The sequence below is a fragment of the Hordeum vulgare genome, chromosome 4H (assembly GCF_904849725.1).
Source record: "Hordeum vulgare subsp. vulgare chromosome 4H, MorexV3_pseudomolecules_assembly, whole genome shotgun sequence".
Taxonomy (NCBI): domain Eukaryota; kingdom Viridiplantae; phylum Streptophyta; class Magnoliopsida; order Poales; family Poaceae; genus Hordeum; species Hordeum vulgare.
The window spans coordinates 564,890,930-564,963,018 of record NC_058521.1 but is presented as its reverse complement, the minus strand read 5'-3'; the positions used below and the strand labels follow the sequence as shown (position 1 = coordinate 564,963,018).

Here is a 72,089-nt window from a genome sequence, read left to right as displayed (position 1 = left end):
AAACGAATACCAAATTGACAGGACTACTATTGTCATGACTTATCCCATGTCCTCAGGAACAAAAGTAACTACTCACAAAGCATAATCATATCCATGACCAGAGAGGTAATGAGTAGCATCAAGGATCTGAACATAAACTCTTCCACCAAATAATCCAACTAGCATCAACTACAAAGAGTAATCAACACTTCTAGCAACCTTACAAGTACCAATCGGAGTCACGAGACGGAGATTGATTACAAGCATTGTTCAAGAAATCTGTAACTCGTAGCTGCTCGGTCGGCTTGGGAGTAGCGATTAATCGGTGAATTGGCCTATTAACTGGATTAATCGGTAGATTAAACAGAAACTTGCCAACTTATATCTAAATTTTTTATGTATCATACCATAATTCCATGCACCTAGCTATGTAATATACCAAAATATTCTATTGTAGACATAAAAAAATAGATAAGAGGTAAAATTAATAATCGTTATACATCTGAATATATAAAATCTCAAAATTCAAATTGAGCAATTAAACATTTAAACTTATCCATATACTTGCTAACATACATCACATAATATACTAGAGATAACAACCAAAACCAACAGTTCCATCCATCCATCTACAAAATTGTAATTCATAATCTACTAATATATGAATGCTGGATTCTCTAGTAAGGTATGGGGGAAGATGGTAGTACCTTGCGTGCAGGTGACGCCGTTGAGTAAGAGATCGGGGAGGATCCCATGGGAGAGGATGGGGATTGTCCAAGGGGGGTGGGGTCGAGGCAAGCGACCCGAATGGCGGAGCAACTAGATCTTCCAGGTGTAGTGTGGAGACTGGCACTGGTGAGAACACGACTAGCCACCAGCCAGGTTAGGAGGGGATGAAAGGAGCATGAGGAAGAGCTAGGAGGGCCAAACCCTAGGTATTTACTAGGAAGAGGGTGTGGGAGGCATTATGTGCCAAAATTTTGGGATTCGTTTGCCCACCAGTTAATAGGCCAGTAGTGATTAATCGATCTGGCAACTAATTAATCAGTATGACAACTCATTAATCGGTCTAACTGGCCAATTAATCGGCATGGCAAGTTAACACGATGAATAGGTGTTATTCGATTCGGTCACCCTAAGAGTAGCGATTAACTGGCAAGTTAACTGGTTAATCGGACGAATTCTTGAACAGTACTTACAAGTGATGAACTAGGGTTTGGAGATGAGATGGTGCTGATGAAGATGTTGATGGTGACGAGTCCCCTCCGATGAGAGGAGTGTTGGTGATGACGATGGTGACGATTTCCCCCTCCGGGAGGGAAGTTTCCCCAGCAGGATCGTCCTGCCGGAGCTCTAGATTGGTTCTGCTCAAGTTCCGCCTCGTGGCGGCTGCGAATCCACGAAAAAGCTCCTCCTTGATTTTTTTTTCCAGACGAAACCCTTCATATAGGAGAAGAGGGGGGCCAGTGGGCCAGCAGGCCTCTGGCCACCTGCTGGCGCCCCTCTCGCGCTTCTTCGGCCCAGTATTTTTTATAAATCCAGAAAAAAATCATCATTGATTTTTACGGCGTTTGGAGTTGCGCAGAATAGGTATCTCAAACTTGCTCCAATTTCAGGCCAGAATTCCAACTGCCGGCATGCTACCTCTTCATGTAAACCTTGCAAAATAAGAGTGAAAAGGCATAAGTATTGTACTGTGAAGTGAAATAACAGCCCAAGAAGCGATAAATATCAACATGAAAGCATGATGCAAAATGGACGTATCAGTGGCGAGCTGCAACGGGAGGAGGAGGGAGCCGGCTGGGGCGGCATGATCCGGGCCTGGGCGGGCCCCAGATGGGCTCCGATGGGCCCGGTAGCTAAGGAGGAGAGAGAGGTGGGAGGCTAGGTTAGGGGGCACGGATTTCGTGGCAAGGGAGAGAGTGGCTGTCTAAAATGGCATGGGGTCTATTTATAACAATGGGGGGGCTAGGTTTAGCAGAATTTTAGCCCGGTTTCAACCGCGCGATCTAAATCGGACGGTTTCGAACGCGGGACGGGCTAAGTGGCCGTGTAGATTAGGTTAGCCAGAGATGAGAGGGAAAACGGCACCCGACAACGTAATTTAAAACACCGATTAACGTCCGACGATAGATCGAATACGGTGCCGCTATGGTCGACCGTTCGGGTACCAGACGGACTTCGATTGCGACAAAAATTGGGAGGCGGCCTACCTATATCTAAATAAGGCCGCACGTCAAGTCTCATCTAAATCAGAGAAAGTTTTATACACACTTTTCAAAACAGGGTTTTGACGATGCCGCGGGCGCGTGCGTGTATGGTTGGTCTCAGAACGGGCAACGACGAGAACCGGCAACTAATAACGGATGCAACTTTGAAAACTGGCGGCAATAGGATGCCGATGCAATGCGGAAGATGCGCATGATGCGATGATGATGCGACAAATAAAAATAATCACACGAAGAAAACGTAATAAAAGGGGAATCATCTGGAACGTCGGTCTCGGGCTGTCACATATATATAGGAGGGAGGGCGGGGAGGATGCATCCCAAAACACCTAATAGGGTTCGGCCAAAGAGGAGAGGAGGTGGAGGACTCTACCTCCAATCCTACTCCTAGTAGGATTCCGCCTTTTCTTTTCCTTCCCCTTATTTCCCTTTTTCCCTTATTTGTTACTTGGCCGAAGTAGGCCCTATTGGGGTGGCAGCACCAGCCCACTAAGGGTTGGTGCGCCACCTTTAGGCCTATTAGATTCTCTCCTGGGTGGGTGGCCCCTCGCGGTGAACCCCAGAACCCATTCATCACTCCCGGTACATTACCGGTAATGCACGAAAACTTTCCAGAAGCCAAATGCAACTTTCCTATATATCAACATTTACCTCCGGACCATTCCGGAGCTCCTCGTGACATTTGGGATCTCATCCGAGACTCCGAACAACCTTCGGTCACCCACATACATAACTCAACTATAATGAAACATCACCGAACCTTATGTGTACAGACCCAGCGGGTTCGAGAACTATGTAGACATGACCTGAGACGCTCTCCGATCAATAACCAATAGCGGGACCTGGATGCCATATGGGATCCTACATATTCTATGAAGATCTTTACCGGTTGAACATCTATGTCAAGGATACAGTTAATCCCGTAAGATGTTCCCTTTGTCCTTCGGTGTGTTACTTGCCCGAGATTCGATCGGCGGTATCTCGATACCTAGTTCAATCTCATTACCGGGAAGTCTAGTTACTCGTTCCGTAATACAATATACTGTGACTAACTCCTTAGTCACATTGTTTGCAAGGCTTGTTGTGATATTGTATTACCGAGTGGGCCCCGAGATACCTCTCCGTCATACGGTGTGACAAATCACAGTCTTGCTTCATGCCAACCCAACATACACCTTTGGAGATACCTGTAGAGCACCTTTATAGTGCCCCAGTTACATTGCGACATTTGATAAACACAAGGTATTCTCCGATGCCCAGGATTTGCATGATCTCATGGTCATAGGAACAGATACATTGACATGGAGAAAACAGTAGCAATAAACTCACACGATCACATGCTACGTTCATAGTTTGGGTCTCTTCCATCACATCATTCTCCTAGTGATGTGATCCTGTTATCAAATGATATCTCATGTCTATGGGAAAGAAACCTTGACCATCTTTGATCAACGAGCTAGTCAACTAGAGGCTCACTAGGGACAGTGTGTTGTCTATGTATCCACACATGTATTTGTGTTTCCAATCAATACAATTCTAGCATGGATAATAAAAGATTATCATGAACAAGGAAATATAATAATAACTAATTTATTATTGCCTCTAGGGCATATTTCCAACAGTCCCCCACTTGCACTAGAGTCAATAATCTAGTTCCCATCACTATGTGATTATAATGGATCTAACATCGATATAGTTCTGGGGTTGGATCATGTCTTCTTGTGAGAGGGCTTTTTAGTCAACGGGTCTGAATCTTTTAGATTCATGTGTGATTTACAAATCTCTGTGTCATTGTAGGATCAAAATAATGTCTAGAGGGGGTGATTAGACTACTTGACAAGATAATTTTTTTTGCCTTTTACCAATTTTACTTGAGAGGGAGCTACGACCGTTATAACAAGTCAAGTACACCCTATACATGCAGTTCTAATAGTATAGAAGCGGAAAGTAAGCATGCAAGTGTAAATAGAGGAGTAAGGTAGGGAGATCAAACGCATGAGGTTGACACGACGATTTTTGGCATGGTTCCGATAGGTGGCGCTATCGTACGTCCATGTTAGTGGAGACTTCAACACACGGAGGGTAACGGCTGCGAGAGTCCACGGAGGGCTCCAACCACGAAGGGTCCACAAAGAAGCGGCCTTGTCAACCCACCACGGCTTCCGTCAACGAAGGACTAGCCTTAGTCATGGTAGATATTCACGAAGTAGGCGATCTCCTTGCCCTTAGAAACATCTTGGTTCAACTCCACAACACGAAGAGGGAGGCTCCCAAGCGACACCTAACCAATCTAGGAGGCACCATCCTCCAAAAGGTAATAGATTGGATTGAACAATGAACTCCTTGCTCTTGTGCTTCTAAACATGGTCTCCTCAACAATAATCAAACTCTCACTGAATATGCATGGGTAGGAGATGCTGATTTCGCGGAAAGCAGTTTGGGGAGGCTAGAGATCAAGTTTCAAATGATTGGATTGGAATATCTTGGTCTCAACACATGAGTAGGTGGTTCTCTCTCAGAAAATGGATCTGGAAATGAAGTGTGTGTTCTGAGTACTTCTCCCACGAATGAGGGGTGGGTGAAGGGGTATACATAGGCAGCAGCCAAAATCCAACCGTTACACACAAAAGAGCAAACTCAGTGACACCGAAGTTGGAAACTCGGTGGTACCGATACTAAAGGTGTGCACTTTTGAATCTCGGTGAGACTGATATATACAACTCGGTGGCACCAAAAAAGGTGACTAGCGGTCAGATGTCCAAACTCGGTGGCACCGATACTCAAACTTGGAAATTCCGATTTTGTGTATCTTGGCAACAGAATGTAGGTCGCCCAAACTCGGTAGCACCGATGCAGTTCCGGTTGCACCAATTTGGTGGGAATGGCTAGGGTTCTGTCTAAGGTTCAAACTCGGTGGGTCCGATGTGGCGATGTTGGTGACACCGAATTTGTGAATGTAGAACTTGATAGAGTGGATATGAGGGGAAAATGACTAAGTGTTTTGGTGGCTAACTTTGAGCATTTGAGCAATCAATTCATTTTACTACCTCACCCCCTTTAATAGTATTGGCTTTCATATGGACTCAAAAGTGATTTCTCACAAATATAAAATGAAGAGTCTTCTAGCTTGAAACTTGAGCCAGTATTATTCCTTTCTTGCATCAAGGGGCATCTCCACAAAAACCTTAAGCCATAGCACCATTTGAACTTTTCTAAAATATACTTGGAAAACACATTAGTCCAATGATGCATATGTTGTGATCAATTATCAAAACCACCCTAGGGGGCAATTGTGCTTTCAGTCATCCTGTAGATGCCGCTACCACACACCATTTGGAACTATTCCAAATGACTGCTCCACTATACGAATCCGGTTTACTACTCAAAGTCATCCGGATTGGTGTCAAAGCTTGCATCGACATAACCCTTTACGACGAACTCTTGTATCACCTCCATAATCGAGAAAAATTCCTTAGTCCACTAGTTACTAAGGATAACTTTTGACCGTTGTCCAGTGATCACTTTGTGGACCACTCTTGTACCCCTTGACAAACTCGTGGCAAGTCACTCATCACGTGCGGTACATAGCATGGCATACTATAGAGCCTATGACTAAGGCATAGGGGACGACCTTCGTCCTTTCTCTTTATTCTTCCGTGGTCAGGCTTTGAGTCTTACTCAAATTTCACACCTTTACAACACAGCCAAGAACTTCTTCTTTCACTGATCTATTTTGAACTCCTTCAAAATCTTGTCATGGTATGCATTCATTTGAAAGTTCTATTAAGCGTTTTGATCTACCTCTATAGATCTTGATGCAAAATGTTCAAGTAGCTCAATCCAAGTTTTCCTTTGAAAAACATTTTTCAAACAACCCTATATGCTTTCCAGAAATTGTACGTAATTTCCGATCAACAATATGTCAACCACATATACTCATTAGAAATTCTATAGTACTCCCACTCACTTTCTTGGAAATACAAGTTTCTTATAAACTTTGTATAAACCCAAAAGCCTTGATCATCTCGTCAAAGCGTTTATCCCAACTCCGAGATGCTTGCTTGAGTCCTTAGAAGGATAGCTGGAGCTTGCATACTTGTTAGCATCCTTTAGGATCGACAAAACCTTCTAGTTGTATCACATACAACCTTTCTCAAGGAAACCGTCAAGGAAACAATGTTTTCACATCCTATCTGCAAGATTTCATAAACAATGCATCAACTGCTAACACAATTCCAACAGACTTCTAGCATCGCTACAAGTGAGAAAGTCTCATCATAGTCAACTCTTTGAACTTGTCGGAAACATCTTTGCAACAAGTTGAGCTTTCCTAATGGTGACGTTTACCATCATCGCCCGTATTCCTTTTAAAGATCCATCTATACCTAATAGCCTTACGACCATCAAGTAGTTCTTCAATGTCTACACTTTGTTTTCATACATGGATCCTACCTCGGAATTCATGGCATCCATCCATTTGTTGGAATCCATGCCCACCATCGCTTCTCCATAGCTCGTAGGTTCGCTCTTGTCCAGCAACATGACCTCCAAGACAGGATTACGGTACCACTCTGGAGTCGTACGTTTCCTTGTCGACCTACGAGGTTTGTAGTAACTTGATCCGAAGCTTCATGGTCACTATCATGAGCTTCCACTTCAATTGGTGTAGGTGCCACACAAACAACTTCCTGCGCCCTGCTACACACTGGTTGAAGTGATGGTTCAATAACCTCATCAAGTTCCACCATCCTGCCACTCAATTCTTTCGAGAGAAACCTTTTCTCGAGAAAGGACCCGTTTTAGAAACAAACTCTTTGCTTCCAGATCTGAGATAGGAGGTATACCCAATTGTTGTGGGTGTCCTATGAAGATGTATTTATCCGCTTTAGGTTCGAGCTTATCAGGCTGAATCTTTTTCACATAGGTGTCGCAGCCCCAATCTTTCAAGAAACGACAGCTTAGATTCTCTAAACCATAGTTCATACGGTGTCATCTCAATGGAATTACGTGGTGCCCTATTTAAGGTGAATGCGGTTGTCTCTAATGCCAAACCCAAAAGCGATAGTGGTAATTTGATAAGAGACATCATAGTATGCACCATATCCAATAGGGCGCGGCTACGACGTTCGGACACACCATCACACTATGGTGTTCCAGGTGGCATGAGTTGTGAAACAATTTTCACATTGTCTTAAATGTTTAGCAAACTCGCAACTCAGATATATTTACCCCCACGATCACATTGTAGACATATTATCCTCTTGTCACGACGATCTTCAACTTCACTCTGAAATAGCTTGAACTTTTCAATATTTCAGACTTGTGATTCATCAAGAAAATACTCCGGTGTGTACTCAAATTATCAGTGAAGTAAGAACATAACGATATCCATTGCGTGCCTGAGCACTCATTGGACTGCATACATCAAAATGTATTATTTCAATCAAGTCACTTGCTCGTTCCAACTCACTGGAAAACGAAGCTTTCAGTCATCTTGCCCATGATTTGCATGTCTCAAGTGATTCAAAATCAAGTGAGTCCAAATGATCCATCTGCATGGAGTTTCTTCATGCGTTTACACCAATAGGCATGGTTCGCATGTCTCAAACGATTCAAAAACGAGTGAGTCCAAAGATCCATCAGTATGGAGCTTCTTCATGCGTTTTACACCAATATGACTCAAGCGGCAATGCCACAAGTAAGTGGTACTATCATTACTACTTTGTATCTTTTGGCATCAATATTATGAACATGTGTATCACTACGATCGAGATTCAATAAACCATTCATATTAGGTGCATGACCATTGAAGGTATTATTCAAGTAAACGGAGTAATCATTATTCTCTTTAAATGAATAATTGTATTGCAATAATTATGATCCAATCATGTTCATGCTAAACGCAACACTAATCAATATTTATGTTTAACACTAATCCCGAAGGTAGAGGGAGTATGCAATGTTGATCACATCAACCTTGGAATTACTTCCAACACACATCGTCACCTCACCCTTGCTAGCATCCGTTTAATCCATAGCTATAGTTACTAACACTTAGCAACTGAACCGGTATCTAATACGCCGGTGCTACTAGGAGTACCAGTAAGGTACACATCAATATCATGTATATCCAATATACTTTTGTCGACTTTGCCAGCCTTCGCATCTACCGGGTATCTAGGGTAGTTCCGCTTGAGTGATCTTTCCCCTCATAACAGAAGCACTTAGTCTCGGGTTTGGGTTCAACCTTGGGTTTCTTCACTAGAGAAGCAATTGGTTTGTTGTTTCATGAAGTATCCCTTCTTGCCCGTGCCCTTCTTGAAACTAGTGGTTTTACTAACCATCAACAATTGATGCTCCTACTTGATTTCTACTTTCGCATTGTCAAACATCGCGAATAACTCAGGGATCATCATCTCTATCCCTGACATGTTATAGTTCATCACGAAGCTTAGTAGCTTGGTGGCAGTAACTTTGGAGAACTATGTCAATCACTATCTTATCTGGAAGATCAACTCCCATTCGATTCAAGCGATTGTAGTACTCAGACAATCTAAGCACAAGCTCAACGATTGAGCTTTTTTGCCTTTCTTCGCAGGCCAAGAATCTTGTCGGAGGTCCCATACCCCTCAACGCGGGCACGAGCCTGAAATCCCAATTTCAGCTTTTGGGACATCTCATATGTTCCATGATGTTCAAAACGTATTCGGTGCCTCAATTCTAAGCCGTTAAGCATTACAAACTGAACTATCATGTAGTCATAAAAAACATGTATGTCAGATGTTCGCAACATCCATAGACGACGCTCGGGGTTCAGCACACTGAGCGGTGCATTAAGGACATAAGCCTTTTGTGCAGCAATGAGGACAATCCTTGATTTACGAGCCCCGTCCATAATTGCTACTATCATCTTTCAGCTAAGTTTTCTCTAGGAACAGATCAAAAACAGTAGAGCTACAACGCAAGCTACAACATAATTTGCAAAGAAATTTTGACTACTTCATGATAATAAGTTCAATTAATCATATTACTTATGAACTCCCACTCAAATTGACATCCCTCTAGTCATTCGAGTGATACATGATCCAAATTCACTAACTCAAGTTCGATCATCACGTGAGTTGAGTTTAGCTTTAATGGTGAACATCTCCATGTTGATCATATCCAGTATATGATTCATGCTCGACCTTTCGGTCTCTTGCGTTCAGAGGCCATGTCTATACATGCTAGGCTCGTCAAGTTTAACCCGAGTGTTCTGCGTGTGCAACTGTTTTGCACCCGTTGTATGTCAACGTTGATTCTATCACACCCGTTCATCACGTGGTGTCTCGAAACGACGAACTGTCGCAATGGTGCACAGTCGGGGAGAACACAATTTTATCTTTTAGTTTTAGTAAGGGGTCACCTTATAATGCTACCGTCGTCCTAAGAAAAATAAGGGGCATAAAAGGATTAACATCACATGCAAATCATAAGTGACATGATATGGCCATGAACTTGTGCTTCTTGATCTCCATCACCAAAGCACCGACATGATCTCCATCATCATCGGTGCCACACCATGATCTCCATCATTGTGTTGCCATCGAGGTTGTCGCGCTAACTACGTTGTTGCTACTAAAGCTACTACTAGTGATAAAGCAAAGCATCACAAAGCGCAAAATAATTAAAAACAACCCTATGGCTCCTGTCGGTTGCCATAGCATGGACGCGCATGTCGATATTTAACTATTACAACATGATCATCTCATACATCCAATATATCATATCATGTCTTTGTCCATATCATATCACATGCATACCCTGCAAAAACAAGTTAGACGTCCTCTAATTTGTTGTTGCATGTTTTACTTGGCTGCTATGGGTATCTAGCAAGAACGATTCTTACCTACGCAAAACCAGAACAGTGATACACAAGTTGCTATTTAACCTTCTCCAAGGACCGCCTTTGTCAAATCTGATTCAACTAAAGTATGAGAAACAAGCACCCGCCAGCCACCTTTATGCAACAAGTTGCATGTTAGTCAATGAAACCGGTCTCTCGTAAGCGTACGAGTAAGGTTGGTCTGGGCCGCTTCATCCAACAATAACGCTGAGTCAAGAAAAGACTAAGGAGGGAAGCAATCTAAATATCAATGCCCACAAACTCCTCTGTGTTCTACTCGAGATATCATCTACGCATAGACCTAGCTCTGATACCACTCTTGGGGAACGTCGCATGGAAAACAAAAAATTTCCTACGCACACGAAATACCTATCCAAGGTGATGATCATCTATGAGAGGGGAGAGTGAATCTACATACCCTTGTAGATCGCTAAGCGGAAGCATATATAATGCAGTTGATGTAGTGGAACATCTTCGTGATCCAAATCGCAGCCCGCCCCATGATCTCATCACGATCCGTCCCGCGATCCCATCATGATCCATCCCGATCTAGTGTCAAACGGATGGCACCTCCGCGTTCAGCACACGTACGGCTCGATGACGATCAATGCCTTCTTGATCGAGCAAGAGTGGCGGAGAGATAGATGAGTTCTCCAACATGGCGGCGTGGTGGTGGTGGTGGTGAGCTAATCCAAGAGGGCTTCACCAAGCTATGTGGAACTAATCTAGAGGAGTAAACGATCTAGAGGGAGAGAGGGATGCGCCTTTGCTTGAGGTGCAAAAAGCCTCTCTACCCTCTAGTATATAGGAGGGAGGGAGGGGAGGAGGCAGCCCAAAAAACTTAATAGGGTTCGGCCAAAGTGGAGAGGAGGTGGAGGAGTCCACCTCCAATCCTACTCCTAGTAGGATTCCACCTGTTCTTTTCCTTCCCTTTTTCCCTTTTTCCCTTATTTGTTCCTTGGCCGAAATAGGCCCTACTTGGCTGACTGCATGATACGTCTCAAATGTATCTATAATTTTTTATGGTTTCATGCTATTATCTTGTCAATCTTTGGATGTTTTGTATGCTTTTTATATATTTTTTGGGACTAACTTATTAACTCAGTGCCAAGTGCCAGTTCCTGTTTTTTCCATGTTTTTGACCCCTTTCAGAGGAGGATTTTGAACGGAGTCCAAACGGAATGAAACTGCTAAAAAGATTTTTTCCGAAACAGAAAAAGATCGGGAAGCCGGAGAATCACGGTAGGGGACCTGCAGGGACCCACAAGCCCTCATGGCGCGGCCAGGGGGCCCGCGCCACACTGGCTTGTGGGCTCCCTGGGCCACCTCTGCCCTAGGTTTCGCGCCTATATATTCCCTAAAATCCCAGAAAAAATCAGGAGATCATCAAAAATACTTTTCCGCCGCCGCAAACTTCTGTCTCCGCAAGATCCCATCTGGGGCACGTTCTAGTGTCCTGCCGGAGGGGGGGTTCGGACACGGAGGGCTTCTTCATCAACACCATGACCTCTCCGATGATGCGTGAGTAGTTCACCATAGACCTACGGGTCCATAGCTAGTAGCGAAATGGCTTCTTCTCTCTCTTAGATCTTCAATACAAAGTTCTCCATGATCTTCATGGAGATCTATCCGATGTAATCTTCTTTTGCGATGTGTTTGTCGAGATACGATGAATTGTGGAGTTATGATCAGATTATCTATGAATCTTATTTGCGTTTCTTCTGATCTCTCTTATGCATGATTTCATATCCTTGTAATTCTCTTCGAGTTGTGGGTTTTGTCTGGCCAACTAGATCTATGATTCTTGCAATGGGAGAAGTGCTTGGTTTTGGGTTCATACTGTGCGGTGACCTCACCCAGTGACAGAATGGGTAGCGAGGCACGTATCGTGTTGTTGCCATCAAGGGCAAAAAGATGGGGTTTTCATCATTGGTTTGAGATTATCCCTCTACATCATGGCATCTTTCTTAAGGCGTTACTCTGTTCGTCATGAACTCAATACACTAGATGCATGTTGGATAGCGGTCGATGTGTGGAGTAATAGTAGTAGATGCAGAAAGTATAGGTCTACTTGTCTCGGACGTGATGCCTATATGTATGATCATTGCCTTAGATATCGTCATCACTTTGCGCCGTTCTATCAATTGCTCGACAGTAATTTGTTCACCCACCATAATACTTGCTATTTTGAGAGAAGCCTTTAATGAACACTATGGCCCCCGGGTCTACTCCACACCATATTTTCAGCCTTACACTTTTTACTTCATTGCACTTTCCGCCTTCAAATCTCACTTTGCAATCAATCTTGAAGGGATTGACAACCCCTTTAAAGCGTTGGGTGCAAGCCCTTTTGTGTTTGCGCAGGTACTCTGAACTTGACGAGATTCTCCTACTAGATTGATACCTTGGTTCTCAAACTGAGGGAAATACTTACTGCTCCTGTGCTGCATCTGTTGGGGAACGTCGCATGGGAAACAAAAATTTTCCTACGCGCACGAAGACCTATCATGGTGGTGTCCATCTACGAGAGGGGATGAGTGATCTGCGTACCCTCGTAGACCGTACAGCAGAAGCGTTTAGAGAACGCGGTTGATGTAGTGGAACGTCCTCACGTCCCTCGATCCGCCCCGCGAACAATCCCGCGATCAGTCCCACGATCTAGTACCAAACGGACGGCACCTCCGCGTTCAGCACACGTACAGCTCAACGATGATCTCGGCCTTCTTGATCCAGCAAGAGAGACGAAGAGGTAGAAGAGTTCTCCGGCAGCGTGACGGCGCTCCGGAGGTTGGTGATGACCTTGTCTCAGCAGGGCTCCGCCCGAGCTCCGCAGAAACGCGATCTAGAGGAAAAACCGTGGAGGTATGTGGTCGGGCTGCCGTGGAAAAGTCGTCTCAAATCAGCCCTAAAACCTCCGTATATATAGGTGGGAAGGAGGGGGCCTTGCCTTGGGGCTCAAGGAGCCCCAAGGGGGTCGGCCGAGTCCAAGGGGGAGGACTCTCCCCCCTCCCAAACCGAGTTGGACTAGGTTTGGTGGGAGGGAGTCCCCCTTCCTTCCCACCTCCTCCTTTTTTTTCTTTCTCTCTTGATTTTCTTCTCCTTGGCGCATAGGGCACTTGTGGGCTGTCCCACCAGCCCACTAAGGGCTCGTGTGTCTCCCCAAAGCCTATGGGCTTCCCCGGGGTGGGTTGCCCCCCGGTGAACTCCCGGAACCCATTCGTCATTCCCGGCACATTCCCGGTAACTCCGAAAACCTTCCGGTAATCAAATGAGGTCATCCTATATATCAATCTTCGTTTCCGGACCATTCCGGAAACCCTCGTGACATCCGTGATCTCATCCGGGACTCCGAACAACATTCGGTAACCAACCATATAACTCAAATACGCATAAAACAACGTCGAACCTTAAGTGTGCAGACCCTGCGGGTTCGAGAACTATGTAGACATGACCCGAGAGACTCCTCGGTCAATATCCAATAGCGGGACCTGGATGCCCATATTGGATCCTACATATTCTACGAAGATCTTATCATTTGAACCTCAGTGCCAAGGATTCGTATAATCCCGTATGTCATTCCCTTTGTCCTTCGGTATGTTACTTGCCCGAGATTCGATCGTCAGTATCCGCATACCTATTTCAATCTCGTTTACCGGCAAGTCTCTTTACTCGTTCCGTAATACAAGATCCCGCAACTTACAATAAGTTACATTGCTTGCAAGGCTTGTGTGTGATGTTGTATTACCAAGTGGGCCCCGAGATACCTCTCCGTCACACGGAGTGACAAATCCCAGTCTTGATCCATACTAACTCAACTAACACCTTCGGAGATACCTGTAGAGCATCTTTATAGTCACCCAGTTACGTTGCGACGTTTGATACACACAAAGCATTCCTCCGGTGTCAATGAGTTATATGATCTCATGGTCATAGGAATAAATACTTGACACGCAAAAAACAGTAGCAACAAAATGACACGATCAACATGCTACGTCTATTAGTTTGGGTCTAGTCCATCACGTGATTGTCCTAATGACGTGATCCAGTTATCAAGCAACAACACCTTGTTCATAATCAGAAGACACTGACTATCTTTGATCAACTGGCTAGCCAACTAGAGGCTTGCTAGGGATGGTGTTTTGTCTATGTATCCACACATGTAAATGAGTCTTCATTCAATACAATTATAGCATGGATAATAAACTATTATCTTGATACAGGAATTATAATAATAACTATATTTATTATTGCCTCTAGGGCATAATTCCAACAGTCTCCCACTTGCACTAGAGTCAATAATCTAGCCCTCACATCACCATGTGAATTACATTGTAACAAATCTAACACCCATACAGTTCTAGTGTCGATCATGTTTTGGCCGTGGAAGAGGTTTAGTCAGCGGGTCTGCTACATTCAGATCCGTGTGCACTTTGCATATATTTACGTCCTCTTCCTCGACGTAGTCGCGGATGAGGTTGAAGCGTAGTTTGATGTGTCTGGTCTTCTTATGAAACCGTGGTTCCTTTGCTAAGGCAATGGCACCCGTGTTGTCACAGAACAAGGTTATTGGATCCAGTGCACTTGGCACCACTCCAAGATCCGTCATGAACTGCTTCATCCAGACACCCTCCTTAGCCGCCTCCGAGGCAGCCATGTACTCCGCTTCACATGTAGAATCTGCTACGATGCTTTGCTTGGAACTGCACCAGCTTACTGCACCCCCATTAAGAATAAATACGTATCCGGTTTACGACTTAGAGTCGTCCGGATCTGTGTCAAAGCTTGCATCGACGTAACCTTTTACGGCGAGCTCTTCGTCACCTCCATATACGAGAAACATCTCCTTAGTCCTTTTCAGGTACTTCAGGATATTCTTGACCGCTGTCCACTGATCTACTCCTGGATTACTCTGGAACCTACCTGCCATACTTATGGCCAGGCTAACATCCGGTCTAGTGCACAGCATCGCATACATGATAGAACCTATGGCTGAAGCATAGGGGACGGAGCGCATATGCTCTCTATCTTCATCAGTTGCTGGGCACTGAGTCTTACTCAAACTCGTACCTTGTAAAACTGGCAAGAACCCTTTCTTGGACTGTTCCATTTTGAACCTCTTCAAAACTTTATCAAGGTATGTGCTTTGTGAAAGTCCTATCAGGCGTTTTGATCTATCCCTATAGATCTTAATGCCTAGAATGTAAGCAGCTTCTCCTAGGTCCTTCATAGAGAAACTTTTATTCAAGTAACCTTTTATGCTCTCCAAAAGCTCTACGTTGTTTCCAATCAGTAATATGTCATCCACATATAATATTAGAAACGCCACAGAGCTCCCACTCACTTTCTTGTAAATACAAGATTCTCCAACCACTTGTATAAACCCAAATGCCTTGATCACCTCATCAAAGCGTTTGTTCCAACTCCGAGATGCTTGCACCAGTCCATAAATGGATCGCTGGAGCTTGCACACCTTGTTAGCATTCTTAGGATCGACAAAACCTTCGGGCTGCATCATATACAACTCTTCCTTAAGGAAACCGTTAAGGAACCCCGTTTTGACATCCATCTGCCAGATTTCATAATCGAAAAATGCAGCTATTGCTAACATGATTCTGACGGACTTAAGCATCGCTACGGGTGAGAAAGTCTCATCGTAGTCAACTCCTGGAACTTGTGAAAAACCCTTTGCCACAAGTCGAGCTTTATAAACGGTCACATTACCGTCAGCGTCCGTCTTCTTCTTAAAGATCCATTTATTCTGAATAGCCTTGCGGCCCTCAGGTAGTATCTCCAAAGTCCACACTTTGTTCCCATACATGGATCCTATCTCGGATTTCATGGCTTCTACCCATTTGTTGGAATCTGGGCCCACCATTGCTTCTTCATAATTTGCAGGTTCATTCTTGTCCAACAACATGATTGATAAGACGGGATTACCGTACTACTCTGGAGCAGCGCGTGATCTCGTCGACCTGCGTGGTTCAACAGAAACTTGAACTGGAGTTTCATGATCATCATCATTAACTTCCTCCTCAATCGGCGTCGCAACGACAGAGGTTTCCCCTTGCCCTGCGCCACCATCCAGAGGGATGAGAGGTTCGACAACCTCGTCAAGTTCTATCTTCCTCCCACTCAATTCTCTCGAGAGAAACTCCTTCTCGAAAAAAGCTCCGTTCTTAGCAACAAACACTTTGCCCTCGGATTTGAGATAGAAGGTGTACCCAACTGTCTCTTTTGGGTAACCTATGAAGACGCACCTTTCCGCTTTGGGTTCCAGCTTTTCAGGCTGAAGCTTTTTGACATAAGCATCACATCCCCAAACTTTAAGAAACGACAACTTTGGCCTTTTGCCATACCACAGTTCGTATGGTGTCGTCTCAACGGATTTTTATGGTGCCCTATTTCAAGTGAATGCAGCTGTTTCTAATGCATAACCCCAAAATGATAACGGCAAATCAGTAAGAGACATCATAGATCGCACCATCCCTAACAAAGTACGATTACGACGTTCGGACACACCATTACGCTGTGGTGTTCCAGGCGGTGTCAACTGTGAAACAATTCCACATTTTCTTAAGTGATCACCAAACTCGAAACTCAGATATTCACCCCCACGATCAGACCGTAGGAACTTGATCTTCTTGTTACGATGATTTTCCACTTCACTCTGAAATTGCTTGAACTTTTCAAATGTTTCAGACTTGTGCTTCATCAAGTAAACATAGCCATACCTACTCAAATCGTCAGTGAAGGTGAGAAAATAACGATATCCACCGCGTGCCTCCACGCTCATTGGACCACACACAACGGTATGTATGATTTCCAATAAGTCACTTGCACGCTCCATTGTTCCGGAGAACGGAGTCTTAGTCATCTTGCCCATGAGGCATGGTTCGCACATGTCAAGTGAATCAAAGTCAAGTGACTCCAAAAGTCCATCAGCATGGAGTTTCTTCATGCGCTTTACACCAATATGACCCAAGCGGCAGTGCCACAAAAATATGGCGCTACCATTGTTTACTCTAACTCTTTTGGTCTCAATGTTATGTATATGCGTATCGCTATCAAGATTCAAAATGAACAATCCTCTCACATTCGGTGCATGACCATAAAAGATGTTACTCATAGAAATAGAACAACCATTATTCTCTGACTTAAAAGAGTAACCGTCTCGCAATAAACAAGATCCAGATATAATGTTCATGCTCAACGCAGGCACTAAATAACAATGATTTAAGTTCATCACTAATCCTGACGGTAGCTGAAGTGACACTGTGCCGACGGCGATTGCATCAACCTTGGAACCATTTCCTACGCGCATCGTCACTTCATCTTTCGCCAGCCTTCGTCTATTCCGTACTTCCTGTTTCGAGTTGCAAATATGAGCAACAGAACCGGTATCAAATACCCAGGCACTACTACGAGAGCCGGTTAAGTACACATCAATAACATGTATATCAAATATACCTGATTTTTCTTTGCCCGCCTTCTTATCTGCCAGATACTTGGGGCAATTGCGCTTCCAGTGACCCATACCCTTGCAATAGAAACACTCCGTTTCAGGCTTAGGTCCAGCTTTGGGTTTCTTCGGCGGATTGGCAACATGCTTGCCGCTCTTCTTCGAATTGCCCTTCTTGCCTTTGTCGTTTCTCTTGAAACTAGTGGTCTTATTCACCATCAACACTTGATGCTCTTTACGGAGTTCAGACTGTGCGACTTTCAACATCGCAAACAACTCGCCGGGAGACTTGTTCATCCCTTGCATGTTGTAGTTCAACACAAAGCCTTTGTAGCTTGGCGGCAGTGATTGAAGGATTCTGTCAGTGATAGCTTCTTGCGGGAGTTCAATCCCCAGCTCAGCTAGACGGTTTGAGTACCCAGACATTTTGAGCACATGTTCTCTGACAGACGAGTTTTCCTCCATCTTGCAAGCATAGAATTTATCGGAGGTCTCATACCTCTCGATCCGGGCGTTCTTCTGAAAGATAAACTCCAACTCCTGGAACATCTCAAATGCTCCATGACGCTCAAAGCGACGTTGAAGTCCCGGTTCTAAGCCATACAAGACTGCACATTGAACTATTGAGTAGTCCTCCTTACGTGCTAACCTAGCGTTCTTAACATCCTGATCAGCCGTAGCGGGTGGTTCATCTCCTAGCGCAGCATTAAGGACATAATCCTTCTTCCCAGCTTGTAAGATTAGCTTAAGATTACGAGCCCAGTCTACAAAGTTGCTTCCATCATCTTTCAACTTAGCTTTCTCTAGGAACGTATTAAAATTCAGGATGACTGTCGCGTGAGCCTTGATCTACAACACAAATATATTCAAAGTGGACTTAGACTATGTTCAAGATAATTAGAGTTCAACTTAATCAAATTATATGCTAAACTCCCACTCAAAAAGTACATCTCTCTAGTCATTTGAGTGGTTCATGATCCACTTACACTATCCCAAGTCCGATCATCACGTGAGTTGAGTATAGTTTCAGTGGTAACCATCCCTATGCTAATCATCTCAACTATATGATTCATGATCGACCTTTCGGTCTCATGTGTTCCGAGGCCATGTCTGCACATGCTAGGCTCGTCAAGCTTAACCCGAGTGTTCCGCGTGCGCAACTGTTTTGCACCCGTTGTATGTGAACGTTGAGTCTATCACACCCGATCATCACGTGGTGTCTCGAAACGACGAACTGTAGCAACGGTGCACAGTCGGGGAGAACACAATTTCGTCTTGAAATTTTAGTGAGAGATCACCTCATAATGCTACCGTCGTTCTAAGCAAAATAAGGTGCATAAAAGGATTAACATCACATGCAATTCATAAGTGACATGATATGGCCATCATCACGTGCTTCTTGATCTCCATCACCAAAGCACCAGCACGATCTTCTTGTCACCGGCGACACACCATGATCATCCATCAAGGTGTTGCCATCGGGGTTGTCGTGCTACTTATGCTATTACTACTAAAGCTACATCCTAGCAAAAAAGTAAAAGCATCTGCAAGCACAAACGTTAGTATAAAGACAACCCTATGGCTCCTGCCGGTTGCCGCACCATCGACGTGCAAGTCGATATTTCTATTACAACATGATCATCTCATACATCCAATATATCACATCACATCGTTGGCCATATCACATCACAATCATACCCTGCAAAAACAAGTTAGACGTCCTCTAATTTTGCTGTTGCATGTTTTACGTGGTGACCAAGGGTATCTAGTAGGATCGCATCTTACTTACGCAAACACCACAACGGAGATATATGAGTTGCTATTTAACCTCATCCAAGGACCTCCTCGGTCAAATCCGATTCAACTAAAATTGGAGAAACCGACACTTGCCAGTCATCTTTGAGCAAAGGGGGTTACTCGTAACGATGAAACCAGTCTCTCGTAAGCGTACGAGTAATGTCGGTCCAAGCCGCTTCAATCCAACAATACCGCGGAATCAAGAAAAGACTAAGGAGGGCAGCAAAACGCACATCACCGCCCACAAAAACTTTTGTGTTCTACTCAAGAAGACATCTACGCATGAACCTAGCTCATGATGCCACTGTTGGGGAACGTCGCATGGGAAACAAAAAATTTCCTACGCGCACGAAGACCTATCATGGTGATGTCCATCTACGAGAGGGGATGAGTGATCTACGTACCCTCGTAGACCGTACAGCAGAAGCGTTTAGAGAACGCGGTTGATGTAGTGGAACGTCCTCACGTCCCTCGATCCGCCCCGCGAACCGTCCCGCGATCAGTCCCACGATCTAGTGCCGAACGGACGGCACCTCCGCGTTCAGCACACGTACAGCTCGACAATGATCTCGGCCTTCTTGATCCAGCAAGAGAGACGGAGAGGTAGAAGAGTTCTCCGGCAGCATGACGGCGCTCCGGAGGTTGGTGATGACCTTGTCTCAGCAGGGCTCCGCCCGAGCTCCGCAGAAACGCGATCTAGAGGAAAAAACGTGGAGGTATGTGGTCGGGCTGCCGTGGAAAAGTCGTCTCAAATCAGCCCTAAAACCTCCGTATATATAGGTGGGAGGGAGGGGGCCTTGCCTTGGGGCTCAAGGAGCCCCAAGGGGGTCGGCCGAGTCCAAGGGGGAGGACTCTCCCCCCCAAACCGAGTTGGACTAGGTTTGGTGGGAGGGAGTCCCCCTTCCTTCCCACCTCCTCCTTTTTTTTCTTTCTCTCTTGATTTTCTTCTCCTTGGCGCATAGGGCACTTGTGGGCTGTCCCACCAACCCACTAAGGGCTGGTGTGTCTCCCCAAAGCCTATGGGCTTCCCCGGGGTGGGTTGCGGACCATTCCGGACCATTCCGGAAACCCTCGTGACGTCCGTGATCTCATCCGGGACTCCGAACAACATTCGGTAACCAACCATATAACTCAAATACGCATAAAACAACGTCGAACCTTAAGTGTGCAGACCCTGCGGGTTCGAGAACTATGTAGACATGACCCGAGAGACTCCTCGGTCAATATCCAATAGCGGGACCTGGATGCCCATATTGGATCCTACATATTCTACGAAGATCTTATCGTTTGAACCTCAGTGCCAAGGATTCGTATAATCCCGTATGTCATTCCCTTTGTCCTTCGGTATGTTACTTGCCCGAGATTCGATCGTCAGTATCCGCATACCTATTTCAATCTCCTTTACCGACAAGTCTCTTTACTCGTTCCGTAATACAAGATCCCGCAACTTACACTAAGTTACATTGCTTGCAAGGCTTGTGTGTGATGTTGTATTACCGAGTGGGCCCCGAGATACCTCTCCGTCACACGGAGTGACAAATCCCAGTCTTGATCCATACTAACTCAACTAACACCATCGGAGATACCTGTAGAGCATCTTTATAGTCACCCAGTTACGTTGCGACGTTTGATACACACAAAAGCATTCCTCCGGTGTCAGTGAGTTATATGATCTCATGGTCATAGGAACAAATACTTGACACGCAGAAAACAGTAGCAACAAAATGACACGATCAACATGCTACGTCTATTAGTTTGGGTCTAGTCCATCACGTGATTCTCCTAATGACGTGATCCAGTTATCAAGCAACAACACCTTGTTCATAATCAGAAGACACTGACTATCTTTGATCAACTGGCTAGCCAACTAGAGGCTTGCTAGGGATGGTGTTTTGTCTATGTATCCACACATGTAAATGAGTCTTCATTCAATACAATTATAGCATGGATAATAAACTATTATCTTGATAAAGGAATTATAATAATAACTATATTTATTATTGCCTCTAGGGCATAATTCCAACAGCATCACCCTTTCCTCTTCAAGGGAAAAACCAACGCAAGCCCAGTCTCCGTCAACGTGTCGATTTATGGCGCTGTTGTCTGTTGCCGTAGCACCGCACCAGCCCACTAAAGGCTGGTGCACCACCATTAGACCTATTACGTTCTCTTCCGGGTGGGTAGCCCCTCCCAGTAAAACCCCGGAACCCATTCGTCACTCCTGGTATATTACCGGTAATGCCCGAAAACTTTCGGGAAGCCAAATGCAACTTTCCTATATATCAATCTATACCTCCGGACCATTCCGGAGCTCCTCGTGACTTCCGGGATCTCATACGGGACTCCGAACAAACATTGGTCACCAACATACATAATTCAACTATACTGAAATGTCATCGAACCTTAAGTGTGCAGACCCTGCGGGTTCGAGAATTATGTAGACATGACCCGCGACACTCTGTGATCAATAACCAATAGTGGGACCTCGATGCCCATATTGGCTCCTACATATTCTACAAAGATCTTTATCGGTTGAACCTCTATGTCAAGGATTGAGTTAATCTCGTATGTTGTTCCCTTTGTCCTTCGGTATGTTACTTGCCCTAGATTCGATCGTCGGTATCTCTATACCTAGTTCAATATCGTTACCGGCAAGTCTCTTTACTCGTTACATAATACAAGATCTTCTGACTAACTCCTTAGTCACATTGCTTGCAAGGCTTGTTGAGGTGTTTTATTACCGAGTGGGCCCCGAGATACCTCTCCGTCATATGGAATGACATATCCCGGTCTTGATTCATGCCAACCCAAAAGACACCTTCGGAGATACCTGTAGATCACCTTTAAAGTCACCCAGTTACGTTGCGACGTTTGATACACATAAGGTATTCCTCCGGTGCCCGGGAGTTGCGTGAACTCATGGTCATAGGAACAAATACATCGACATGCAGAAAACGGTAGCAATAAACTGACACGATCATATGCTACGTTCATAGTTTGGGTCTTGTCCATCACATCATTCTCCTAATGATGTGATCCCGTTATCAAACGACATCTCATGTCTATGGCCATGAAACCTTGACCATCTTTGATCAACGAGCTAGTCAACTAGAGACTCACTAGAAACAGTGTGTTGTCTATGTATCCACACATGTATTTGTGTTTCCAATCAATACAATTCTAGCATGGATAATAAACGATTATCATGAACAAGGAAATATAATAATAACTAATTTATTATTGCCTCTAGGGCATATTTCCTACAATATCGTCACCCCCGGCCATGGTATCCGGCGCGGGGGGGACTGTGACAGCCCGAGACCGACGCTCCAGAAGATTCCCCTTTATTTCTTTTTCCGTCGTGTGCTTATTTTTATTTGTTGCATCATCATGTAGTTTGCATCATCGCATCATGCATGGCATCTTGCATCATCTGTAGCGTGTGGTGTATTGAGTGTTGTGCTTCAAGTGATCACCGAGACGTAGAGCGATAGTAGTTCTCCCCCTCTCCCCTCTTATTTCGTGTCACATCCTGTTTTCCACCCCAAGTTTTCTGTATTGCAAAAATCAGAGCTTGTTAAAACTTTTCCAGATAATGTTGTGAGTGCAATGTCAACCCTTGTTTGAGTGTGTGCTTGCTTGTTTGATGACTCAACCTATGAAAAACTTATTATTTTGCTCTCATCAAAAACCCTTTTTCCTTTACATCAAGATCACCTTCATCATGTTGGGATACACTACTAGCTCATGAAGCCAAGTGGCACTTTCAACTAAAGTTGGTGATCTGATCCTAATATCATTTTCATTCATTAAAAACACTATTTAGTGATTTAAAATATTATTTTTCTATTTTATATCTATGTCTATTTCTAAGGCCAGTAATGATATTTCCACAAGGAAAATTACTTTCCTGCCTTAGGAAATTCTGAGTAAATTCATGGAAGCTCAGAAGGACATATATTTTCCATACATAAGATTTTCAACCCTATTTTATATTAATATTATTTGAGTAAAACCCTGAAAACCATTTCTGTCTGTTTTAGCTTTTTGAGATGTTTCCAAAGGAAAGTATCTCAGTAAATTCCCATAAAATTACAGGAGCCCTCCCAAACCATATTAGATGCTCACCTAAAATCTCACCTTGATCTAAGGTGGGTAAGTGCACTTAGAGAGCCCAAAACCCTCTCTGTCCAGAGTAGAGTTGGAACAACTCTACATTGCAAAGTTTCTCCAATGGAGCTGAAACTTTGCAGAGGTGTTTAACACCCCAAATGAGGACTCCACACCAAAAATGGGATTTGTGAGACTCTGTTTGACCGCACTTCCTTTGTAAGGGACAGTACTGGTCACTTTGAGGCATTTTCAAGTTGCAAAGCCAAACTTGTTCAATGGAGCTCATATTTGGTGGAACCCCATGTTTTTACCCCAAGACCAAACCTGTTAAGTTTCATTTACAGTGGTGGAGTGGAAGCACCCCAAGTCATTGTCGAACACCTACTGACAGGAAGGTAAAAACCTTCCTAGCCACTGTTTTACCCAATGCCAAGGCCCCAAACTTGGTAGGTTAGAGCACCAGAACACCCTGAGCACCCAGTCAACCAGCCCCTCCCCAATTCCAAGCACAAGTGACAAGAATTCCAATTTGAGCTACAGGACAGTACTGGCAACACTAGTGTTCCTTCCTCCCTTGACCAGCTCGAGCTCCCACTAAACCACAACGGCTAGGCACACTCCCAGCAACACTCAGGACATGGAGGACACGTCCCAAGTGCCCCAGAGCGAGCCAGCATGCCGTGGCATGCCAAAACTGCGCTCTGGGCACGCTGCAGAGAGCCACCCGCAAGGGGCCGACGCTTCGGCCGGTCCCATCCTCCCCAGTTGTGTCCAAGCACTCCCCCGACAGCCCCTCAGTGCAAAGCTACCCCAGGGAACCTCTCCCCCTCGCGCAAGAGCTCAGGCGACACGTGTCCGTGCGCGCCCAACGCGGCCGAGCATGCACGGTCGCTGCAGCTCGTCCCCACTCACTTCCCTTCTGTGGCCGTTGCATCAGGAGGCCCTAAACCACGTCCCGAACCCGTGGTTTCGCGGCCAGCGCCTCATTGTGCTTGCACGCGTGCCACGGTGAGTCACCGGCGTGCCCGAGTCGGGTCACCGTCGTTGGCCTACAAATAGACCCCCCCCCACCCCCCCGGCACTCCAGCACCCTCCAAGCAGCTTCAGCACAACCAGTAGACACTCCCTAGCCGCCCAATCGAGCTCGCAAAGCCCCGGTGCTCGCGATCGACCCAATCCCCTCCGCCTCGGTGCTCCAGTCGATCTCCGGCTACACGTCGGCTCCTGCGCTGCCCGACCTCTCATAGCACTCCCCTCGACACCAGGAACGTTTCCCCTAACTCTCCCGAGCAAATCCATACCTCTAGCCCCCAGTTCAACGCGAACCCGAAACCCTTCCGCCACGAGCACCTCGTCGCCGGCGACCCAGACCACCTCCGGTGACGTCCCGACCACGAGCAGGTAGGCGGAGGCACGAGGAACCCGTTCCCGTTCCTAGCTAGGCCTGAGGACAACGGCAGCCTCGCCGGCGTCCATCTCCACCTCTTTGGCCAGAGGTAGGAGAAGGACCCGACAAGTGGAGCCCACCTATCGGTGTCCTGGGGCAGCCAGCGCGCGCAGCTGCTAACGCTGACCCCAGGGGCCCGCAGGTCAGGTTTGAACCTGGCCCGCGCTTGCCTGGTGGCCAGGCCTGCTAGCTGGGCCGGCTGGATCTGTTTCCCTGGCCTTTTTCTTTTGTTTTAATCCAGCAAACTAAATGATTTTTATAAAAAGATTTAGCCAGTAGAAAAATATAATTCTTCCACCAGTATTTTTCTAAAAATGAGTAGTATTTGATTCTGTAATAGTTGACATTTATCAATAACAGAAACTATTTTGGTATAATAAAATGATATTAAAAAGCACTTGTTTGCTTCTGTTTGCTTTTAAATAAATATGCTTAGCTAATAAAACAGTAGGGAACATTTTTCAAAATAATAACCTGAATTTATTCAAGCCTTGCAACATTTTTAAAAGCACTTGGTGAACTGTTTTAGTAAAAGCTAGTATTTATTTATTCCTTTCTCGACGGTAGAGTTACCGAGTGACGGAGGATCCGGAGCGGAAGACCTCGAAGACCCCGGATACCTAGCTGACCAAGGCAAGCATGCCCTTTTGCCATGACTTAAGTAAATAAAATGATGCATGCTAGAATAGCAAGTATTTTCCGTTGCATGTAATCACGATGCCGGTTCATCATTGATGTGATGGTACCGAAGGCTTCTTCGAAGCCCTTGCATTATAGTAGTGATATTAACATGGCTCCTCAGAGCACAAATATGATGAGCTTGATCCTACCATCTACGAGGATCATGCTACTGTCATGTTGATTAGTAAAGTAGAATCACTGCATTCAGCTTGACCCCATGAGGGTCATGATATTATCATATTGACAAGTAATAATAGAGCATATTATCACAAGCATGTTGATGAGTTAAATAAAGAGTTTACGAAAACCCCGTCGGATGCCACTAATGCCCGAGGGTGATGATGAGTTGGTGATCACTTTTGGTGAAGTGATGCACCGGTGATTTTGGTGTGAGTATGGTTTCGGAAATGGATTAGATTTATGATGTGTCGACCGTCCCAACCTTACCCAGTACGACCACGATACCCCTTTATGGGACGGGGCTTTGTTGATTACTCTGGTCGGTGCTAGCAAAGAGCCACATTACTAGTGGCGGGAGTGATCGGTGTCACTCTCGTGATGGGGTCATGCCAGGTAGGACGACTATGCCATTATTATGAGTTCCAGGCACACCATTGGTCCCTGCATGGTTGATACAGTCCAGAGTCGGTGCTCGTAAGACGTACAACATGTGGGCTGGGTACCAATCGAGTGGATCCCTTTGTCTAGTATCGTCAGGGGAAAGATGATGATCGGGTACTTACCTCGGGTATATGTGATATACCGCGAGTCGTGGATGACACAGAAGTATTCCATTTCTCGTGGGTCCAGCGTACTACCTCTGTAGAGTGTAAACTATTCGAATAGTCGTGTCCACGGTCAAGGACAGTTGGGTGGTGTTGCTTAAACTACGTCCTGAGTTTCCGCATAAACCAAGTGTGTGTGTGTGGTGTTAAAAAGGTGTTATTATAATCATGATAATCACAATAATATGATCAAGTTCGTGACTTGACATATAGGGTAAACCCGGATGGTTTAGCCCTCATTAATACATTGAGGTTATGGCAAGTCCGATGACTTGGCATATAGGGTAAACCCGGATGGTTTAGCCCTCATTAATACATCGAGGTTATGACAAGTCCGATGACTTGGCATACAGGGTGAATCCGGTGTGTTCAACCCTTTACGGATATGTCAATATCTGTAACCTGATATTCACAAGCAATTCTTTAACCTGATGCATATACATGATCATACCACCTCATCGCATTCCACCCAAGATAAATGTCAGTGTTATTCATTACCATTTATGTCATGGGCTGTTTGCGAGTACATTCAAAGTACTCATTGGCTTGCCACTGGTTATGTTATTGACAAGACATGGAAGGACCGGAGTTTGGCGATGAGTACGCCGTCGGAGACGGACCTGCGATCTAGGACGCTTCCGAGTCAGAATGCCTGTTGGTGTAGGCTTGATGGCATGGGCACCGCTTAGCCCTTACGAGTTTCCGCTACTCGATGTATCCCTTTATTTGGCTTTAGGCCTTGCTCTTAAACCCGACCTTCTGGTCATTTGATGTAATAATTTGGTACTTGGATGTAAGACTCTATTATTCAGTATCTGTGTTCAGTGAACATTGATCCTTGGGGTCACTGGGCACAGCGAACTCGACTTGCTAGTCGGGGTCCCCACATTTCGTTTTTGCGGTTGCTAAAGTTTCCCGTTTTAAACCCCTATTTAAAAGGGTTCGTCTTCTTCTTTTCAATAAAAGTCCTTTTATTAAATGTGGGGGCAACCCTTGGGTTTTTATTTTATTTATTTTTCCTTTTGTTTTATTGTAAAACAGAGTCTCATTTTTTTTCTCCTTTAAAAGAGCTTTTATTGTATTCTTTTGTTTAAATGGGGGTTTCATTTTATTCTTAAAAAAAAGGTTTTATTTTTATTCGTTAAAAAAAGCCCAAACTATTTCTTATAGTTGGGGTATTTTTTTTTAAAAAGAGTAAAGGCATTTTTATTTTGTTAAAAACATTTTCTTTTGCGTTTGTTCTCTGTTTTTTTATAAAAGGAAAAAAATCAAAGAGAGGGAGGGAGGAGCTGCCGGCCAGGCCCAAGGCCCAGCCGGATTCACCCTGACCTAGCCAGCCTGGCCTCGTTCCCTCGTGGCCTCGTTCCCCCTGCTGCGCCGTCGTCTGCCTCCCCTCGATCCCCTCTGTTTCTCCCGTGGCCATTCCCTCTTCCCCCGAGCGCCTCCGCGCGCCATGGCGTCGCCCCTGCACCTCCCTGCGCGAGCAGCCCCGTGCGCCGCCTCGCCCCGCGCCCCTCGCAAGCTCGACTCCCCGCGCTACCGCCCGCCGTGCTCCTCCCCGCGCGCTGCCCTCGTCCCGTGGCTCGCCTCCCTTGCCCTCGCCTCGTTGGTCGCCTGCCTGCAGGTCTGCCGCGCCGCCTCGTGCTCCTCGTTGTGCCTTGCCGCCTCCGCGCGCAGCCCCCTCCTCGCGAGCCCTCGCCGCCGTGCTCGCTGCTTCACCCCGCCTCGCTGCTTGCCGAGTCGCCGCCGCCATGGCCTCTCCAGCACCGAGCTCCCTTCGCCGGTAAGCCCCTGCTGCAGCTCGTCATGGCCGGCCCGAGGCCTCTGCGCACCGCCGTCCTGTCATGCTCGCCGGTGCGCCCCCCTGCTCGCTTGCTGCCGAGCCGCCATGGCCAAGGCCTCGACCCCCCTGCCCGTTGCATGCTGATCCCCCTGCTGATGCTAGCAGCTTGCCTGTGCAGCTTGCTGCTGTTGGATGCTGCGAGTGTTGTTGCTGTCACGATAGCTGCTTGACTGCCATGTGTTGTTGTCGGCTTGTAGTTGCTAGGTTGCTGCTCATCGCCTTGCTGTTGTTGTTTTGTGTTGCTTGCCTGTCGAGCTGCTCTGCTGTTGCGTTGCTAAGCTGCTGCTCCTACTGCCGATTGCTGCTTGACGTGCCTTGCTTTGCGTGTAGCTACTGCTAGCTTGTGCTGTGAGCTGTTGCTTAGTTGTTGTAGGTTGCTAGCTGCTAGTGCTAGTAGCTAGTAGATGTAGGTTGCTTGCATGCTAGAAGATGTTGCTAGCTTGTGCCGTAGCTTGTCGTTTCTGCCGCTAGTAGCAGTGGCCTCTGCTCGCCTTTGCTGTGTTGCCGCTTGCATCGCCACGTGCGCCATTCCCCTCCGTCGTGGAACCAACAAGATCACCATGCACAACGACGACCCCGACCATCTTCGGAAACGAGATCGACTACCGACGCCGAAGACCGTGAACCACGACGTCGAGCGAACGACTATCGTCGACGAGACCCGAGGACCACAACGACATCGACTTCCATGACGTCCGCTTCGAACCGATCCGCTACGATTGCACGCTTCGAAGGTATACCGATGGAACGTTGTCGTGACCGTGTTGATGTGATGTATGAGATGAATGTATGTTTGCGTCGTATGTTGCCCGTTGCATGTTGTTCCTCTTTTGTTGTGCCTCGACACATGGGAACCCGGTAACCGGGATCACCCCATCTTTATTTAACGTTCCCGCACACGCTTCCTATACGTTGGCACGATTGCTCGTCGAGTTATCGGGATAGGAACGTTGTCGTGGCATCGTTTCCATCTTGCCACCATAGTTCCCCTTTCGCTCGCTGTGGCGACACTTGTTTCTGTCTCTTCTTGCCGTGGTGTTGATGAACTCTCATGCATGTCGCATTCATGGCATGATATATTGTGTTGCATGCCTCTTGCGTCGTAGCTCCGTTCTAGGTCTCGCGTGTTACCCGACTAGGATGCCACGTAGAAATGTCGCTTCACCCCTTGCCATGTTAACAACAATTAAATATTGCCGTGTAAATAATCAGGAGTGAACTAAGTAATTAATCGTGGAGTTTCGACGATATGTAACCCGTTGCATATCGAGCTTCACTTAATGTGTAGTGTTGTGTGTGGTGAATTGCCATGCCATTCCTTGCATCATTGATCTGATCATGCATCATATTAGGGTTTGCATCATGTCTTGCTTTTGCCGTGGCGAATAATTGTGTTGATTTTTATTTCCGGTTTGCCCGTCTCGATAGAGTTCCGCAAGCGTGTCGGAATGTGAGGACCCGTTCGACTACGTTGGTTCGCCGACTTCTCCGAGTTGTTCTTCTTCCAAGCGGGATCTCACGCAAGATGACCATTTCCCCAGATACCATTACTATCATTGCCATGCTAGTTTTATAGCTTCTATCGATTATGTCTCATTGCCTACCACATGTTAAATATCAGCCTCTCAACAATGCCATGAAAACCTTCAACCTTTTCAACCTAGCAAACCACTGATTGGCTATGTTACTGCTTGCTTAACCCTGTGTTAGCGTTGCTAGTTGCAGGTGCAGTTGCTTCCATGTGAAACATGGGTTCCTTGGCATATCACCATATTAAATGCTATTTAATTTAATGCACCTATATACTTGGTAAAAGGTGGAAGGCTCGGCCTTTCTAGCCTGGTGTTTTGTTCCACCTTTTCCCCCTTAGTTTCCGGCTGTCGGTGTTATGTTCCATAATTGAGCGCTCCTAACACGATCGGGGTTGTTATGGGGACCCCCTTGATAATTCGTTTTAGATTAAAGCTGGTCTGGCAAGGCCCAAAATTGGTACTACATTTTCCTAATCACCTAATAAAATTGCATAGGGACTTTCTGGACCCCAGGATAATTTAATCAACCCCCCGGGCCGGTGCTCCGCACGAGTGTTGGTCCACCCACCTAGCAGTCGGCGGTGCTACCTCGGGGCAACTCGAGGTTTGGCTACCGTCCACTATGCATAGACGGTGTGTCCTGAGAACGAGATACGCGGCTCCTATCGGGTTCGTCGACACACCGGGTGGAATTGCTGGATTAGTATTACCTTTGACGAGATATCTTGTGCATCGGGATTCCGGTGATGCTTTGGGTAATCTCAGAGTTGAGGTTTTGCACTAGGGAATCCGACGAGATCGCGAGCTTCGTGATTGAGGATTTCTATGCGGCTTGTGGTAATTTGTGATGGACTAGTTGGAGCACCCCTGCAGGGTTAAATCTTTCGGAAAGCCGTGCCCACGGTTATGTGGCAACGTGGAAGCTTTGTTTAACACTGGTTCTAGATAACTTGAAGTTAACTTAATTAAAACTTGCCAACTGTGTGCGTAACTATGACTGTCTCTTTCGTGAGTTCCTTCTCCGATCGAGGACACGGTGGGGTTATGTCTGACGTAGGTAGGTGTTCAGGGTCATTCTTTTGATCATGAGTAGTTCACGTCCGCTATGCGTAGATCATCCCCCCTCTTATTTCTTGTACTCGTATGTTTAGCCACCAAATATATGCTTAGCCGCTGCTGCAACCTCACCACTTAACCATACCTCACCCATTAAGCTTTGCTAGTCTTGATACCTTTGGAAATGAGATTGCTGAGTCCCGTGTGGCTCACAGATTACTACAACACCAGTTGCAGGTACAGGTAAAGGTTACTTGACGTGAGCATGTTGATTGTTCATTCGGAGTTGCTTTTCTTCTTCGTCTTCATCGATCTAGGATGGGTTCCAGGCCGGCAGCCTGGGATAGCAAGGATGGACGTCGTTCTTATTTTTCTCGTTTGTTTTCGTCCGTAGTCGGACCCTGCTCTTACTCTAGATGATTATGTAATGTACTGATGTGACTCTGATGTAACTTGTGGCGAGTGTAAGCCAACACTATATATATCTCTTCTTTTCAGTACATGTACTTGTGACGATATCCATTCTTGCGACACGACGAGATGCGCTTCTGTCCCTGACGAGGCCCTCGTGCCAAATTGAGGATAGGGTCGCATCTTGGGCGTGACAAGTTGGTATCAGAGCAGTACCGACCTAGGAGCCCCCTTGATTGATCGAACTTGGCCGAGTCGAGTCTAGTGAAAAAAATACTTTGAGTCTAGTTATATACCAGAGATTAGGATTCTTTTTTCTCCTCTTCTATCCTCTCGTGAGGAATCTTGACGTAATAATTTAATTCTACTCCTCTTCTCACTCAAATTTTTTTTAGGATCACGTGGATATTCTTGAGATCTATATGATGCCGACGTGACGGAGTTCTGTCTTGGTGCCTCCTATCTGCTTTGAGTTTCAGGGGAGTTGAGCTTCAGGAGATTCTTGAGCACATCGTTATCATTCAGATTTCTTAGTATCTCAAAACGAAGGATGTTCGTAATTGCTTCAATATTAGTAGTGGCGAGATAACCCCGATGTCCCTAGTACTGGTGCAGATTGTTCGAGAGTACTGCCATACTTTGTATCGTTGTGATCACGAGGGTCTGTTGTAGATGAAGGTCCGAGATTCTGGTCCTGTGTTGACGGATGTGATACAGGTGACGGGTTAGTATATGAGTTGTGTGATATTACTCCTTGTATCGGTGTACCAGATTGCATGACCAGGTATTTCGAGAATTCATAGGTGGGAATTCAAGTAGTTGCTTATAGGACAATCTTCCAACAAATGCATGATGTTAGGTTGGGGTTCGACATCTAGTGGATTCCTGTCCACGAAAATATCGGACAAAATCTTTCTCATGAGTTTGTGCTCGCTTGATTCATAAGCCTTTCCCTTTGTCTTGTTGATTATGGTAATTCAAGTTGCTTCGATGTCAAGTGGTGATTTCAGATCTTTCCAAGAGGTGTTCTCATAATTTTTAGGTGAATGCAATTCTCTGCTCAATCAGATTGTCTTATCATTTCTTGTCAACCGGAGTCGTCGTGCTAATTCTTTTTCAACCGGTGTGTTTCTCTTCAAGTAATTCTATCCTCTCCAATTTTGCAAGATCATTCTCTCATTTTATTCCGGAGTTCATCTCATCCGTCCCAAGTTGTCTTTGTTTTTCCCTGCCCTCCCGCCCTTTTTCTTCAGTGATTGGATTTCATCCAACTACATTTCATTTCAGTGATGCTTCCGCTATCTCTTCTTTCTTTCGTAACCGGTGATTCATCGTGAAGATTCTCAGGAGCTTCGTGTCATATTTGTTCATTCTTGTCATCTTTACCGGTGAATTTAATTCAGCTATCCGTGTTCATCATATCCTTTTCATCCTTGTAATTCTTCCTATGTTGGAGTTTCTTGTCAACCTATTTTGGTTATTCATTCCTCTTTTTTTCTATCCGGGGTGTTGAAGATATCTCGGAAGTTTCGTGTTTTCAATTCTTTTAAGTATTTCGAGGTTCCCAACCTCATCTAGTTCTCTTCATACCGGTGCAATATCTCTCTTCTAAGCAATCTTTTCTAACGGTCGGTTCTTCGAGTGGGCCCATAACCCACAGGTTTTCCCAGGATTTTGTCTGGCTCTTGTAATCATCCGGAGATCTTTAATTCTTTTCAACTATGACGTAAGTATGATTTTCATCAGTCATATTCCTTCGTCAAGATCTATTTGAATTAGTTCTCATATTGGCTCAACCTTTCATTCTTCATTATTCCAGAGTGTCTCATTAATTCTTGGTGTGTTCCTCATCATCATTCTCAGCTTGCTATTAGAAGGAGTGTCTCTCTCAGTCTTGTTCCATTCTTGTGAAGATTGTCATCTCAGCTTCGTGTTATCCTCTCATTGTTGTCAATCGTTAGTAATCCCTTTCTTGCTATCCGGTGCATTTCTGAGTTGTTTTATTTCTCGTTCCTCCGAAGGCCATCATTTCAGAAGACTTCTTCGTTCTCAGCTTGCAGCTTTCATCCTCAATTCTTCTCCATTGTTGTCTCTTCATTCGTCTCTCGATTATCCGGTGCCTTGTTCAAGTCTTCTCTCAGGCGGCTATTGATCTCTTCATTCTGATATATCTCCATTCATGCATGATTGCCTCATTTGTCTTAATTCTTGCTGGTGGTCGTTTCAAGACTTCTTAAGTTTGGCTTTATCTATCTCTCTTTAATCTTTTCAAGAGGAATAAGTTGTATGTTTAATCCGTTCCTTTTCATCAATTAAACTTGGTGAAGGATTAGCATAACATAATTCTTATTCTTGTTCTTCCTTCTTCCAAGAGATTTCAATTCTTCTTCCGGAGTGGCTCAGGGTTTCAATTCTTTTCTCGTGTGTTTATCTTTATTTTTCCGAAGTTGCAAGTGCTATCAAGTATCTCTTTGTGAGGCTTCATCTAAATCCTGGCAAGGTCATAATCTTATTCTTTTCTACCTTGATATCTTTGCATCATTCATTCGTATACGGAGGTCCTTCTTGGTGGTTCATCAAGGTTTCAATCCATTCTCAAGTGTTCTTCAAGATTCTTGTTGGAGAACCTTAATCATTCTTTCCCTTGCATTTTAGTGCATTTGTTCTTCATTTATCCTTTGAGGTGCTATTGTAGCATTCTTGTTAGTGTAGGAGTTTCGAAGAGTTTTCCTCTCAAGAATGAGATAATTAAACCCACCAATTCTTTGGTCATGAGATATTTCAACCCATGATTTCTTCTTTGAGCTATCTTGGTTTGGACTTCACCTAAAGCTTTTCCTATGGATTGTTGCTATCATGGTGCTTGTCGTTAATCCAAGTTCTCAATTTATCCTCTTGGTGTAAGAATTGTTCATATCTTATTTCTCCCAATTTATCTGTGGTTCTTTTAGTGGTTGTTTGTCACCTCATATTTGTTGAGACGATTTTCATAAGCCCACTACTATCTTGTTCTTTTCGTTGTTGGTTTTCCAACTACTCCATCTATTCTTCTATCCGGAGGCTCTTCAATTCTATCGTGATGATAGTTGTCATTCCTTTCTTCATTCTCTTCTTCCGCTTGAGCTAGTTCCTATTCTATTGTTCCACAGGCTTTGTGATGTTGCTCTTTTGGGTCTATCATCTTGTTCTATCAAGATCATGGTGTTCCCTTGTTCTATTTACTTGTTTGTTGTGAATATTGTCTATTTCTTCCACCTTTTCGATTTTTTTGTCCCGTTTTCCAACCGAAGTGCTGCCGAAATTTTCCGTGAATTCTTGTTTCTTTCTCTTATCATTCCTCATCTCTTTGCAACCTTCAAGGTTCGTTGGTTTCACTCGTTTGTCAAAGAAGCGACTAATTTTTACCTCTTGTTCTTTCTCATCCTCTCCCCATTTCATTCTTGGATCTCGGGGCGAGATCCTCCGGCAGTGTAGGAGAGTTGTGACAGCCCGAGACCGACGCTCCACAAGATTCCCCTTTATTTCCGTTTCCGTCGTGTGCTTATTTTTATTTTTTGCATCATCATGTAGTTTGCATCATCGCATCATGCATGGCATCTTGCATCGTCTGTCGCGTGTGGTGTATTGAGTGTTGTGCTTCGAGTGATCACCGAGACGTAGAGCGATAGTAGTTCTCCCCCTCTCCCCTCTTATTTCGTTTTTGCGGTTGCTAAAGTTTCCCGTTTTAAACCCCTATTTAAAAGGGTTCGTCTTCTTCTTTTCAATAAAACTCCTTTTATTAAATGTGGGGGCAACCCTTGGGTTTTTATTTTATTTATTTTTCCATTTGTTTTATTTTAAAACAGAGTCTCATTTTTTTATTTTCTCCTTTAAAAGAGCTTTTATTTTATTCTTTTGTTTAAATGGGGGTTTCATTTTATTCTTAAAAAAAGGTTTTATTTTTATTCGTTAAAAAAATCCCAAACTATTTCTTATAGTTGGGGTATTATTTAAAAAAAGAGTAAAGGCATTTTTATTTTGTTAAAAATATTTTCTTTTGCGTTTGTTCTCTATTTTTTTATAAAAGGAAAAAAAATCAAAGAGAGGGAGGGAGGAGCTGCCGGCCAGGCCCAAGGCCCAGCCGGATTCACCCTGACCTAGCCAGCCTGGCCTCGTTCCCTCGTGGCCTCGTTCCCCCCGCTGCGCCGTCGTCTGCCTCCCCTCGATCCCCTCTGTTTCTCCCGTGGCCATCCCCTCTTCCCCTGAGCGCCCCCGCGCGCCATGGCGTCGCCTGTGCACATCCCTGCGCCAGCAGCCCCGTGCGCCGCCTGGCCCCGCGCCCCTCGCAAGCTCGCCTCCCCGCGCGTCGCCCTCGTCCCATGGCTCGCCTCCCTTGCCCTCGCCTCATTGGCCGCCCGCCTGCAGGTCTGCCGCGCCGCCTCGTGCTCCTCGCTGCGCCTCGCTGCCTCCGCGCGCAGCCCCCTCCTCGCGAGCCCTCGCCGCCGTGCTCGCTGCTTCGCCCCGCCTCGCCGCCTCGCTGCTTGCCGAGTCGCCGCCGCCATGGCCTCTCCAGCGCCGAGCTCCCTTCGCCGGTAAGCCCCTGCTGCAGCTCACCATGGCCGGCCCGAGGCCTCTGCGCGCCGCCGTCCTGCCGTGCTCGCCGGTGCGCCCCCCCTCCTCGCTTGTTGCCGAGCCACCATGGCCAAGGTCTCGACCCCCCTGCCCGTTGCATGTTGATCCCCCTGCTGATGCTAGCAGCTTGCTGCTGCCTGATGCTGCGAGTGCTGTTGCTGTCACGATAGCTGCTTGCCTGCCATGTGTTGCTGTCGGCTTGTAGTTGCTAGGTTGCTGCTCATCGCCTTGTTGTTGTTGTTTTGTGTTGCTTGCCTGCCGAGCCGCTCTCCTGTTGCGTTGCTAAGTTGCTGCTCCTATTGCCGATTGCTGCTTGCCGTGCCTTGCTTTGCTTGTAGCTGCTGCTAGCTTGTGTTGTGAGTTGTTGCTTAGTTATTGTAGGTTGCTAGCTGCTAGTGCTAGTTGCTAGTAGATGTAGGTTGCTTGCATGCTAGAAGATGTTGCTAGCTTGTGCCGTAGCTTGCCGTTGCTGCCACTAGTAGCAGTGGCCTCTGCTCGCCTTTGCTGTGTTGCGGCTTGCGTCGCCGCGTGCGCCGTTCCCCTCCGTCGTGGAACCGACAAGATCACCGTGTACAACGACGACCCCGACCATCTTCGGAAACGAGATCGACTACCGACGCCGAAGACCGTGAACCACGACGCCGAGCGAACGACTACCGTCGACGAGACCCGAGGACCACAACGACCTCGACTTCCATGACGTCCGCTTCGAACCAATCCGCTACGATTGCAGGCTTCGAAGGTATACCGATGGAACGTTGTCGTGACCGTGTTGATGTGATGTATGAGATGAATGTATGTTTGCGTCGTATGTTCACGTTGCACGTTGTTCCTCTTTTGTTGTGCCTCGACACATGGGAACCCGGTAACCGGGATCACCCCATCTTTATTTAACGTTACCGCACACGCTTCCTATACGTTGGCACGATTGCTCGTCGAGTTATCGGGATAGGAAGGTTGTCGTGGCATCGTTTCCGTCTTGCCTCCATAGTTCCCTTTCGCTCGCCGTGGCGACACTTGTTTCTGTCTCTTCTTGTCGTGGTGTTGATGAACTCTCATGCATGTCGCATTCATGGCATGATATATTGTGTTGCATGCCTCTTGCGTCGTAGCTCCGTTCTAGGTCTCGCGTGTTACCCGACTCGGATGCCACCTAGAAACGTCGCTTCACCCCTTGCCATGTTAACAACAATTAAATATTGCCGTGTAAATAATCGGGAGTGAACTAAGTAATTAATCGTGGAGTTTCGACGATATGTAACCCGTTGCATATCGAGCTTCACTTAATGTGTAGTGTTGTGTGTGGTGAATTGCCATGCCATCCCTTGCATCATTGATCTGATCATGCATCATATTAGGGTTTGCATCATGTCTTGCTTTTGCCGTGGCGAATATTTGTGTTGATTTTTGTTTCCGGTTTGCCCGTCTCGATAGAGTTCCGCAAGCGTGTCGGAATGTAAGGACCCGTTCGACTACGTTGGTTCGCTGACTTCTCCGAGTTGTTCTTCTTCCAAGCGGGATCTCAGGCAAGATGACCATTTCCCCAGATACCATTACTATCATTGCCATGCTAGTTTTATCGCTTCTATCGATTATGTCTCGTTGCCTACCACATGTTAAATATGAGCCTCTCAACAATGCCATGAAAACCTTCAACCTTTTCAACCTAGCAAACCACTGATTAGCTATGTTACTGCTTGCTTAACCCTGTGTTAGCATTGCTAGTTGCAGGTGCAGTTGCTTCCATGTGAAACATGGGTTCCTTGGCATATCACCATATTAAATGCTATTTAATTTAATGCACCTATATACTTGGTAAAAGGTGGAAGGCTCGGCCTTTCTAGCCTGGTGTTTTGTTCCACCTTTGCCCCCTTAGTTTCCGGCTGCCGATGTTATGTTCCATAATTGAGCACTCCTAACACGATCGGGGTTGTTATGGGGACCCCCTTGATAATTCGTTTTAGATTAAAGCTGGTCTGGCAAGGCCCAACATTGGTACTACATTTTCCTAATCACCTAATAAAATTGCATAGGGACTTTCTGGACCCCAGGATAATTTAATCAACCCCCCGGGCCGGTGCTCCGCACGAGTGTTGGTCCACCCACCTAGCAGTCGGCGGTGCTACCTCGGGGCAACTCGAGGTTTGGCTACCGTCCACTATGCATAGACGGTGTGTCCTGAGAACGAGATACGCGGCTCCTATCGGGTTCGTCGACACACCGGGTGGAATTGCTGGATTAGTATTACCTTTGACGAGATATCTTGTGCATCGGGATTCCGGTGATGTTTTGGGTAATCTCAGAGTTGAGGTTTTCCACTAGGGAATCCGACGAGATCGCGAGCTTCGTGATTGAGGATTTCTATGCGGCTTGTGGTAATTTGTGATGGACTAGTTGGAGCACCCTTGCAGGGTTAAATCTTTCGGAAAGCCGTGCCCACGGTTATGTGGCAACGTGGAAGCTTTGTTTAACACTGGTTCTAGATAACTTGAAGTTAACTTAATTAAAACTTGCCAACTGTGTGCGTAACTATGACTGTCTCTTTCGTGAGTTCCTTCTCCGATCGAGGACACGGTGGGGTTATGTCTGACGTAGGTAGGTGTTCAGGGTCATTCTTTTGATCATGAGTAGTTCACGTCCGCTATGCGTAGATCATCCCCCCTCTTATTTCTTGTACTCGTATGTTTAGCCACCAAATATATGCTTAGCCGCTGCTGCAACCTCACCACTTAACCATACCTCACCCATTAAGCTTTGCTAGTCTTGATACCTTTGGAAATGAGATTGTTGAGTCCCGTGTGGCTCACAGATTACTACAACACCAGTTGCAGGTACAGGTAAAGGTTACTTGACGCGAGCGCATTGATTGTTCATTTGGAGTTGCTTCTTCTTCTTCGTCTTCATCGATCTAGGATGGGTTCCAGGCCGGCAGCCTGGGATAGCAAGGATGGACGTCGTTCTTATTTTTCTCGTTTGTTTTCGTCCGTAGTCGGACCCTGCTCTTACTCTTGATGATTATGTAATGTACTGATGTGACTCTGATGTAACTTGTGGCGAGTTTAACCCAACTCTATATATATCTCTTCTTTTCAGTACATGTACTTGTGACGATATCCATTCTTGCGACACGACGAGATGCGCTTCTATCCCTGACGAGGCCCTCGTGCCAAATTGAGGATAGGGTCGCATCTTGGGCGTGACAGGGACCTCCCTAGATACCACCTCCCGGTCCCCTCGGCTGCAGGGGGAGGTGAATAGGGCAAGCTGGTCCTGCTTTCAGCCATATTGTCTAGCTGGGAATCCCCCTCCGAAATTTGATCAGTGGGGAAGCCTCGCTGCGGGCTGTAATGCGGAGTATAATCCTAATTAGAGACGTAGCAATTAGAGGGAACGCATATTCGGACATTATGTACATACCTTTTGACTCGGGGTTTCACCCTGAGGGTCCTTCAAGGGACCGGTTCCTCATTTGCCGACTCCTCATCCGAGTCCGGAATGTCGGCGAACAGGGCCATAGAGGCCCTGCATGGCTCCTTCGAAGCAATAGGAGCTTGATCTCCCTTGGCGTCTTCAGATGCCGCTCTCTTTTTGGTATGGGAGGAGTCACTTACCTCCTCCTCATTTTCCTCCTCCTCTCCCTCCATGTGGGAGGGAGACAGTGTCTCTTCGGACTTAGTGTCCGGGGGACCCTTCGATCGAAGACCCTCCCGGATCTTCTTCTTCCCCTCCTTTTGTTCCTCCTTCTCGGTCGGAGCCGTATACGGCTTCTCGGCCAGCATGGCCGCCAGCACAGGGGTCATGACATCCTGGGGCAAAGGCGTCGGACAGTTAATCCGTCCGGATTTCTTCAACCAGATCTGCGGGTATTGGGGGAGGGAGAGGCAAGTGCCTTGTTAAAAAGGAAGGGTTAAAGGTTAAACAATTATGTAAAAACATTATCGATCCCGCAGGATTAAGGAGGGAAAGGCCTTCGTCCTCCTTCTCCTCACGCCAAGTCTTTTGCTACTTGAATGGAGCCTTCCACGGATTCTCAAGTGTGGTGCGGAAAAAGCTCCGTACCAGTCGAGTCGGAGTGTCCGAATTATCCGGATCATATTCCCACATCGGGATGGGCCGGTACTGGCACGGGAGACGATCGTGATGCAGCATCACCTGTACCACGTTGGTGAGGTCGATTTTCTCCATTGGATCGGAGATCCTCTTCGTGAGCTCCTTCACATCCATGGCCTTCCCTTCTTTAGGACTGGGGATAACCTGGTCGTTCTCCAGCGCACGATGGGCTATGTTCTCTGGAAGATAGCCGCAGCTCTTCAGCTCCAAAATGTCATTTTCAGAGACGGAGGAGACTTCCCACTTGCCCTTGGAGCCGGCGCTGGCCATTTCCAGACTGGTGAGGGGATTCGAGAGCTCGAGAGGAAAAGGAGAGCTAGGGCGCTGGAGCTTAGGAAGTAGGGAATGGCGATGGTGAGCGAGATTTGAGCTGCGTGAAGAGGCCGAGGTGACGGTTTTTACCTTTTATAACTCAGCAGAATGCCGAAGGCCTCGCAGTTGTGGGTGGGATAAACCCAAACTATAAACCATATCCCTCGAAAAGGGGGCACGATCTCCATGGTGGGACGTGCCAATAAAATGGTCTGGAGTTGCTCGTTCAAAAAAAACGGGTCGTGGCCAACTGTGGCCTTTCGAATTAGGAAAGATGTCGCTCGTTGTTAAACGGTAGGCCTACGGATAAAAATTTATATATTTTTTATGTGTTTAAAGGAGAAGGAATCATTGAGATTCGAACTATCTTTGGTTAAATAAAAAAAGAGGAACTCGTCTCGCAAGCCAGAGCACACGTGACGTCATCAATGGAGGAGGATTTCGGCATTGAAGGCTAATCCGAGGGCTACTGATGGAGTCCGGGATTAGGGGGTCCTTTGGCTACCTACTTGTCCTTATGGGCCGGACTCTCTGGCATGTTCGTACGTTGGTAGAAGTATCGGATTCGTGATGGACTGTCCTGAAGACTTGGCGTGTAATCCAAGGAGATGTAATATTCAGCATATTCCTTCTACGTTTTAACCGACTTTGTGTAAACCCTGACACCCGTGGCATCTATATAAGCCAGGGGTCACAGTTCCTAGGATACATCAAACTCATTACGATTAGGGTTTAGACCACAACATCAATCTCGCAATAGATCAACTCTGTATTCTGTAGTATCCCATCAATAACAAGAAGAGCAAGACGTAGGGTTTTATCTCCATTATGAGGGTTCGAACCTGGGTAAAACACCGTCTTCACCGTTCCTTGTTATCCATCGACCCTTGATCCATAGTTCAGACCCCCTATTCGAGATCAGCCGGTTTTGACACCGACAACCGGCCCCAAGATTTTCACGACGTCGAGTAAATTGACCTCGTGTCGTGTGGGTGAAGAGATTGCTCTCAATGTTGGTGCACCAAGGCTATTTTGGCAATGTTGATAAGGGAGCAATATCGAAGACGCCACGGTGATTAAGGTAGTTGGCTCTTCTCCAGTATGTGTGTTCACGCGCATGCGTGCACGTGTGTGTGCGTGCGTGTGCGCACGCGAGAGAGAAAGAGATTGCCTCCGCTGATTTATTGCTATGAATTTGAAGCTCTGGTGGTGGGGTCTGGTGGCTTACGATTAATCGATTATGGGCAACAAATGGTTGGTTCGGTGATCTTCTACTGCGTGAGATGTTCTCTTGTTTGGAAAAAACCCTCTCAAAGGCGAGGGACCGGCCCTGCCTTATCCCCGTCATCCGATCCGATGCATATACTCTGAAATTACTACTCCAAACAAGGCTTGTCCATTTCAACTGAACTTGTGACCGCATCCCTACTGGATGATGATTGATCTAGAAGCTAGGGGCTTTGTATCTAGTACTATTGCATTGGGAATTTTCAGCTGGAGCACCTTGTTTTGCTCCAATTGTCCTGATCTTGTGGCTCACTTTGTAGTACAGTTTGTAGTATCTCTTTTCTCAAAAGGGGGCTACGATGCGGCGCCGGCTTTGAACAGAGACCGCTTGCGTGCGCTACGCGCCTACAATAAGTTAAAGCTAGAACCTAAAACTAGCAGCAAGTTGGGCGGTCAGCCGGACGCGTAAAGGAAACGGTCGACTGCCGCTGTGGCCGGCAAGAACTATCTGAATTTCTCTTGTGGAACATTTGGCTCAATTCAAATCACATCAGGAACAGCGGACACACCTGAATCAAGCATGCAGTGTTGGTATCTCTACTCACTGAATCGCAGACATACACGAAGAAACAACAAGCGCGTCACCGCACCGTCGATCACGCGAAAAACACGCACGCACCATCATGCATTCACAAAATCACAAGGGCTGAGCACCACATCCAAAATGGCGCGCCGGCAAAACTCCGCAACGTCTCATGAGCAGCAGCAGACGGAGCACCTCACGATGCCATTCTCGTTGCACTCTGTGCACCGCCGGAACCCCGAGCCGCCGTCGTCCGTCCCTTCACCGTCCTCTACGTCCTCTTCGTCCACGTACACCTTGCAGCTACCGGAGCACGCCTCGCAGAGCACGAACCGGGCGTCCCCGCATGCTTCGCACGCGCCGGGGGGCCCGCTCTCGCATCCGGCGAGCCTCGCGGCCAGCTCTCCTGTCTCGTGCAGCCGCTTCAGCTCTTCCGCGTTGCCTACGAGCTCCCCGTCCACGAACAGGCTCGGCAGGGTCGGCGCGGCCGGCGCCCAGCACTTGGCGAGGGCGCCGGCCCTGAGGCCGAGGAGGCCGTGGAGCTCGTCGCGGAAGCCGCGGTGCATGGACACGTCCCGCTCGTCGATGCGCACGCCGTAGCCCTTGAGGATGGCGCGCGCCAGGGAGCAGTCCTCGTGCGTGGCGCGCACGCCGCGCAGCGACGTGAAGTAGAGCACGGCCTTACGCGGCGGCGCCTTCGCCTTGCTCGCCATCTCGTCGTCGTTCACGGGAGGCATCCTCATGGGCAGCGGCGTGACCTTGGATGACGCGGCGAACTCCTGCTGTGCCGCGGCGGCGATCGGGAACGAGAAGGAGTGGCGCCCGAACGGCGCGGCCATCAACGGCGAGTGCTCCTCCAGGCCGGCCATGAGCGCCCACGCGTCGATGTCCTCGGGCTCGTTGGGCGGCGTCATGGTCGGCGTGCGCGGCACCAGCCTCCTGGGCGCGCGCGCGCCGGCCTCAGCGGCCACCTCTGGCCCACGCAGCCCGGCGGCCTTGTCGACCTCGAGGGACCCGAGCGTGGACGACGTGAGCCGCACGAGGTGGACGCCGGCGTCGAAGCGGGCGGGGAACGACTGGCAGCGCGGCAGCGGGAGCGGCGACGGGCAGTACCGGAGGTCATGCCGAGCTTGCCTCGAGGTGGTGCACCCCATGATGGCTATGGCAGTGCCAAATGGCCGGGCAACGTGAGGAGTAGGCGTGTGTGACCGTGTATGATCACTGGCCAGGAGCGGTGCTGCTTTTGAGGGGTTCTAAGTAGCAGTGGATGGATTGAGCTGGACGCTAATCTTTAGGGATTGAGGTTTAGGATCTTACATATGGCATTGGGGAGACAAAACTAGCACGCGGGAGATGATAAGTGATGACTGATGAGATTTACTACTGGGCAAGTGCGACTTAGTTTATGTAGCTTGTCCTAGAAAGGATGACCATAATATATATTTTGCTCTCGAAACATCCTTTTATGAAAGTAATGGTCTTTGGAACATTCACGCTTTGGAGTTTGGACATTTGGAGCCAAGTTCGGATGTTTGTGGTCCAGTTCATGGATCATGAGTGGGTGTAATATTCATTCTGTTGATTTTGTTTGAACTTTGTTGGTGGTACCATCGGCATTCAAGTTGTTTGTCTGCATCAAAATGCAGGCTATTTTATATGGTTAATTAGGACCTAATGGAAATTGTGGATGGTTGCACACTCTACTTTTGTAAACCCATGCAATAACTCTACCAACGAAAAGAAAAAAAGAGTAGTAAAACATACCGCTAGTAGAAGCAATGTTGACTGCGGCATTGGTTATAGCTTTCGATTTCTTTCTTCGTTTGCATCACCGTTCACCTGTCCCCCTTGATTCTAGGGCCATGTTCACGGGGCACTACCTTTGGAGCCTCTCTTTTGTTGCACTTGCACACAAACAGATATAGGCTTGCAACTTTAGGACCAAGCTAAAGGTTTGCGGATAAAAATAATTCTAAAGTAAGCAAATGATTGGATGGAGCCATCGGCTATGGGAGGACAAAATCATTAAATAAGCTAGCAAAAAAAGTAGAGGGGGGGGGGGGGGGGTTAACGACATTTTCGATAAATAAAATATATTAATATTGTGAAGATAACCATTACATCCAGCCTCTCCACCAAAAAGATATCTAAAAACATCATGATGCATATATCCAAGAAATAAAAATAAGAAGAGAGAAATATAAATCAAAGACCCAACCCCAATCTCGTTTTAACTTTTTTCACAGGGATAACAACCCCAACCTCTACATCATTAGATGCACAAAGACACATTTTATTGATTATTTTATGATCTCAAGCAAGTCCAGCATCAAATCGGCCTACAGAAAAATAAAGATCGAGGCCACCCAAGGATCTCCCCCGATACAAGATCACCACAATCCTACCGAAAATCCTAGTTCATGTGACCGAGTTAAAAAAATGTGCTACTCATAGACAAAGCATTTAAAAACAGGATTGGTATGCGTATGCCGGTATTGACAACTTCAACCAAAGGTTAAACCTGGGTTTTTCATCACCGAAGCCAAGCTTTGAACCACCACCTTCACCAAGGACAAAACGCTCGCACATCGACCTTTGCTTGGTCTAGCGAAAAGGGAAGATCTTGTGTTTTCGTTCAGAGCAAAGACATATAATGCCATGAATTAATTTAGAAAAGTTCATGATTCTGGTAAAACAATGCCATGAATTTGAAAAAAATTCAAAATTTCAAAGTTGTTCGCAAATATAAAAATGGTCACGATTTAAATATGCATGCATAAAAAAGAAGAAGAAAAATAAAACAGGAAAATGAAAAGGGAAAATTTAATCGAACGATTGGCAAAGCAATCACCGAAACTGCTGAAAAATGGAGAAAGAAAGAAGAAGAAAAACGTTAACTGTGCTATTCTGTGCGATTTGGGGCTTTATGCTCAAGGCGTATAATAAGATTTGCCAGACGTCATCCAGGCCCATACATGATTGCTATTAGGTTGCTTATGTACATTTTGTTTAGGCGCGTCTATACCTCGCTTCACGCGAATCAAATCAAGAAGAAAAAGAATGTCACAAATGAATGTGCCGGCCCGTGAGGTGTTTATCCAGACCTAGTGGAACACACCGAACAACTAAAAATGGAGTACCGGTGTTTGAATCATGGTTGCTTCACTAGGAGCAGCTGGTGCTAGCCATCCCAGCAAGCGGATGGCACATGTTGGAGTAACAGATCAAGGAAACATGACACAAACTGTGGATCAAACTTTATATAAAAGCATTGTAAAATTTTATGTAGAAACATGACACGAACTGTGAATCAAAATTTATGTAACCAAGCATTTGAAAAAATAATGTTAATATGTACTGAGAAAATGTTTCTCGTGTATACAAAAAATGTATACAGAAAAATACAAATGTGTATTACAAGTTGATCATGTATTTAAAAAATCTTAATCAAGAATTTGAAAAAACATAGTCAAGCATTTCAAATTGTATATTAAGAAATGTTGACTGTGTATTAAAAAATAGTTAATCGTGTATTTTAAATATGTTAATGAAGCGTTTAAAAATATTAAATGTGTATAGAAACAATGTTGATCTTGTATTAAAAAATCATAATCTTGTATTGGAAAAAATGTCTAAAAATGTTAAATGTGCATAGAACAATATTGAACATGTATTAAAAATGTTAATATTGTGTTTGAAAATTGTTAATCAAGCATTTGAAAATTATTTAATGTGTATAGACAAAATGTGAACATGTATTAGAAAAATGTTAATCTTGTATTTGGAAAATGATTATCATGAATTTGAAAAAATATCAATTATGTATAAAAAATTTATTGACCATCTATTAAAAAATGTAGATTTGGTATTCGAAAAATGTTCCTCAAGCATTTGAAAAAATGTTAAATCTGTATAACAGAAATGTTGACCATGTATTCAAAGGATGTAAATATGGTGTTTTAAAATGTTACTCAAGCATTTGAAAAGCTGATAAATGTGTGTAGAAAACAGTTCAACACATATTCAAAAAATGAAGTTGTGGTATTTGAAAAATGTAACACAAGCATTTGGAAAATTTTAAATGTGTATGGAAATAATATTGACCATATATTAAAAATGAATCTTCTATAATCAAACATTTGAAAAAATTTAAATATATACTGAAAAATGTTGACCATGTATTCAACAAATATTAATATTGTACTTGAGAAATATAAGAGGTGTATTAAAAAATATATTACATATACACTGTAAATGTTAGAGAAGAAGAAAAAAGAGAAACCCAATGAATAACGAGAAAAAAATAAGAGAAAAAGGAAAAAAAAGGAAAAAAGGCTAGGAAAAAAAAGAAAAAACAGAGAAATCAAAAGAAAGATGTAGATCAATGCTACCTCTTGAGCTTGCGTTGATTTTCCCTTTAAGAGAAAAGGTGAACAACGAAGTAGATAAGTATTTTTTTTCAGTTTGTTGAGAACCAAGGTATCAATCCAGTAGGAGGAACAAGCAAGACCCCAATCTCTGAACCTACACAAACAATCAAACACTTGCCCCCAACACTAAAAAGGGGTTGTCAATACCTTCAAAGTTATTTGCAAAGATGAGATCTGATAGAGATTGATATAAAATATTGATTGATGTGAAAGTAAAACTAAAGTAAATAAATAGTAGCAAAATATTTTTGGTATTTTTGGTTTATAGATCTAAAAATATAATATGGAAAATAGACCCGGGGGGCATAGGTTTCACTAGAGGCTTTTCTCATAAAGGAAAATAATACGCTGGGTGAACAAATTACTGTTGAGCAAATGATAGAAAAGCGAATAATCATGAAGATATCTACGACAATGATTATGTATATAGGCATCACGTCCGTATCAAGTAGACCAAAACGATAATGCATCTACTACTATTACTCCACACATTGACCGATTCATGCCTCCATCTAGAGTATTTAGTTTATGAAGAACAAAGTAACACATTAAGTAAGATGACATGATGTAGAGGGATAAACTCAAGCAATATGATAAAAAACCCTATCTTTTTATCCTCGATGGCAACAATACAATACATGCCTCGCTACCCCTATTGTCACTGGGTGAGGACACCGCAGGATTGAACCCAAAACTAAACACTTCTTCCATTGCAACAATTACCAATCTAGTTGGCCAAACCAAACCAATAATTCAAAGAGACTTGCAAAGATATAAAATCATGCATAAGAATTCAAAAGATACTCAGATAATATTCATAGATAATCCGAATATAAACACACCGCAAAAAAGTATTACATCAGATAGATCTCCATGAGGATCATGAAGAACATGATATTGAAGATCATAGAGAGAGAAGAAGCCATTTAGCTACTAGCTATGGACCCGTAGGTGTGTGGTGAACAATGTTGGAATTATGCCCTAGAGGCAATAATAAATATAGTTATTATTATAATTCCTGTATCAAGATAATCGTTTATTATCAATGCTATAATTGTATTGAATGAAGACTCATTTACATGTGTGGATACATAGACAAAACACTGTCCCTAGCAAGCCTCTAGTTGGCTAGCCAGTTGATCAAAGATAGTCACTGTCTTCTGATTATGAACAAGGTGTTGTTGCTTGATAACTGGATCACGTCAATAGGAGAATCACGTGATGGACTAGACCCAAACTAATAGACGTAGCATGTTGATCGTGTCATTTTGTTGCTACTGTTTTCTGCGTGTCAAGTATTTGTTCCGATGACCATGAGATCATATAACTCACTAACACCGGAGGAATACTTTGTGTGTATCAAATGTCGCAACGTAACTGGGTGACTATAAAGATGCTCTACAGGTATCTCCGAAGGTGTTCGTTGAGTTAGTATGGATCAAGACTGGGACTTGTCACTCCGTGTGATGGAGAGGTATCTCAGGGCCCACTCGGTAATACAACATCACACACAAGCCTTGCAAGCAATGTAACTTAGTGTAAGTTGCGGGATCTTGTATTACGGAACGAGTAAAGAGACTTGCCGGTAAACGAGATTGAAATAGGTATGCGGATACTGACGATCGAATCTCGGGCAAGTAACATACCGAAGGACAAAGGGAATGACATACGGGATTATATGAATCCTTGGCACTGAGGTTCAAACGATAAGATCTTCGTAGAATATGTAGGATCCAATATGGGCATCCAGGTCCCGCTATTGGATATTGACCGAGGAGTCTCTCGGGTCATGTCTACATAGTTCTCGAACCCGCAGGGTCTGCACACTTAAGGTTCGACGTTGTTTTATGCGTATTTGAGTTATATGGTTGGTTACCGAATGTTGTTCGGAGTCCCGGATGAGATCACGGACGTCATGAGGGTTTCCGAAATGGTCCGGAAACGAAGATTGATATATAGGATGACCTCATTTGATTACCGGAAGGTTTTTGGAGTTACCGGGAATGTACCGGGAATGACGAATGGGTTCCGGGAGTTCACCGGGGGGGCAACCCACCCCGGGGAAGCCCATAGGCCTTGAGGGTGGCGCACCAGCCCTTAGTGGGCTGGTGGGACAGCCCAAAAGGGCCCTATGTGCATTGGAAGAAAAATCAAAGAGAAAGAAAAAAAAGAGGAGGTGGGAAGGGAAGGAAGGACTCCCACCCACCAAACCAAGTCCAACTCGGTTTGGGGGGGAGACCTTCCCCCCTTGGCTCGGCCGACCCCCTTGGGGCTCCTTGAGCCCCAAGGCAAGGTCCCCTCTCTCCCACCTATATATACGGAGGTTTTAGGGCTGATTTGAGACGACTTTTCCACGGCAGCCCGACCACATACCTCCACGGTTTTTCCTCTAGATCGCGTTTCTGCGGAGCTCGGGCGGAGCCCTCCTGAGACGAGATCATCACCAACCTCCGGAGCGCCGTCACGCTGCCGGAGAACTCTTCTACCTCTCCATCTCTATTGCTGGATCAAGAAGGCCGAGATCATCGTCGAGCTGTACGTGTGCTGAACGCGGAGGTGCCGTCCGTTCGGTACTAGATCGTGGGACTGATCACGAGATTGTTCGCGGGGCGGATCGAGGGACGTGAGGACGTTCCACTACATCAACCGCGTTCACTAACGCTTCTGCTGTACGGTCTACAAGGGTACGTAGATCACTCATCCCCTCTCGTAGATGGACATCACCATGATAGGTCTTCGTACGCGTAGGAAATTTTTTGTTTCCCATGCGACGTTCCCCAACAAACAACTCACGCTTCATCGGAGGGGCAATGGAGTTGATGTAGATGCCCTCCGTGATCAAATCTCTCTCCGGCAGATTACCGGAAAAGGCTCCCAGAATGGACCTCCCGGGAACAGAGGCTCCCGACGGTGTAAAAGTATTTTTGTGGCTCTTTTTGGCGATATGAGAATATTTGGGAATTTATAGGACACGAATTAGGGTTAGGAGACCTCCAGGGGCCCACAAGCCACGGGGCGTGGCCACCCCACCAAGGCACGCCCTGCAGGCTTGTGGCCTCCCGGCAACTGCCTTTCCCCCTACTCCAAGTCTGTTGCGTGTCTTCTAGTCCAAGAAAAATATTTCCGAAGATTTTATTCCATTTGGACTCAGTTTAATATTCCTTATCTGCAATATTCAAAACATGGGAAAAATAGAAACTGCCACTAGGCTCTAGATTAATAGGTTAGTCCCAAAAATAATTAAAAAACAGCATATAAATGCAAATAAAACATCCAAAATATATAATATAATAGCATGCAACAATCAAAATTTGTAGATACGGAGACGTATCACCATCCCCAAGCTTAATTCGTGCTCGTCCTCGAGTAGGTAAACGATAACAACAGAATTTTTGATGTGGAATGCTATCTAACATATTTATCCATGTAATATTCTCTGTTGTGGCATGAATATTCAGATCCATAAGACTCAAAACAAAAGTCTAATATTGACACAAAAACAATAATATTTCAACCATACTAATAAGGCAATTGCTTCCTTTCAAAATAACATGGTCTTTGAAAGTTATCCCTACAAATCATATGGTATGGCTATGCTCCATCTTCACCACACAACGTATCTAAATCATGCACAACCCCGATGAAAATCAAGCAATTGTTTCACACTTTTTATGTTCTCAAATCTTTTCAACTCTCACGCAATACATGAGCATGAGCCATGGACATAGCACTATAGATGGAATGGAATGTGGTGGAGGTTGCAAAAAGAAAGGAAGAAGATAGTCTCACAACAACTAGGTATATCAACGGGCTATGGAAATGTTGGAAATATGCCCTAGAGGCAATAATAAATTAGTTATTATTATATTTAGTTGTTCATAATAATCGTTTATTATCCATGCTAGAATTGTATTGATTGGAAACTCAAATACATGTGTGGATACATAGGCAACACACTGTCCCTAGTGAGCCTCTAGTTGACTAGTTCGTTGATCGAAGATGGTCAAGGTTTCCTAGCCATAGGCAACTGTTGTCACTTGATAACGGTATCACATCATTGGGAGAATCATGTGATGGACAAGACCCAAATTATAAACGTAGCATGTGATCGTGTCATTTTGTTGCTGTTGTTTTCTGCATGACAAGTATACATTCCTATGACCAAGAGATCATGTAACTCACTGACACCGGAGGAATACCTTGTGTGTAAAAAATGTCACAACGTTACTGGGTGACTATAAAGGTGTTGTACAGGTATCTCCGAAGGTGTACGTTGAGTTAGCATGGATCAAGACTGGGATTTGTCACTCCGTGTGACGGAGAGGTATCTCGGGGCCCACTCGGTAATACAACATCACATGCAAGCCTTGCAAGCAATGTGACTCAAGTGTTAGTCACGGGATCTTGTATTACGGAATGAGTAAAGAGACTTGCTGGTAACGAGATTGAAATAGGTATGTGGATACCGACGATCAAATCTCGGGCAAGTAACATACCGAAGGACAAAGGGAATGATATACGGGATTATATGAATCCTTGGCACAAAGGTTCAACCGATAAGATCTTCATAGAATATGTAGAATCCAATATGGACATCCAGGTCCCGCTATTGGATATTGACCGAGGAGTGGCTCGGGTCATGTCTGCATAGTTCTTGAACCTGCACGGTCTGCACACTTAAGGTCCAATGATGTTTTAGTATAGTTGAGTTATATGTGTTGGTGACCGAAGGTTGTTCGGAGTCTCGGATGAGATCACGAACATCATGAAGGTTTCCGGAATGGTACGGAAACGAAGATTGATATATAGGATGGTTTCATTTGGTCACCGGAAATTTTTCGGGCATTGTCGGCAGTGTACCGGGAGTGATGAATGGGTTCCGGATATTCACCGGGAGGGGCCCACCCACCCGGGAGTGAGCCCAGTAGAACTAGGGTGGTGCACCAGCCCTTAGTGGGCTGGTGAGGCCAGCCCAAGTAGTCTATGGCGCCACAAGAAGAAAAATCCAAAGGAAAAAAGAAAAACAAGGAAAGAGGGAGGTGGGAAGGAAGGAGTGGACTCCTTCCCCCAAACCGAATTAGGGTGGGAGTCCACCTCCTCCTCCTTGGCCAGCGCCCTTGGGGTTCCCTTGAGCCCCAAGGCTAGCCCCTCCCCTCCTCCTATATATATTGGTGGTTTAAGGGCTTTTGAGACACAACTTTGCTAGGTGCAACTCAAACCTATACCATGTAGTTCTTCCTCTACATCGAATTTCTACGGATCTCGGGCGGAGCCCTGCAGGAGTAGATCATCACGACCACCGGCGTGCCGTCACACTGCCAGAGAACTCATCTACTTCTCCGTCTCTCTTGCTGGATTAAGAAGGTCGAGATCATCATCGAGCTGTACGTGTGCTGAACGCGCACGTGCCGTCCGTTCAGCGCTAGATCGGAACGGATCGTGGGACGAATCGTGGGACGACGTTGATTTGAATCACAAAGTTGTACCACTACATCAACCATGTTTCTTAATGCTTCTCGCTTAGCGATCTACAAGGGTATGTGGATCTAATCTCCTCTCGTAGATGGACATCACCATGATAGGTCTTCGTGTGCGTAGGAAATTTTTTGTTTCCCATGCAACGTTCCCCAACAGTGGCATCATGAGCTAGGTTCATGCGTAGATGTAATCTCGAGTAGAAGACAAAAAGTTTTTGTGGGTGTTGATGTTCGATTTGCTGTCCTCCTTACTCTTTTCTCGATTCGACGGTATTGTTGGATTGAAGCGGCCCGGACCAACATTATTGTTGGATCGTTTCATCGACTAACATGCAACTCGTTGCATAAAGATGACTGGCGGGTGCATGTTTCTTCAACTCTAGTTGAATTGGATTTGACCGAGGCGGTCCTTGGAGAGAGGTTAAATAGCAATTTGCACATCTACGTCGTGGTTTTGCGTAAGTAAGATGCGATCATACTAGATACCCATAGCAGCCACGTAAAACGTGCAACAACAAATTAGAGGACGTCTAACTTGTTTTTTGCACGGTATGCTTGTGATGTGATATGGCCAAACACATGATGTGATTTATTGGATGTATGAGATGATCATGTTGTAATAGTTAATATCGACTTGCACGTCGATGCTACGGCAACCGGCAGGAGCCATAGGGTTGTCTTTAAACTAACGTTTGTGCTTGGAGATGCGTTTACTTTATTGGTAGGTTGTAGCTTTAGTAGTGATAGCATATATAGCATGACAACCTAGATGGCGGCACGATGATGGAGATCATGGTGTAGCACTGGTGACGATGAAGATCATGTCGGTGCTTTGGTGATGGAGATCAAGAAGCACAAGATCATGGCCATATCATGTCACTTATGAATTGCATGTGATGTTAATCCTTTTATGCACCTTATCTTGCTTAGAACGACAGTAGCATTATAAGGTCATCCCTCACTAAAATTTCAAGATAAAATTGTGTTCTCCCCCACTGTGCACCGTTGCGATAGTTCGTCGTTTCGAGGCACCACATGATGATCGAGTGTGATAGACTGAACGTTCACATACAACGGGTGCAAAACAGTTCCACAACGGAACACTTGGGTTAAACTTGACGAGCCTAGCATGTGCAGACATGGCCTCGGAACACAAGTGACCGAAAGTGCGAGCATGAATCATATAGTTTATATGATTAGCATAGAGTTGTTTACCACTGAAACTATACTCAACTCACGTGATGATCGGACTTGAGTTAGTGGATTTGGATCATGCGCCACTCAAATGACTAGAGGGATGTATTTTTGAGTGGGAGTTCTTAAGTAATATGACTAATTGAACTAATTATCATGAACATAGTCAAAAGGCTTTGCAAATTATGATGTAGCTTGCGCTATAGCTCTACTGTTTTTTATATGTTACTAGAGAAAATTTAGTTGAAAGATTATAGTAGCAACTTTGCGGACTGCGTCCGTAAAACTGAGATTGTCTTCATTGTTGCACAGAAGGCTTATGTCCTTAATGCACCACTCGGTGTGCTGCACCTCAAGTGTCGTCTGTGGATGTTGCGAACATCTGACATACACATTTTTATGACTACGTGATAGTTCAATGCATAATACTTAATGGCTTAGAAGCGAGGCGTCGAAGATGTTTTGAAACGTCACGGAACATAAGAGATGTTCTAAGAGATGAAATTGATATTTCATACTCGTGCCCTTGTTGAGAGGTATGAGACCTCCGACAAGATTCTTTGTCTACAAAGTAAAGGAGAAAAGCTTAATCATTGAGCATGTGCTCAGATTGTCTGAATACAACAATCGCTTGAATCAAGTGGGAGTTAATCTTCCAGATGAGATAGTGATGGTTCTCCAAAGTCACTGCCACTAAGTTGCTAGAGCTTCGTGATGAACTATAACATATCAAGGATAGATATGATGATCCTTGAGCGATTTCAATGTTTGACACTGCGAAAGTAGAAATCAAGAAGGAGCATCATTTGTTGTGTGTTAGTAAAACCACTAGTTTCAAGGAGGGAAAGGCTAGAATAAATACTTCATGAAACGTCAAATCAGTTGCTGCTCTAATGAAGAAACCTGAGATTGAACCCAAACCCGAGACTAAGTGCTTCTGTTATGACGGGAATGGTCACTGAGGCGGAGCTACCCTAGATACTTGGTAGATAAGAAGGCTGGAAAAGTCGACAAAAGTATATTTGATATACATGATATTGATGTGTACTTTACTAGTACTCCTAGTAGCACAACGGTATTAGATACCGGTTCGGTTGCTAAGTGATTAGTAACTCCAAATAAAAGCTACGGAATAAATGGAGACTAGCTAAAGGCGAGGTGACGATACGTGTTGGAAGTGTTTCCAAGGTTGATGTGATCAAAACATCGCACGCTCCCTCTACCATCGGGATTGGTGTTAAACCTAAATAATTGTTATTTGGTGTATGCGTTGAGCATGAACATGATTGGATCATGTTTATCGCAATACGATTATTCATTTAAAGAGAATAATAGTTATTCTATTTGCTTCAATAATTACCTTCAATGGTTTATTGAATCTCAATCGTAGTGTTACACATGTTCATAATATTGGTGCCAAAAGATACAAAGTAATAATGATAGTACCACTTACTTGTGGCACTGCCACTTGAGTCGTGTTGGTGTAAAATGCATGGAGAAGCTCCATGTTGATGGATATTTGTACTCACTCATTTTTGAAACGTTTGAGACATGCAAACCACATCTGTTGGTATAAATGCATGAAGAAACTCCATGCGGATGGATCGTTTGGATTCACTTCATTTTGAATCACTTGAAACATGCAAAATCATACCACATGGAACAAGAAAGTAACTTGTTGGAAGCAATACATTTTTTATGTGTGCAGTCCAATGAGTGCTGAGGCACGCAGTGGATATCATTATGTTCTTACTTCACTGAGGAATTGAGTAAGATACATGAGTATTTAATTGATGAATCACAAAGTCTGAAATATTGAAAAGTTCAATGCTATTTCAGAGTGAAGATCGTCGTGACGTGAGGATAAACTGTCTACGATATGATCATAGAGATGAATATCTGAGTTGCGAGTCTCGGTACACAGTTAAGACAATGTGGAAATTGTTTTGCAATTTATGCCACCTAGAACACCATAGTGTGATGGTGTGTCTGAACGTCATAACCGCGTCCTATTTGATATGGTGCATACTATGATGTCTATTATCGAATTACCACTATCATTTATGGGTTATGCATTAGAGACAACCGCATGCACTTTAAATAGGGCACCGTGTATTTCCGTTGAGATGACACAGTATGAACTATGGTTTGGAGAAACCTGAGCTATCGTTTCTTGAAAGTTTGGGGTTGCAACGCTTATGTGAAAAAGTTTCAGTCTTATAAGCCCGAACCCAAAGCGGATAAATGCATCTTCATAGGATATCCAAAACAGTTGGATACATCTCCTATCTTAGATCCGGAAGCAAAGTGTTTGTTTCTAGAAACGGGTCCTTTCTCGAGGAAAGGTTTCTCTCGAAAGAATTGAGTGGGAGGGTGGTGGAACTTGATAAGGTTATTGAACCATCACTTCAACCAGTGTGTAGGAGGACACATGAAGTTGTTCATGTGGCGCCTACACCAATTGAACTAGAAACTAATGATGGTGATCATTGAGCTTCGGATCAAGTTACTACAAAACTCGTAGGTCGACAAGGTCGCGTACTACTACAGAGTGGTATGGTAACCCTGTCTTGGAGGTCATGTTGTTGAACATCAATAAACCTACGAGCTATGGAGAAGCGATGGTGAGCCCGGATTCCGGCAAATGGCTGGAGGCCATGAAATCCGAGAGAGGATCCATGTATGAAAATAAAGTCTAGACTTTGGAAGAACTACTTGATGGTCGTAAGACTATTAAGTAAAGATGAATCTTTAAAAGGAAGACAGACAATGATGGTGAAAAGTCACCGTCAAGAAAAGCTCGATTTGTCGCAAAGATGTTTCCCACAAGTTCAAAGAGTTAACTATGATGAGACTTTCTCACTCGTAGCGATCCTAAAAGTCTGTTGGAATTATGTTGGCAGTTGTTGCATTATTTATGAAATATTGCACATAGGATGTCAAAACATTGTTTCCCTGACGGTTTCCTTGAGGAAAGTTTGTATGTGACACAACCAGAAGGTTTTGTCGATCCTAAGGATGCTAACGAGTATGCAAGCTCCAGCGATCCTTCTATGGACTGGTGCAAGCATCTCGGAGTTGGAATATACGCTTTGATGAGATTATCTAAGTTTTTTGGGTTTGTACAAGGTTTATGAGAAACTTGTATTTCCAAAGAAGTGAGTGGGAGCACTATAGAATTTCTCATAAGTATATGTGGTTGACATATTGTTGATCGAAAGTAATGTAGAATTTCTGTCAAGCATAAAGGGTTGTTTGAAAGGAGTTTTTCAAAGGAAGACCTGGATGGAGATACTTGAACATTGAGTATCAAGATCTATAGAGATGGATCAAAACGCTAAATAGAACTTTCAATGAAATGCATGCCTTGTCAGGATTTTTGAAGGAGTTCAAAATAGATCAGCAAAGAAGGAGTTCTTGGCTGTGTTGTAAGGTGTGAATTTGAGTAAGACTCAAAGCCCGACCACGACAGGAGAAAGAGAAAGGACGAAGGTCGCCCCCTATGCCTTAGCCGTAGACTCTAAAGTATGTCATGCTGTGTACCTCACCTGATGTGTGCCTTGCCATAAGTCTGTCAAGAGGTACAAAGAGTGATCCAGAATTGGATCACTAAAGATCGGTCAAAGTTATCCTTAGTAACTAATGGACTAAGGAATTTTTCTCGATTATGGAGGTGATTAAAGAGTTCGTCGAAAAGGGTTACGTCAATGCAAGCTTTGACACTAATCCGAAAAACTCTGAGTAGTAAAACGGATTCGTATAGTAGAGTAGATATTTGGAATATTTCCAAGTACACATAGTAGCAACATCTATAAGATGACATATAGATTTGTAAAGCACACATGGATCTGAAAGGTTCAGAACCGTTGACTAAAACCTCTCTCACAAGCAAGACATGATCGAACCCCAGAACTGTATGGGTGTTAGATTCATTGCAATCACACAGTGATGTGAACTAGATTATTGACTCTAGTGCAAGTGGGAGACTGTTGGAAATATGCCCTAGAGGCAATAATAAATTAGTTATTATTATATTTCCTTGTTCATAATAATAGTTTATTATCCATGCTAGAATTGTATTGATTGGAAACTCAAATACATGTGCGGGATACATAGACAACACACTGTCCCTAGTGAGCCTCTAGTTGACTAGTTCGTTGATCGAAGATAGTCAAGGTTTCCTCGCCAGAGGCAAGTGTTGTCACTTGATAACGGGATCACATCATTGGGAGAATCATGTGATGGACAAGACCCAAATTATAAACGTAGCATGTGATCGTGTCATTTTGTTGCTATTGTTTTCTGCGTGTCAAGTATTCATTCCTACGACCATGAGATCATGTAACTCACTGACACCGGAGGAATACCTTGTGTGTATCAAACGTCACAACGTTACTGGGTGACTATAAAGGTGCTCTATAGGTATCTCCGAAGGTGTCCGTTGAGTTAGCATGGATCAAGACTGGGATTTGTCACTCCGTGTGACGGAGAGGTATCTCGGGGACCACTCGGTAATTCAACATCACATACAAGCATTGCAAGCAATGTGACTCAAGTGTTAGTCACGGGATCTTGTATTATGGAACGAGTAAAGAGACTTGCCGGTAACGAGATTGAAATAGGTATAGGGATACCGACGATCAAATCTCGGGCAAGTAACATACCGAAGGACAAAGGGAATTGTATACGGGATTACATGAATCCTTGGCACAGAGGTTCAACCGATAAGATCTTCATAGAATATGTAGGATCCAACATGGACATCCAGGTCCCGCTATTGGATATTGACCGAGGAGTGCCTCGGGTCATGTCTGCATAGTTGTCGAACCCGGAGGGTCTACACACTTAAGGTTCGATGATGTTTTAGTATAGTTGAGTTATATGTGTTGGTGACCGAAGGTTGTTCGGAGTCCGGGATGAGATCACGGACGTCACGAGGGTTTCTGGAATGTTCTGGAAACGAAGATTGATATATAGGATGGTTTCATTTGGTCACGGGAAAGTTTTCGGGCATTGCCGGAGTGTACCGGGAGTGACGAATGGGTTCCGGATATTCACCGGGAGGGGCCCACCCACCCGGGAGTGATCCCAGTAGCACTAGGGTGGCGCACCAGCCCTTAGTGGGCTGGTGAGTCCAGCCCAAGTAGGCTATGGCGCCACAAGAAGAAAAATCCAAAGGAAAAAAGAAAAACAAGGCAAGAGGGAGGTGGGAGGGAAGGAGTGGACTCCTTCCCCCAAACCGAATTGGGGTGGGAGTCCACCTCCTCCTCCTTGGCCGGCGCCCTTGGGGTTCCCTTGATCCCCAATGCTAGCCCCTCCCCTCCTCCTATATATATTGGTGGTTTTAGGGCTTTTGAGACACAACTTTGCCACGTGCAACTCAAACCTATACCACGTAGTTCTTCCTCTAGATCGGATTTCTGCGGATCTCGGGCGGAGCCCTGCAAGAGTAGATCATCACCACCACCGGCGCGCAGTCACGCTGCCGGAGAACTCATCTACTTCTCTATCTCTCTTGCTGGATCAAGAAGGCCGAGATCGTCATCGAGCTGTACGTGTGCTGAACGCGGAGGTGTCGTCCGTTCGGCGCTAGATCGGAACGGATCGTGGGACAACGGTGATTTGAATCATGAAGTTGTACCACTGCATCAACCTATTTCTTAACGCTCCGTGCTTAGCGATCTACAAGGGTATGTGGATCTAATCTCCTCTCGTAGATGGACATCACCATGATAGGTCTTCTTGTGCGTAGGAATTTTTTTGTTCCCATGCAACGTTCCCCAACAGGAGATGCCATCAATAGATATCAATGTGAGTGAGTAGGGATTGCCATGCAACAAATGCACTGGAGCTATAAGTGTATGAAAGCTCAAAAAGAAAACTAAGTGGTTGTGCAAACGATGTAATCCCACTAGTTATATGAAAGTGACAAAGTAGGAGACTCTCTATGAAGAACATGATTCTATTTTGGAGCACAAGTGTGGAAAAAGATAGTAGCATTCTCCCTTCTCTCTTCCTCTCATTTTTTATTTTTATTTTTATATTCTTTTTTTCCCTTTTTTGAATGGGCTTATTTGGCCTCTTTTATTTTTTATGGGCTTCGCTGGCCTCTTTTAATTTTTTGTAAAGTCCGGAGACTCATCCCAACTTGTGAGGGAATCATAGCTTCCATCATCCTTCTCTCACACGGGACAATGCTCTAACAATGCAAATCATCACACTTTTATTTACTTACAACTCAAAGATTACAACTCGATATCTAGAACAAAGTATGACTCTATAAGTAATGTGGAAGTGATGACGCATGTCACAAAAACAAGACGGTGGTGTTGCATAGCAATATATCTCGGAATGGCTATGAAAATGCCATAATAGGTAGGTATTTTGGCTGTTTTGAGGAAATATATATGGTGGCTGTTTTGAGGAAGGTGGGTTTAATGTACCAGCGAAAGTTGCGCGGTACTAGAGAGACTCGCAAAGGTTGAAGGGTGAGAGTGCGTATAATCCATGAACTCGACATTAGTCATAAAGAACTCATATACTTATTGCAAAAGCTTATTAGTTATCAAAACAAATATTAGACGCATGCTCCTAGGGGAAGGATTGGTAGGAGTTAACCATCGCGCGATCCCGACTTGCACACAAAGGTTGACAATTATTAAACAACTCATGCTCCGACCTCATCACATAAGGGTTCACCATACGTGCATGCTACGGGAATCACAAGCTTCACCACAAGTATTTCTTCTAATTCACAATTACTTACTAGCATGACTCTCATATTACCATCTTCAAGTCTCAAAACTATATTCAAGGACTCAAACTTCTCATCATATTCAATGCACTTAATATGAAAGTTTTTATTATATTCCTCTTGGATGCCTATTATATTAGGACTAAATTCATAACCTATACCAATTACCATGATGTTTATATAACTCTCCAAATAATATAAGTGAAGTACGAGAGTTTAATAATTTCTATTAAATAAAACACCGTCGTGCTCTAAAAGATATAAGTGAAGTACTAGAGCAACATTGCCTAGCTCAAAAGATATAAGTGAAGCACGGAGAGTGTTGTAATGAATTCACGATTCAGCGTGTCTCTCTCTCAAAAGGTGTGTGCAGCAAGGATAATTGTGGCGAACTAAATAGTAAAGACTCATATCATACAAGACGCTCCAAGAAAAACACATATCATGTGGTGAATAAAAATATAGCCTCTAGTAAATTTACCGATGGATTAAAGACAAAAAAGGGGATGCCTTCCAGGGCATCCCCAAGCTTAGGCTCTTTAGTATCCACACTCTCAAATCCATGCAAAATTATGCACGTGGATCACACAAATCATTATCGCATGTGAATTACAAATGTTGGTACCAAGCATAAATAGTGTTTACATAAAATTTATTTGAAGTGCACAATCAATCATCTCCTCTTTGATTTTCGTTATGGGTCCACATATGCTCTACTAGATCAATGAGTACTCGCGTGCACGTGATGATCCCCGAGATTCTTAAGCATGTGTAGAAAGTTCATAAGCTGAGCCGCATCTTGATTTTCGGGGATTACATCTTGTTCTACATGTGCTTCAAAATCAATGGTTTGGGCTACACCATCACCCTCATCCTCCATGATAATATTGTGCAAAATAACACAACATGTCATCAGCTGCCACAAAGTTTCTAATTCCCATATCACTCCAGCTCCACGAATAATTCCTCAACGAGCTTGCAGCACTGCGAATGTCCTCTCCACATCTTGCATTGTTGTGAGGTGCTTTTGTTTGTTGCCCATGTGTTTCAGATATGGTCTTCACAAATGCAGTCCACTGAGGATATATGCCCTCGGGAAGATAGTATCCTATGTTTTAATCTCGGTCGTTGATGGTGTAGTTGCACGGTGGTGATTCCCCAATGCAAAGCCTCTTGAACACCGGAGATCGTTGAAGGACGTTCATGTCGTTGTGAGAACCCGATATTCCAAACAAAGCATGCCAAATCCATAGGTCATGTGAAGGCACCGCTTCTAGTATGATGGTGGCATGTCTCGTGTGACCTTGATTCATTCCTCGCAAACATTTGGGGCAATTCTTCCACTGCCAAGGCCTGCAATCAATTGATGCAAGCATTCTTGGAAACCCTTAGGCCTCTCCAATAGCCAATAACTTCTTCGTGTCCTCCACATTTGGTTCTCTCAGGTACTCTTCTCCAAACTCCTAGACAACTACACGTGCAAACTTAACAGCAGTCTTCAAGCATGTGCTTTCCCTCATCCTGACCATCTCAATAACAACATCTATCAAGTACCAAGTGCAAGCATTCTTAGAGCAGCTGTGCACTTCTGCTTGACAGATAAAGAGAGTTGACCTCAAAAATCCCTTGTGAACTTGAAATAGTCGTCGTGTGCCTCCACTCTATCCACAATGCACAAAAATAATAGTTTTTGGATGCAAAAACGGCGACGAAACCATGGATCGTCCAGGAAAGTTGGGTTCAGAGCAAAGTAATCCTTCTAAAGTAGCTTTGCTCTGGATACCATATCCCGATTGATCACTCTTCTCCTTTTGATTGAACCCTTAAATTGAGAATATGCCCCACTTGCTGGCCCATTTCCTCTTGCATGGTCATGAGCATGATCATGTCCACTTCTTTGTTCGATTTCGAGGAATCGGAGAACTCATCCGTAGGTATATACTCCTCATCGAATGAAGCTTCGGAATCGACTGGTTTCCCCAAAAAATGGACAAAAAATACGGCGAGACATTGTGTCGAATGCATCCAGCGTATGGCCGGCGACGACGTCCTCCGTAGTGAGGACGGGACATAAGACTGCTTTGTAGGAGCTAGCGGGGCATTGATACGTCTCCGTCATATCTATAATGTTTTATTGTTTCATGTCAATATTCTACAACTTTCATATACTTTTGGCAACTTTATACTATTTTTGGGACTAACATATTGATCCAGTGCCCAGTGCCAGTTCCTGTTTGTTGCATGTTTTTTGTTTCGCAGAATATCCATACCAAACAAAGTCCAAACGTAATAAAAACTTACGGGGATTTTGTTTGGAATATTTATGATTTTTGGGAAGAAGAATCAACTCGAGGCGATGCACAGAGTGCCCACAAGCCCTGTCGCCGCGGCGAGGGGGTGGGCCTGCGGTAGGCAGGCTTGTGGCCACTCCTTTAGGACGCTGGAGCCCTTCTTTTTCCGCAAGAAAGATAATATCCGGAAGAAAATCGTGTTAAAATTTCAGCCCAATCGGAGTTACGGATCTCCAGGAATTTAAGAAACAGTGAAATGCAGAATCTAGGAGCACAAAGACAGAAGGACACAGAGAGAGAGATCCAATCTCGGAGGGGCTCTCGCCCCTCCGCCGCCATGGAGACCATGGACTAGAGGGGAAACCCTTCTCCCATCTAGGGAGGAGGTCAAGGAAGAAGAAGAAGGAGGGAGGCTCTCTCCCCCTCTTTCCCGGTGGCGCCGGAACGCCGCCCGGGACATCATCGTGTGACGGCGATCTACACCAACACCTCCGTCATCTTCACCAACATCTCCATCATCTTCCCCCATCTATATTCAGCGGTTCACTCTCCCGCAACCCGTTGTACCCTCTACTTGGACATGGTGCTTTATGCTACATATTATTATCCAATGATGTGTTGCTATCCTATGATGTATGAGTAGATTATCGTTGTCCTATCGGTGATTGATGAATTACTATGATTGGTTTAATTTGCTTGTGGTTATGTTGCTGTCCTTTGGTGCCCATCATATGATCGCACGAGTGGATCACACCATAGGGTTAGTTGTATGTTGATAGGACTATGTATTGGCAGGCTAGAGTGACAGAAGCTTCAAACCTAGCATAGAAATTGATGCATATGGGATTGAAGGTGGACCAATATATCTTATTGCTATGGTTGTGTTTTACCTTAATGAACGTTAGTAGTTGCGGACGCTTGCTAATAGTTCCAATCATAAGTGCATAGAATTCCAAGTAAGGGATGACATGCTAGTAGAGGCCTCTCCCAAATGATACTTGCTATCGATCTAGTAACGTAGTCAATTGCTTAGGGACAATTCCGCAACTCCTACCACCACTTTTCCACACTCATTAGACACTCGTAATTGTTTCTTTATCTAACCAGCCCCTTGTTTTATTTACCTGTTCTTTACTTTCTTGCAAGCCTATCCTATCACTCATACAAAGTACTTATAGTTTCATACTTGTTCTAGGTAAAGCGAACGTAAAGTGTGCGTAGAGTTGTATCGGTGGTCGATAGAACTTGAGGGAATATTTGTCCTACCTTTAGCTCCTCGTTGGGTTCGACACTCTTACTTATCGAGAAAGGCTACAATTGATCCCCTATACTTGTGGGTTATCAAGACCTTTTTCTGGCGCCGTTGCCGGGGAGCAATAGCGTGGGGTGAATATCCTCGTGCTTTCTTGTTTGCTTTATCACTAAGTAGATTTATTTGCTGTTCTAAGTTGTTCTCTATCTTTAGTTATGGATATGGAACACGAAATACCAAAAAATTAGGTGTACTTGCTACTCATGGAGATGGGGAACCTCGTAAAACCCTCGAGGCTCGTTATGTGGAAAATATTATGCACTTATTTAATAATCCCGAGAAATCCCCATTCAATTATATAATGGGATACATGTTGGATCAACGTGAATACTTTAGGGATTATCGCTTGACTCAAAAAGGGAAACTTTGATGGGATCAAATCCATTTGTTGAAATGGTATGCTTGGGAACTATGCAAGAGATATGATGTTACTTGTTGCTCTAGGATGAAGGCTCCACACCTTCCCTTTTCTTGTGAATTTAATGATCATAGAACCTTGGCTTCTTATGCTAATGGTATATATGATTACTATGATGTGGAGCAAATAGAACAGTTTATTGCTTTTATGGGTGCTTATGAAATTGAGGCCGTGTTTAAAGGGTCTGATGATAATGATGATGCTCCTTACCGATCTGAAAATTTGGCTATGCTTCGTTATTGTTATACTAATTATGAACATAATGCCCATATTGAATGATTTAAGGAGAAATTCTATGTTGCCCAAAAAGAGACTATTATTTTGCAGGAAACTATGGAAGAAGAAAATGCTGAAATTGTGAGCTCATTAGATGAAAAAGATGAAGAGGAGAGCGAAGAACAAAAGGAGGAAGAGCGGACTAGCTACCCGTGTCCACCTTCTAATGAGAGTAACTCTTCTACTCATAACTTATTTAATTTCCCTTCGTTCTTACCGAAGGATGAATGCTATGATCCCTTGGATTCGTTTGAAATATCTCTTTTTGATGAACTTGATGCTTGCTATGCTTGTGGCGATGATGCCAATATGAATGATGCTTATGAAGATGAGCTAGCTATAGTTTCTTATGTTACACATGATGATTTTGATGAATATAATATGCATGTGCTTTCTTCTCCTACTTGCAGTTATTATGAGAGAGGAACTACATCTCCACCTCTCTATGTTTCCAATACGATAAAATTGCAAGAAACTGCTTATGCTATGTATTGGCCTTTACTTGGTGTGCATGAATTGTTCTTTTATGACATGCCAATGCATAGGAAGAGAGTTAGACTTCGTAATTGCTTGATATATGTTACCTTGTGCTCACTACTAAATTTCAAATCATTGCTAATTAAAATTGGCTTTGATATACCTTGGGATCCGGGTGGATCCATTACTTGAGCACTTTATGCCTAGCTTAATGGCTTTAAAGAAAGCGCTGCCTGGGAGACAACCCGGAAGTTTTAGAGAGTCATTTATTTCTGTTCAGTGTTTTTATTTAGTTTAAAAACAAACAAAAATATAGAGGGGAACTTAAAACTTTTTCAAAAAGAGAAGCGATTGAAAGGTGATGCATTGCGGAAGTGAGGGTCGACCTTAAACACTTGTGTTCATGCTCATGGAAACAATGTAGAATTTTTCATGGAAGTTTCTCACAAAAATAATTATCCCCTTGTACAATTCCTTTGTTTTTTTAAAAATAATGTGCGAATTAAAGACTTTACGATTAGTTTGGGTGATAGTTGTTTGATCACGCTGAGAAAAGACAGAAACTTTCTGCTCACGAAATTAATTTTCATTTTTATTCTGGAAGAGATTTTGAGTTGATTCTTTTTTCTGCTGATTCATATGCAAATTTTCCAGACGTCCGTAAGTTTTAAGATTTTTTGAGATATCAGAAGTATACGGAATATACAGATTGCTACAGACGGTTATGTTTTGACAGATTCCGTTTTCTATGCATTGTTCTCTTATTTTGATGAATCTATGGGTAGTATCGGTGGGTATGAACCATGGTGAAGTTGGATTACAGTAGATATAATGCTAATATGAATTTAGAATGAGTTCACAACAGTACTTGAAGTGGTTATTTATTTTATTATACTAATGGATCTCACGAAGTTTTGTTGAGTTTTGTGTGATTGAAGTTTTCAAGTTTTGGGTGAGAGCACGATGGATGAAGGAATAAGGAGAGGCAAGAGCCTAAGCTTGGGGATGCCTGAGGCACCCCAAGGTAATATTCAAGGAAGACTCAAGCGTCTAAGCTTGGGGATGCCCCGGAAGGCATCCCCTCTTTCGTCTACAATCTATCGGTAATTTTACTCGGAGCTATATTTTAATTCGTCACATGATATGTGCAAATGTTTGGAGCGTCTTTTGTGTTTATTTTTTTACTTTTTCTTTTTTGCACCATGCTGGTATGAGATAGTCCTTGGTTGGCTTTATAGAATGCTTCTTGTGCTTCACTTATATCTTTTGAAGTTTGGATTGCCTGTTTCCCTACACATAGAAACCACCATTTGTAGAATGCTCTTTTGCTTCACTTATATTTGATAGAGCGGGGCATATCTTTTGTAGAAAGAATTAAACTCTCATGATTCACTTATACCTATTTAGAGAGTTAACAGGAGCTGGTCATTCACATGGTTAGTCATAAAATCCTACAAAAAACTTCTAGATCACTGAATATGATATGTTTGATTCCTTGCAACAGTTTTGCGACATGAATATGTGATATTAGAGTCATGCTAGTGAGTAATTGTGTATTTTTAGAAATACTTGTGTTAAGGTTTGTGATTCCCGTAGCATGCACATATGGTGAACCGTTATGTGATGAAGTCGGAGCATGATTTATTTATTGATTGTCTTCCTTTGTGTGGAGGTCGCGATCGCGCGATGGTTAACTCCTACCAACCTTTCCCCTAGGAGCATGCGTGTAGTACCTTGTTTCGATGACTAATAGACTTTTGCAATAAGTATGTGAGTTCTTTATGACTAATGTTGAGTCCATGGATTATACGCACTCTCACCCTTCCACCATTGCTAGCCTCTCTAGTACCGCCCAACTTTCGCCGGTGCATTACACCCACCATATAGCCTCCCTCAAAACAGCCACCATACCTACATATTATGGCATTTTAATAGCCATTCTGAGATATATTGCCATGCAACTACCACCGTTCCTTCTCATGACATGTTCCACCACTTCCATATTGCCATTGCATGATCGTAAGATAGCTAGCATGATGTTTCCATGGCTTGTCCGTTTTTTGATGTCATTGCTATGCTAGATCATTGTCACGGTACACTACCGAAGGCATTTCATATAGAGCCATCATTGCTCTAAGTATTGAGTTGTAAGTGTGATGATCATTATTAATAGAGAATTGTCCCATGTGAGGAAATAAAAGAGGTTAGCGAAGCCCATTTAAAAAAAAGAGGCCAAAGATGCCCACCAATATATATATATAATAGGCCAAAGAGCCCACAAAAATGAGAGAAAAGAGAGAAGGGACAATTGCTACTATCCTCTTTCCACACTTGTGCTTCAAATAGCACTATGATTTTCATGACAGAGAGTCTCCTATGTTATTAGTTACATATACTAGTGGGAAATTTTCATTATATAACTTGGCTTGTATATTCCAATGATGGGCTTCCTTAAAATTGCCCTAGGTCTTCGTGAGCAAGCAAGTTGGGTGCACACCCCCTAGTTTCTTTTGTGAGCTTTCATACACTTATAAGCTCTAGTGCATCCGTTGCGTGGCAATCCCTACTCACTCACATTGATATCTATTGATGGGCATCTCCATAGCCCGTTGATACGCCTAGTTAATGTGAGACTATCTCCTCCTTTTTGTCTTCTCCACAACCACCATATTCTATTCCACCTATAGTGCTATGTCCATGGTTCACGCTCATGTATTGCGTGAAAGTTGAAAAAGTTTGAGAACACTAAAGTATGAACCAATTGCTTGGCTAAAACCGGGGTTGTGCATGATTTAAATACGTTGTGTGGGGAAGATGGAGCATAGCCAGACTATATGATTTTGTAGGGATAACTTTCTTTGGCCATGATATTTTGAGAAGACATGATTGCTTTGTTAGTATGCTTGAAATATTATTGTCTTTATGTCACATGATAGACTATTGCTTCGAATCACTCGTGTTTTAGTATTCATGCCATGATTAAATTATATGATCAAGATTATGCTAGGTAGCATTCCACATCAAAAATTATCTTTTTTATCATTTACCTACTTGAGGACGAGCAGGAATTAAGCTTGGGGATGCTGATACATCTCCGTCGTATCTATAATTTTTTATTGTTTCATGCCAATATTCTACAACTTTCATATACTTTTGGCAACTTTATACTATTTTTGGGACTAACCTATTGATCCAGTGCCCAGTGCCAGTTTCTGTTTGTTGCGGGTTTTTTGTTTCGCAGAATATCCATACCAAACGAAGTCCAAACATAACAAAAACTTACGGGGATTTTTTTTGGAATATTTATGATTTTTGGGAAGAAGAATCAACGCGAGGCGATGCACGGAGTGCCCACAAGCCCTGTCGCCGCAGCCAGGGGTAGGCCCGCGGCAGGCAGGCTTGTGGCCACTCCTTAAGGCGGTTGTTGCCCTTCTTTTTCCTCCAGAAATATAATATCGGGAAGAAAATCGTGTTAAAATTTCAGCACAATCGGAGTTACGGATCTCCGGGAATTTAAGAAACGGTGAAACGCAGAATCTGGGAGCGCAGAAACAGAAGGACACAGAGAGAGATCTAATCTCGGAGGGGCTCTCGCCCCTCCACCGCCATGGAGACCATGGACCAGAGGGGAAACCCTTCTCCCATCTAGGGAGGAGGTCAAGGAATAAGAAGAAGGAGGGGAGCTCTCTCCCCCTCTCTCCCGGCGGTGCCGGAACGCCGCCTGGGACATCATCGTGTGACGACGATCTACACCAACACCTCTGTCATCTTCACCAACATCTCCATCATCTTCCCTCATCTATATTCAGCGGTTCACTCTCCCACAACCCGCTGTACCCTCTACTTGAACATGGTGCTTTATGCATCATATTATTATCCAATGATGTGTTGCTATCCTATGATGTCTGAGTAGATTATCGTTGTCCTATCGGTGATTGATGAATTGCTATGATTGGTTTAATTTGCTTGTGGTTATGTTGCTGTCCTTTGGTGCCCATCATATGATTGCGCGCGTGGATCACACCATAGGGTTAGTTGTATGTTGATAGGACTATGTATTGGTAGGCTAGAGTGACATAAGCTTCAAACCTAGCATAGAAATTGATGCATATGGGATTGAAGGGGGACCAATATATCTTATTGCTATGGTTGGGTTTTACCTTAATGAACGTTAGTAGTTGCGGACGCTTGATAATAGTTCCAATCGTAAGTGCATAGAATTCCAAGTAAGGGATGACATGCTAGCAGAGGCCTCTCCCACATGATACTTGCTATCGATCTAGTAACGTAGTCAATTGCTTAGGGACAATTCCGCAACTCCTACCACCACTTTTCCGCACTCGTTAGACACTCGTGATTGTTTCTTTATCTAACCAGCCCCTAGTTTTATTTACGTGTTCTTTACTTTCTTGCAAGCCTATCCTATAACTCCTACAAAGTACTTCTAGTTTCATACTTGTTCTAGGTAAAGCGAACGTAAAGTGTGCGTAGAGTTGTATCGGTGGTCGATAGAACTTGAGGGAATATTTGTCCTACCTTTAGCTCCTCGTTGGGTTCGACACTCTTACTTATCGAGAAAGGCTACAATTGATCCCCTATACTTGTGGGTTATCAGGCATCGGCTAGGAACAGTGGTGGAGCGCACGTGGCAGCGGAGCTACGAGATAGACGGCACACACGTGGAAGAAGAGACCAAATTGCAAATGGATTCGGCGGTTCTGTCGTGTGGATTTGGTGCAATTTACGATGGGGTTATGCTCTCGGGTCTGACAAGGCGGGCGTGCCCAAGCACGTCCGGGCGCCCCATATCCTCCTTGTATTTGAATTGGATATGATGTGTGTCGGTCAGTCCGAGCGTTTGAGGCCCATTCGAGGTGCCCGGTTGGGTCAAAATTTCATAACTATTTAGTGATAGCCTTACCCGGACGTATGAGGGGTCACTGTAGATGCTATAACAATGTTGCCAATCAACGAGGGGACCAGGGATCAATTCCCTTACACGAGAAATCCTTCCATCTTGCTTGATGTGAGATATAGCTACAACGCTTTCTTGTAACATGTGATTCTTCATCAGAATACCACCTCATCGAGGTTACTTGTCACGCCCACGATGCGACCCTATCCTCAATCTGGCACGAGGGCCTCGTCAGGGGTAGAAGCGCATCTCGTCGTGTCGCAAGAATGGATATCGTCACAAGTACATGTACTGAAAAGAAGAGATATATATAGAGTTGGCTTACACTCGCCAGAAGCTACATCAGAGTCACATCAGTACATTACATAATCATCAAGAGTAAGAGCAGGGTCCGACTACGGACGAAAACAAACGAGAAAAGAAGAACGACGTCCATTCTTGCTATACCAGGCTGCCGGCCTGGAACCCATCCTAGAGCAATGAAGAAGAAGAAGAAGCAACTCCAAATGAACAACCAACGCGCTCGCATCAAGTAACCTTTACCTGTACCTGCAACTGGTGTTGTAGTAATCTGTGAGCCACAGGGGACTCAGCAATCTCATTTCCAAAGGTATCAAGACTATCAAAGCTTAATGGGTGAGGTATGGTTAAGTGGTGAGGTTGCAGCAGCGGCTAAGCATATATTTGGTGGCTAACTTACGAGTACAAGAAATAAGAGGGGGGATATCTACGCATAACGGGCGTGAACTACTGGTGATCAAATGAATGATCCTGAACACCTACCTACGTCAGACATAACCCCACCGTGTCCTCGGTCGGAGAAGGAACTCAAGAAAGAGACAGTCACGGTTACGCACACAGTTGGCATATTTTATTTAAGTTAACTTCAAGTTATCTAGAACCAGTGTTAAACAAAATTTCCACGTTGCCACATAACCGCGGGCACGGCTTTCCGAAAGATTTTACCCTGCAGGGGTGCTTCAACTAGTCCATCACAAATTACCACAAGCCGCATAGAAATCCTCAATCACGAAGCTCGCGATCTCGTCGGATTCCATAGTGGAAAACCTCAACTCTGAGATTACCCAAAGCGTCACCGGAATCCCGATGCACAAGATATCTTGTCAAAGGTAAAACTAATCCAGCAAGGCCGCCCGACGTGTCGACGATCCCGATAGGAGTCGCGTACCTCGTTCTCAGGACACGACGGATGAGCTAGACGTCGGGATCGCTAAACCTCCGGGTGACCATAGGGGCGCCGGACATCGCTCAGGTGGGACCAACACTCATGAGGAGCACTACCCCGGGGGTTGATTAAATTATCATCGGGGCCCGGGAAGTCCCTATGCAATTTTATTAGGTGATTAGGCAAATGTAGTACCAAAGTTGGGCCTTGCCAGACCAGCTTTAATCTAAAACGAATTATCAAGGGGGTCCCCATAACAACCTCGATCGTGTTAGGAGCGCTCAATTATGGAACATAACACCGGTAGCCGAAACTAAGGGGGCAAAGGTGGAACAAAACACCAGGCTAGAAAGGCCGAGCCTTCCACCTTTTACCAAGTATATAGCTCCATTAAGTTAAATAGCATTAATATGGTGATATAACAAGGAACCCATGCTTTCGCATGGAAGCATCTGCACCTGCAACTAGCAACGCTAACAACATGGAAAAGCAAGCGGTAACATAGCCAATCAGTGGTTTGCTAGGTTGAACAGGTTGAAGGTTATCATGGCATTGTTGAGAGGCTGATATTTAACAGGTGGTAGGCAACGAGACATAAACAATAGAAGCGATAAACTAGCATGGCAATGATAGTAATGGTATCTGGGGAAATGATCATCTTGCGTGAGATCCCGCTTGGAAGAAGAATGCCTCCGTGAAGCAGACGAACCGACGTAGTCGAACGGGTCCTCACATCCGACACGCTTGCGGAACTCTATCGAGACGAAGCAAACCAGAAACACAAATCAACACACGGAATTCACCACACGATGCACAACACATATGATGCATCAGCAGCTGAATATATGCAAGTCACGGCATGGCAATTCACACAATCAAACACTACACATTAAGTGAAGTTCAATATGCAACGAGTTGCATATTGACGAAACTTCACGTTAATTATTTAGTTCTATCCCGATTAGGTACACGACAATATTAAATGTGGTTAAACATGGCAAGAGGTGAAGCGCAATTAAACTACCTATCTAGGCATTTTAAATGAGGTCAGAAATGTCATATAGCACCTCCGAAACGACCTCACATGTTAATTTACAATTTTGTGCAGATCTGAATTAACACCTTTAATTAGTTGTTAAACAGCAAAACAAATAGGTTCACGTGATTCTACGCGTCATTTCAAGCAAACTACACATAGAGAACATCTCCAACGGAGCTACGGATCAAAAGTTACAACCACCGCAAGATATGATGGCATGAATGCAATATGTGTGCAACTACGGTCACGAGCACTTCAAAA

General features: G+C 44.5%; 1 protein-coding gene across 1 annotated transcript; it reads right to left on the bottom strand.

Annotated features, from left to right (window-relative positions):
* Positions 1-42,050: 42,050 nt before the first annotated feature.
* Positions 42,051-43,413, bottom strand: LOC123447075 (uncharacterized protein At5g39865-like). Its single transcript, XM_045123641.1, has one exon. The coding sequence runs from the start codon at positions 43,211-43,213 to the stop codon at positions 42,230-42,232; it is 984 nt and encodes a 327-aa protein (XP_044979576.1). The 5' UTR covers positions 43,214-43,413; the 3' UTR covers positions 42,051-42,229.
* Positions 43,414-72,089: the final 28,676 nt, after the last annotated feature.

Bases quoted from the DNA above. Each gene is read 5' to 3' on its own strand.
- LOC123447075 (XM_045123641.1), bottom strand. From the start codon at position 43,213: ATGGGGTGCACCACCTCGAGGCAAGCTCGGCATGACCTCCGGTACTGC.